At 45.8% G+C, this 57988-nt stretch overlaps 2 protein-coding genes across 7 annotated transcripts; both read right to left on the reverse strand.

Moving 5' to 3' along the window:
• Positions 1 to 4631: 4631 nt before the first annotated feature.
• On the reverse strand, positions 4632 to 14215 carry AKAP5 (A-kinase anchoring protein 5). Of its 6 annotated transcripts, none has more exons than XM_058026197.1 (3): positions 13627 to 14215; positions 12980 to 13111; positions 4632 to 12295 (listed from the first exon to the last, which is right to left on the reverse strand). In XM_058026197.1, exon 3 carries the CDS (start codon positions 11665 to 11667, stop codon positions 9073 to 9075), a length of 2595 nt encoding a protein of 864 aa, XP_057882180.1. In that variant the 5' UTR covers positions 11668 to 12295; positions 12980 to 13111; positions 13627 to 14215; the 3' UTR covers positions 4632 to 9072. The 6 variants fall into 6 exon arrangements, with proteins under 6 accessions (XP_057882180.1, XP_057882178.1, XP_057882177.1 ...); XM_058026195.1 differs by lacking the exon at positions 13627 to 14215 and adding an exon at positions 13470 to 13534 and having other exon boundaries at positions 12991 to 13111; XM_058026194.1 differs by lacking the exon at positions 13627 to 14215 and adding an exon at positions 13470 to 13534.
• A 2165-nt stretch (positions 14216 to 16380) lies between these two features.
• Positions 16381 to 56676, reverse strand: MTHFD1 (methylenetetrahydrofolate dehydrogenase, cyclohydrolase and formyltetrahydrofolate synthetase 1). The gene is made up of 28 exons (XM_058026605.1): positions 56537 to 56676; positions 48357 to 48441; positions 45996 to 46055; positions 45249 to 45302; positions 44754 to 44890; positions 44532 to 44632; positions 44073 to 44209; positions 42559 to 42670; positions 38615 to 38742; positions 37870 to 37967; positions 37149 to 37322; positions 36497 to 36633; positions 36157 to 36203; positions 33773 to 33880; positions 33593 to 33667; positions 31643 to 31745; positions 30418 to 30494; positions 29321 to 29461; positions 26697 to 26765; positions 26064 to 26175; positions 25744 to 25883; positions 25303 to 25344; positions 24189 to 24289; positions 23299 to 23476; positions 22825 to 22932; positions 21486 to 21638; positions 17474 to 17577; positions 16381 to 17292 (listed from the first exon to the last, which is right to left on the reverse strand). Exons 1-27 carry the CDS (start codon positions 56575 to 56577, stop codon positions 17488 to 17490), a joined length of 2808 nt encoding a protein of 935 aa, XP_057882588.1. The 5' UTR covers positions 56578 to 56676; the 3' UTR covers positions 16381 to 17292; positions 17474 to 17487.
• Between the last annotated feature and the right edge of the window lie 1312 nt (positions 56677 to 57988).

Genomic DNA, 57988 nt, shown 5'->3' on the forward strand with positions numbered 1-57988 from the left:
AAGAAAAGAGGTATTTTATGGTCATTCCTTATTTGTATGTGACACTTTACTGAGTGGGCTGGCTTCTCTGGGTGCCGCTTGTTTCCCTCGGCTTCCTGCATTTAATTTAAAAACAGAGAGAAGCTTTTGCTGGGGTGGCTGGAGCTGTAGAAATGAGCTGTAGAGGGACTGAATATCAGCTGTTCAGTCAGTAGGTGAGCACCTCGGATTGTCAACTAGGTGCCTAAGTTGCCTGAAGTAATTGGTATTGAAAGTCCCAGGGCTCTGGATGTCTCTGCAGAGGTAACAGGGTGGTGGTAATAGAGGTCAGTGCTGGGGACAGCAGCAGGGACAGCAAGCAGCAGTGCCCGAGGCATCTCTGGGACACGCTGCTCCTCCTCAGCTGCGTGGGCTGGACGGTTTTGTTCTGTTCTTGCCCATTAAAAAGGGAGCTTTTATAAAAGCTCTGATCTCAGGTGAAAGAGCCAAATGTCACTGAGCTGTGTGTGCTGTAGGAGGGACTCCATGGCACTGACTGCAAAGACACCAGCAAAGCTGAAATGAGACATAAACCAGGGCTGTGTTCCTGTGTATCCTTGAAGATACAACTGTAGAGAATTGTTTTCTGTTATCCTCACACCCCCTTTTAAAGGTGTGCTTTGGTTAACCTTTGTGGGACTGAACATCTGTGACATCAAACGTCTGCCAAAGGCCTTTTTTTTTTTTGCATCATTTGCAATACAAGAAATGCATTTTCAGCAGTTTCCTACTGCAAGTGTTAAAGCACTGTTATAATTAAAGCAGCAGGAAAAGCTGGAGACAGAAATCATCAGCTCCAAGTTATGTTAACATAAAAACATAATTCTCTCCAAGCCTTATGAATAGAAAATAATTTTACAGGGCAGTTACATTTGCTAAGCAAGGGCAGCAGCTGCTCCTGGATAAATCATGAGAAGTTTTATTACTGTATGTGGAAGACACTTGAATTACTGAGTGCTTAACCTTTATGTCGGTGCATGCTTGGAAATCTGCCCGACTTGCACAGCTGGGTTTGACAAATACTCATTTCTTGTTGTGGTTTGATTTTTTTTTTTAATAAAAACATTAAAAAAATTGTCACAGTCTGCAGAATAATTATACTAGTGATTCCTTCCAGATATCTGTGATTGGTTAACAGATGCACATGGGCTTAGCCAAAGAAAGCCCTGAGGTGGGAATACTTCAAGGATGGAAGTCCCAAAGCTCCAGGGGATCCTTGGAGATTTGCCATGTGCTCTGGAGAAGTCCCATCATTAGGAGTACTGAGCTGATGAACCACAGTCATTGAGGTGCCTTCTCTTTGGGCTCTGCAGCTCCTATTTTATGTAAAGATGGGAAGATTGGGGCTCAGATCCCCCCTGCCAAAGCCCCTGAGCATGAGCCGACTCTGCAGCCAGCTCAAGTGAGCCTCTGCAATGCCACAAAGTGCATTCAAGGCTGTCATAATGCATCTGGGTGCTGGCCCCAAAATGCTGACTCTACCTTGGCTGGCTCAACCACCAGAGCACGAGAAACAATTTCAAGATAGGTAATTTGAAATATTTTGAGCTCTGATGCTGCTGGATCCAACAGGTTCTGTGATTCTCAGGCTTCTTAAGATGCATTACAATGTGTGGACAAAACTGTATTTATCACTCCTTGCAGTGTGGGGTCTGGAGAATGTTGTTTTTTTGCCCAGTGAGAAGATTGAACAGGGAAATGAAATGTGCTGTTGGGATGTAGACCTGAAGCAGTGAGCATTACATTTAAAAATAAGGCCATGAAATACTGCTATCATGACATTTCATTTCTTCAGTCAAATGCTGATACTGAATAGTTTTCTGGTATTTTGGAGGCAGAAAGTATTTATCCTGTGTACGTGAAGCCTTCAGAACTGCAGTGAAAAGTGACCTCAGCATATGCAATTCAGCATCATTGAAGGGGACCTTGGGCTATCAGTGGCCAAACTTCATGGCTTATGGAAGGCCTCCCACAGCAATCAGCCCACAGGTAATGCCATACCTCTGCTATGATTAATGGCAGATTCCCTGTTTAATAAAACTCAGACTCTTCCCTTCTTGTCCAGGATTGCCAAAACGACTGCAACAGAGTGGGCTTCCCAGCAGTCCAGCACTAAGAAAATATATTCTGAGGAATAAGAAATCATGAGGGAAAAGGTAATGAGGATGGATATGTCCTAAATTACATGCTGGTTAAATATTTGCAACCAGAGCTGTGCCAGGACTGAGCTCCCTGAGATGCAATCGCGGCATCTACAGGATTTGCATGTTTCATTAAGAAAAAGTAATGACACAACTTCAAAAGCAGCCTAGGAGAGGAAATGATCTCCACCAGCTCTAAACCAGAGGCTGCACCCTCAGAACAAAGGCAGGGCAGAGCTCTCAGCCTTCTCTGGGTTTCACTGGGTGGAGGTGGCGCTGAGAAGCTTTGGGGGTTCCAGCTTTGGGGGTGCCTCGGGGGTACCCGCCGGGATGCAGCAATGTTCAGTCCGTGTGAATCCTCTGTCACTGGCACAAACGCTGTGGGGAAACGCTGTCTAAAGCCCTCTGTCCCTCCTGGCAGTCCCCGGGATTTGCTACCCATTGGTTTTAGGACATAAAGCCCCTTATAGGCGCCAGGGCAGGGCAACCAGGGCAGCGAGCCATGGAGGGTGATGGATGCAGGAGAAAAACCTCCTGGCAGGCAGGCAGTGGTGTCAGGCACCCAGACAGGATCCAGCGGTGGGCGTGAGCCTCGCCGAGCCCCAGCCCAAGCAGCGGCAGCGGCGGCCGATGCTCCGCGTCACTTGTGCCCGCAGCCATCCCTCCGGGAGGGCCCCGCTCCCGCAGCGCCGCCGGAGCCAGCAGGGCGGGCGGCCCGGCCTGTCATTAGGGCCGAGCATCCCCCAGCGGGCTCTTTGCCCCATTCGCTTACTCATCGCCTCATGGCCGGGCTGCGGGCGCGCCTTCCTGTCGTGCCTGTTGCTCCGGCCGCAGCCCGCTCCTTGCCCCACGCACGGCTGGGAGCCTCGAACCTCCCAGCGCCTCGGCCTCCCTGCCTTGCTCCAGCTGGCAAATGGAATGCAAATTGGGTTTCAGGCTGTCTGGGCTGCGCCGGCGCCCGCCGCCTTGGTGCAGTCTGCGAGCTTTGGCAGGCGGGGAGCGGCGGGGGCCGCCGGCGGCAGCGGCACCGGAGCCGCTCCCCCTGCCCTTCCCGGGGATGCTCGGCAGGAGCCGCTCCCCCTGCCCTTCCCGGGATGCTCCCCAGGAGCCGCTCCCCCTGCCCTTCCCGGGGATGCTCGGCAGGAGCCGCTCCCCCTGCCCTTCCCGGGGATGCCCCGCAGGAGCCGCAGCCCCTGCCCTTCCCGGGGATGCTCCCCAGGAGCCGCTCCCCCTGCCCTTCCCGGGGATGCCCCGCAAGAGCCGCTCCCCCTGCCCTTCCCGGGGATGCTCGGCAGGAGCCGCTCCCCCTGCCCTTCCCGGGGATGCTCCCCAGGAGCCGCTCCCCCTGCCCTTCCCGGGGATGCCCCGCAGGAGCCGCTCCCCCTGCCCTTCCCGGGGATGCCCCGCAGGAGCCGCAGCCCCTGCCCTTCCCGGGGATGCCCCGCAGGAGCCGCTCCCCCTGCCCTTCCCGGGGATGCTCCCCAGGAGCCGCTCCCGCTGCCCTTCCCGGGGATGCTCCCCAGGAGCCGCTCCCGCTGCCCTTCCCGGGGATGCTCCCCAGGAGCCGCTCCCCCTGCCCTTCCCGGGGATGCTCCCCAGGAGCCGCTCCCCCTGCCCTTCCCGGGGATGCTCCCCAGGAGCCGCTCCCGCTGCCCTTCCCGGGATGCTCCCCAGGAGCCGCTCCCCCTGCCCTTCCCGGGGATGCCCCGCAGGAGCCGCTCCCCCTGCCCTTCCCGGGGATGCTCCCCAGGAGCCGCTCCCCCTGCCCTTCCCGGGGATGCTCCCCAGGAGCCGCTCCCCCTGCCCTTCCCGCCCAGCTGCCATCTCAGCAGGTCCCGTCTCGCCGAGCTGTCACCGCGCCGAGCCCTGACACGCCGCGGCCTCGAGTCTTCATTAAAATGGCAAATGGTGAGAGCAAACGGGACACGAGCGACGGGCGCTGGGGCGCAGGGATGACATCCATCCCTCTCCAGATGGAAATCTCTCAGGGACAGAGCGGTGCTCGGTGTGTGCGTGCACCGGTAAGGAGCTGGCATTGGAAAGGCAGCGCCCGAAAGGGACCCTGCTGGGTAGGGGGGTGTCACCTCTTCCAGACCAAAGAGCTTTGGAAGGCAGATCAATGCGAGGTCTAACTTGAGGACTGACAGGGTGAATGCCAGCTCGAGCTGCAGATGATACTTTCATCTGAACAATCTGAATTGCAAAACATGTTTTCTTACTGTCTCCCTCCCTTTTGTATCCAGCCTGTCAGTTTTTATATAACGAAACCTACTTTAAAATGCTGGGTTTGGGTATTTTTGCTGAAATCCACTTTTTGGCTAAGTGGACTTTAACCTCACAGCAGAAAAATCCCATCATTTGGCACAGAACTGCACTCTTCACAATTCTCTGCAAAAAGAAAAACATGTGAAAGCTTTGCCTCCTAAAAAACATTAACCTATATTGTATAAGAAATAACATCCTCTGATTAGGTGTTTTTTAAAGTCATATTTAATGTTAAGATTTTGTCCGTTTGCAAATGAAAAGTATTTCATTATTTTAGTACTACCCAACAAGAGCTGACAAGAACCATTTCTCTGGGAAATAAAACTGCAGAGGTAAAATCATATTAAAGCAATTATTTAAATCAATCTGTTTCCTTGGAGCAGTTCGTTTTGAGTTACTCATGTTGAAAGGTTCTATCTATAACACATGAAATATTAAGGCTTCACTGCCTGTACATGTGGGTCTGGCTTCCTTCCTTCCTTCCTTCCATCCATCCATCCATCCATCCATCCATCCATCCATCCATCCATCCATCCATCCATCCATCCCAAGAGCAAACCAGGATTCCCATGTGTTTTGTGAATTTACTCAATTTCTTGCATACATTTGTGGGGAAAAAACCAACAAAAACTACCCAAACTCCACAAAAACAACAACGAAACCCCCCACAACTGCATCTTCACTTTTATACATGTTGCATATGAGAATGTCCACGATTTATGCAGGGATTGCACCTTGGATTCAAACACCAGGCTCCTGCTGCTGTAGAGTCAGTCCTTTGAAGCCCATGGAGCTGCCATGACCTTCAGCAGCTGGAGATCTGCCCCTGTGCATTTCTAATCCATTTCTGGTATCCCAGGGCAGGAAAGAAAATGCAATATTTGTTTGTGCCATCATTGTCTACTGGCAGTTTCCACAAGGAACTTTTCAATGGATTCACCTGTTTTCTGCTGGGCTCAGTGTTGTCTTAACAGAAAAGCTTTTTATCCCCCTGGAAGCCTTTTTGGGTATGAGTTATACTATTTAAACACCCTTTTCTTTGCTGCTAACATAAAAAAAGCTGTGGGAGATGAAAATATTCAAAATGATGCAGCAAAGCAGGGAGAGGGAACTTGTTGGATGTAGAGCTGAATTTTTTCCCCTGAGGAGAGCACTGGGAACATCTGGGACAAAAGCAGCAGCACAGGCTGTGGGGTGAGCAGAAGAACCACTTCCATTATTCAGAGCAATGAATTTCTGGGTAAGGAGCCAGACAGCTCAGAAACAAGCTGAATAGGGCCATAAAAATTATGGGATATCAGGAAAAAATTCTTCCCTGAGAGGAGTGTCCAGCATTGGAATAGGCTGCCCAGGGCAGTGGTGGAGTCACCATCCCTGGAGGGATTTAAATAATATGTAGATGTGGCACCTGGGGACACAGTTTAGTGGTGGCCTTGGCAGTGCTTGGTGATCTCAGAGGTCTTTTCCAACCTGAATGATCCTGTGATTCTATGATAACTCCAGATTATTTTAGCTGTTGGTGAGGATGATGGTCCTAAAGTCAGGCCACCCTTTGGTGCTCTGGCACAGCCACATCCTCACAGGTTCCCTGGTTCCCTTTCACAAGAGTAAATTCATCATTCCTTCTATGAAAGAATAAATGTTTTATTAATGTTCTACTCTCTAATCATAAGGAAGGAGCAGAGAGTCTTAATTAAGTCATTAGCAGCTGTTATGAGCCTATATTTTGTTCTGTAAACCTGAAAGAATAGATAGTATTAACACCATTAAAAATTTGTAACTCCTTTCCGTCGTATTTTGTGCACGTTTTAAACTGTCCCAAGAAATTACATGAAGGACATTATGCAAAAAACCCCCAAACAATTAGGGTGTGGGACTGATTTGAAAGTGCCAAAGCACCAAATGTGCTGCTCCCCTTCCCAAAATGCCAGCCCAAATCTGAACACTGTGAGCACCACCCTCATCAGTCTGCAGAGCCTCAAACATTTTCCTCTGGTGCCACGGGGTATCTAACAGGGAATTTAACCATGGGGCAGCAGGGTGGCTTTTCTTAGCTGCCAGAGATTTGTGATCCTTCACAAATTCCTTACAGCAAGCCCTGGGCAGCCAGGACTCTGTAGTAGAAATGATTGACCAGCAACCCAAAGGAAATGTCATAGAAAGGGCAGAGGAGGAGCAAACCTCCAAGGAATTTGGATCTGCCACCAACATTTAAGATTTCTCTCTGCTCACTGTATGACTGCCTGGAAAAGCTGGACACAATGGAGCACCCCTGTGAGTTAATCCTTTCACATCTAAAATCTCTCCATAGCTGCCCACTCAATCACAAGGCAAGAAAACAACAGGTACATTCAGCTTTAATGAAATAATCATCAGTTCTATGTACAGCTATAACAGAGGGAAAACCAGATACAAGAGAGGATGCAAACCCAACCCCTGACACGGAGCAAGTCACAGGGCAGGGCTGGACTGGGCATTTTTGCCATTCTCCTCCTTCTTTGAAGACGTTTCACCTAGAAGGCAGTACTGAAATAACACCAAATCCTCCCAAAACAGCTTAGCAGGCTGACAGAGGCTGACAGCCTGGCCCTGGGGGGTAATTTTGTGTTTATTTACTAAAGCTTGGACATCCTCCTCTGCAGCTGACTCCAGTGGGATCCCACAGCAATGCTGCAGCCCTCTGCTCAGCACCAGCCTGCCACAGTGCCCAGTGTAATCCTGTAAGCCTCTCCCAGCACCAGGATGGCTTTTTCCCAGGGTGAGCTGTGGCAGCTCCAAAGGTATGTCTAAAAGTCCTTTAAAAGTCCCTTTTTCAAAACTATGGCAAAATACCTGGAAGGACCAGTATGAAGTACAAAGCCATTAAAATTGTACACACTGAATTATCAATAGCTGATAACTTAATAAACAAATTCACAGGAAGAAAAAGACACTTTTTTTTTTTCTTTACCACCCTCTGGGTTTTTTTAAGTTTTACTTGCACAGAGATGAGCTGTGGCTCTTGCTGCTGGCAGTCCTCTCGTGACATCGAGGAGATGTTTTATCAAGGTTTAAAACATGTTTGTGCACCAGATAGGAGGGACAGGTACAGCCCTTGTATTTCAGCAGGAATCCAAAGCCTGTGCTGGGCAGGGAAATCTCAGTGCACGGTCAGTGAGCAACCACCGAGCACGGCTGCTATTTCTGTGCCAGCTGAGGAACACGCACGAGAATTCTCTCAGAGGAACACACTGCCTTGCCCACAGCTGGACACAAATCCCAGCCATGCAGATGCAATCCCATATTTTTAAAAGGCTCCTTTCTCCTGGGGTGCTGGTAGCTGGAGGTGATGCTCACACACACACACACGGTGCAAACCCCTCGGGCAGGGCAGTTCTGGGGTCTGACAGCAGTAGGATTGTCCAGGCATTTTCCAGCCATGTCCTCATGTCAGGATTTTTTTTCCCTGAGGACTTTGCTAAGATTGCTCCAGCATTTCCCTGCATGTTTCAGAGCGAGCTCCATGGCGTGCCAGAGCCTGGTGGCAGCGAGCCGGGCACAATGCGATTCCCAAGGGATGCCTGGGCTGGATGGAGGCGGGAGGGCTTTGAGGGGGGAACGGTGCGGGACAGGCTCCGCCAGCAGCCGGGGATGCCAGCGGCACCCAGACCAAACCAAAGCAATCCTAGCCTGTGCCGGCAGCACATTGCAGCTTCCCCAACTCTGCTGACTGCTAACACGCATGCAGCTCACTGCTATTTATATCGCATGCCATGGATAAAAAAATATGCTACATCCGAGGAGAGCTTCAGCACGACACCGGGATGGGGATGGAGGAAGGCGAGGGGGGCGAGGGGCTGCCGGCGGCAGGGCTGCTCCTGCCGGGCCAAGCCCGTGATCCCGCAGGGAATACTGCCCGTCGAGTTCAATGGTGCGAGAAAGGCTCCCCCAGCAGACGAAGCGCTGTCGCTTTCAGCCCGGGGTCAGCAGGGCGAGGCTGATGCTGAGCTTTAGCGTGTCTGGAGATGCACAGGCTGCTCCTGACAGGGGAGAGGCCGAGGGAAGGAAGGAGAGAGCTCGCTGGAACCCGCCGGCTTCGGGCCACAGCACTGACCGCGGCTCCTGGCGCCCGAGCCTAGCAAGGGCTGGTCACAGCACAAAGCACAGCCTGGCATTGATGGTTTCTTGTTAATATTGCAGACACTTTGCTCTTCCTCATCTGCAATAAAGGCCCAGCGAGGCTCCAGCTGTTTCAGCGTGCCCCGAATCCACCCCAGCAGCAGGTCGGCCACTCGCTGCCTCTCAGGGCCTTTCTTCCAACACATGGTATGCACAGATCTACAGCAAGAACAGCGGGGAAACAGGGCATGGGGGAGAGCAGAGATGTGGCCGTGACAGAAATGTGCCAATAAGTGGAAATACAGTCACTGTAACACCTTAATGTTTCCGCAGCTGTGGCCAGTGGCGCTGTCTGAAGGCCCAGGGGACACGCTGCCCTCAGCAGGGCCTGCCCACGTCCCGGGATCGTTTCACATGGACACAACTGAACGGGCATGCAGAATGAACCACACTGCGGCCCCGGGAGCTCTCCCAGTTCTCCACACACCCCGCAGGCCAAACGGAGCTTGAAATCACTCCCTCTGCCCTTTCTCTCTGGGCAAGGCTGCCATCACAGAAAGCTGTTGTGCTTATTCTGTTCCAGGGCCATTTCGTTGACCAGCTGCTCTATGGATGACTGAATGGCCGCCTTCACGAGGGAGGAGGCGGTTTCTATGAGGAGCAGCTCATACTGCTCCCCAGTTCTGTGCCCCTGGTCAGCGAGACCTTTCTCCTCTGCCTGGGGACTGCCACCAGCCTCAGGGCCCTCTTTTGGACCAACATCAGCGTTCCTGTTTGATTTTTTATTCCCTTTTTGCTTTTTTTGACGCAAAACTGGGGATGGCTCATAGGCCTGGTCAGAGTCGGTGTTGTCAGAGTCCTCAGCTTCGGTGATGGTGATGACGATGCTGACACCGGGGCCTGCATTTGCTTCTAGTATCTGACGGCTGGAGCATTCCTGCGCACTTGCTGCCTCTTGCGCACTTGCTGCATCCTGCACAATTGCTGCCTCTTGCACACTTGCTGCCTCTTGCACACTTGCTCCCTCCTGCACACTTGCTGCCTCTTGCACACTTGCTGCATCCTGCACACTTGCTGCCTCTTGCACACTTGCTGCATCCTGCACACTCACTGCCTCCTGCACACCTGCTGCATCCTTCACACTTACTGCATCCTGCACACTTGCTGCATCCTCCACAATTGCTGCTTCCTGCACACTTGCTGCATCCTTCACACTTGCTGCCTTTTGTGCACTTGCTCCCTCCTGCACACTCGCTGTCTCCTGCACACTCGCTACATCCTGCACACTTGTGGCATGCTGCAGGCTTGCTGTATCTTGCATACTCTCTGCATCCTTCACACTCTCTGCCTCCTGCACACTCACTGCTTCCTCCACACTCACTGCTTCCTGCACACTTGCTGCCTCCTGTGCACTCTCTGCATCCTGCACACTTGTGACATCCTGCACACTTGGTGCCTCCTGCACACTCATGGCATCCTGCACACTTGCTGCATCCTTTGTGCCTGCTGCATCCTGCACATTTGCTGTGTCCTTTACCCTCTCTGCATCCTGCACACTTGCTGCATCCTGCACACTCGCTGCATCCTGCACACTCGCGGCATCCTTCACTGTTGCTGCATCCTGCACATTTGCTGCCTCCTGCACACTCACTGCTTCCTTCACACTTGTGGCATCCTGCACACTCACTGCATCCTGTGCACTCACTGCATCCTTCACACTTGTGGCATCCTGCACACTCATGGCATCCTGCACGCTCACTGCATCCTGCACACTTGTGGCATCCTGCACACTCACTGCATCCTGCACACTTGTGACATCCTGCATGCTCACTGCTTCCTGTGCACTCACTGCATCCTTCACACTCACTGCATCCTTTACACTGTCTGCTTCCTGCACACTTGTAGCATACTTTACACTGACTGCATCCTTCACACTTCCTGCCTCCTGCACACTCACTGCATCCTGCACATTTGCTGCCTCCTGCACACTCACTGCATCCTTTACACTCACTGCATCCTGCACATTTGCCGCCTCCTGCACACTCGCTGCATCACCTCTGGATGTCAACTCACTGAAATCAGTTACAGTCTCCTCAGCTTTGCACTCCTTAGAAAGATTTATGCTCTTTTCCAATTCATCCCTTTCAGGCATCTCTTTGGAGATATGAGGGATTTCCTGGCACTCTGTGATTTCAGGGGCATTGTCAGGTTGATCTTTAGAAGCAGGCACTTCAGGAGCAACTTCCCTGCCCTCCTCATCGTCTGTGGCTGAGGGCAGACTCTCCTCCTGCAGTTTGTCCTGGGCTGTTTCATCAAATGTCTCTGAACTGGTTATCTCCAGCTGAACAGTGCACTCCGAATGTTCTGCATCCCGTGTGGGCTCTGTCAGGGGCTCACTCTTCCCAACAGAGGTGTCACTTTCCTTTGCTGTATGGTTGTCCTCTTTCACTGAATCCTGGTCCTTTTTTATTGCATCCTGGTCCTTCTTCACTGTATCCTGGTCCTGCTTCATTCTATGCTTCTCCTGCTTCACCGTATCCTGCTCCTCCTGTGCAGAGACTGGCCTGAGGGACTCAGATTTGTCCGTCGGGGCCAAATCCTCTGGCTCCTCAATAGCCTTATTCACAACACCCATCACTTCATTTGCTTGAGCACTGCCCTCTGACTCCTCCACTGCTTCTGAGGGGCTGGGTTTTTTCTTACCTCTGGAGAACCTCACACAGGGCATCTTCACCCCAGAACTCGCCCGTTTCTTTGGGAGTTCTTGTGCACAGCTCTCCTCAGCGTCCACCTCCAGCTGCACTTGGGAATCAGAGGGCACCTTCTTCCGTGAGGAGGACTTCTGCCTTCTCTGAGGCCTGGCAAGGTTTTTGATGGCTGCCCAGGTCCCTCTGGAGGATCGTGGTGGATTGGAAGCCTTGGCCTCCCCTTGGTCAGCACGGACACATTGGCTTTTCTCCTCTGAGGCTCCTTCGCACGCATCCTTCACAGTCAGCCCCTTCTTACAGGACTTCTTTCGCTTCTTAAAACACAGCATGGAGGGTTTTTTAGCTTGTTCCTCTGGTGGGGAACATGTGGCCCCTGTGCTGGGAGTCTCTGCCTCTCTTGGGTTCTCCATTTCAATTTCCTTAGCTGCCTTCACCATATTCTCTTCTCCTTTGTTGGCGTTGTGCTGCCGATTTTCCTGATCAATGCTTCAGACACAAGAACTGCAGAGATGCTCAAAGTGCATTTTTTTCCCCAAACGGATTTCCAGATAACGTTTGTTGCTTTGTAACGAGCCTATGTGGCAGTGAGAAGAAGTTCTGCTGGAGCCGTCGCATCCACTTTATAACTCCCACTTTGCCTTATTACTCACTTTATCACCTCTCCAAGGAATCCCTGGTAGATGTGCAGCTGAACAGGCTTCTCCTTGGCTTTGCTGGCCTCAGTCACTCTCATCTCTGGAGCAACCCACTTCCAGTTGGTCTAACTGTATAATGGCCAGGCTGACATACCTTTTTTTTTCCCCCAAAGGATGACAAATCAAGCCAAGAATTAACAATTTTTATTCACCCCACGGACCTGGAAGGAACTTGCACTTTGTGAGCTCTCTGCAATTCCACATTGCCCAGGGAGCTTGATGGAGGCACCAGTGGAAGCAGTGGCTGTTTTCTGCCCCCCAGTGACAAGGTCAGACGCTGCTTTGCCTTGGCTTTGGTTTCTGCTTCAGTTCCCCTCGCGTGTTACATGAAATTTGCTGCAAAGCATGACCGAGGCTTTCATCTTTTTATCTGGAACACAATAAATGAGTGATAAGACCCGTAGAAAAATTTTTTAAAAGTACTAGAAAGTTTCTTCTCCCTAAACATTTCATTTTGGGAGGCAGACCAGGGCTGGATGCACTATAGCACGTTTTTTTCACTAATTAGCATCAATACCCAAAGGCAAAATAAGGCCACAAGATGTCAACCCAGTGATGTTCCACCACAGAAAGTACTATTTTGCTATTTTATGTGGTAAAAAAGGACTTTTTTTTATATAACTGCCCATAATATGGTGAATACTTATTACACAGGCACACACATATTTCCTTCTCCTACGGTTTGCTAAATCCTTTCCCCACTGCTCCATATGCACTTATAGTTCCAGCTAGGGAAATTACACCCTGAGACAGCAGATATTTTTATCTTTAATGCACCATATGACAATATGCAAAAACAGAGAATACAAAAAGGAGGCTTGAGGAATACAAAAGCGAAATCACATGGCAAGAAGGGAGCTTATTTATACTACGTGCATGCCTCCCATGGCAACCTCAATTAACACCGTGTGTGCTCATCAAAGACATGATGTTGTAAGATGTGTGTCAACCTTAGCAAAAAAAAAAAAAAAAAGAAAAGAAAAAAAAAGGAAAAAAGCTCTGCCTCGAAATATCACCAGAACCTTTTAGACAGAACGATGCAAAAAGGTGTTACCACAAACAGACCAACTTCTGCAGGACGGGCTCGGGGGCTCCGGGCAGGGCTTTACACGGCATTTCGTGCTCTGCTTTTCAGGAGTAGGGTGATTAAAAGGGGGTTCCGGGGCACGCTTCCCCCGCAGCACATCTGGGTTGTTAAGAGATTATTATGATTTTAATGAGGCTATTTTAAGGGGAACCGAGCGGAGCTGTCAGAGCCGTGCGAGCGCAGCAGCCGCTGCCCCGAGCGCATCCCGCATCCCGCATCCCGGCTCCGCCGCCTCCGCGCCCCGCAAGTTTTGGGGGCGTTCGCGGGGGCGCAGCAGGACCCGCCCGGCACCGCCGCTCCCCCGCCGGGTCCCCCCACGGCCGGACCCCTCCGAGGCCACGCGGGGCTCGCAGGGCAGCGACCGCCGAGGCGGCCCCGGGACCGCGCTGCCGCCGCCGCCCCCGCGGGTGCCCCCGAGGCGGAGCCGCCCCCGGCCCCGCGCCCCCCGCGCCCTCACCTGCAGCCCGGCCCGGCCCGGCCCCGCTCCGCTCCGCGCGGCTGCGCTGCCGCCGCCGCCTCCGCCGCAGCCGCGCCCCCCGGGCCGGCGGGGAGGGCGCTCCCGCAGCCCCCCGCCCCCCGCCAGCCCCCGGCCCGCCCCCCGCCCCGGCCGGCACCTGCTCGCCGCCTCCTGCCGCCGGGGGCTGAGCGCCGCTCCCCGCTCGCCGATCAGCATCCCTTCCCCTGGCGGGGCAGGATCCCCCGCCCGCTGGCACAGCAACCTGCCGTCCCCTCCCGGGCTGTGCACGGCAGCTGCAGACCCCAAAACCGCCAACTTGAGCTCGGGGTGAAGGTCCTCCCAGCAATCGAGCTGCGGTTTGTAGTTCGGATCCCAGCGGCAAGGGAGCCCGGAGCACGCCCCGCGGGGAGGAGGGACCGCTGGGGGTTTCCTGGCTTGGTGGGAAAGGTTCCTGGCTTGCTCTTGGCAGCTGTTTTTTGTGTCCCGCCTAAAACCTTCGCAGCCTTCAGCACTCACTGTTGGAGGTGCTGCAAGAGCTACACCTTTGGAGGTGGAGATAAGGACAGCCAGCTCTTGGCTTCAAACTAATCCATGCCCAAAACACCAGAGAAAGTGCCTCTTCCATCGGAGCCTTTCTTCTCTCCAAAGCAGCTGAGATCTGACTTAAAAAAATCACATCTCCAGCTGTGATGATTGATGGGAGAGCCTTCAGAAAAAGGACTTCCCAGTGCAGCTGATGAACTACAGGAAACTGCAGTTGAGATGCCCGAACGTCCCCATTCATCTCCACGGGGAGCTGACGCCCACAAAGGCTTTACAGACATTAACTGCTTCACAGCGTGTTTGCACACGAGAAACTGAGCAAAGCAGCACTCTGAACTTGCAAGTGGCTTCCAGTGTAGGCCAGGCTTAGAAAAACACACATGGCCTCCCCCCTCCTCAGCTTCTTCATGGGAAAAAAGGTACAAAGTGGATTAGTTGGGCTGAAACGCCAGCCAGGAGGGCTGAAAAAGTGCATTGAGCATCACAAGGAATTGCCTTTTTAAAAGCTCCCCTCTGAGATGTGTTTGCTCGCATTCACTCAGGATAATAAACTTCATTTGGAAACAGCTTCTCTCCTGAGGTGGGTGGTGGGTTCTAATTATGATCCACTGCTTTATTAAAGCCAAGCGAGGCCCTTCAATGCAAGGAGCTTTTCCCTCGTTGCAGTTGGAGGCAGGAGGGAGGGAAGCAGACAATGAGGATGGTAATGTGAGGCTGGGGAATGTGGTGGTGTGATGGAGGCAAGCTGCCATGAATCCCCTCGGGAGCACTTTGCATGGAATCCAATTATTGCCGACTCTCCAGGGGCAGATGGCAGCACCAGTGGCTGTGGTGAAAGGGAAATAAAAGCCAAACAAAGCATCAGGTCAGAAGCTGGGTAAGCTGGACAGGAGATCCTGGCCCAGCTGGATCCTGTTTTCTTTCTGGGGTGCTGGTGACACACAAAAAGCCAACCAAGCAACACCTTCTCCTCTTTCTTGTCCCCAGCACTACCTAAAACCATAAGTCTGTGTTATTTCTTACAGGATGTGATGCGGTGCTCTCACAACAGCACAGCACAGGGACGGATGGCTGGAACACCAGCTAAGGAGCAGGCCCACAAATAGCCCACAGAGAAGAAATTTGTACATAATTAGTTTTTTCTCCAAGCAACAGGAGGAGAAGAGAACCAGTGAGTACTTAGCTAGGAGAAATTAAGTGTCCTCTGTGTCCTATTTGACAGGACAAGACCTAGCTGGCACCCTTAACTGCAAAGGCGAGTATTAAAAAAATAACCTATTTATGTATCCATCCTGCAGGAGAGAAGAGAGGTTGGAAGTGCAGGTTAGAAAACATTCCCCATTGATCTCTGGAGATGCTTGGGGCTGTTTTTTTGGCCCTTGTGCTTTGTTGTTGTGCAGCAAACCCTTCAAAGCTCGTGCCTGATCCGGCGCTGTGCCTCACTGCAGGAGGGGGACTAGCAACCTCTTGAACCATCTCTCTCAAGCACATGGCTATGATCTCATGCTAAACTAAAAGGAGGCTAATCTTAGCATAAATTTGCACTTATCCCATCTTTCATAAGCATAAAATGAAGGTGGAACACAGAGCACTTGCAGGAAAAGCAGTGTAGCAGGGAAGATTAAATGTAGGAACTGACAGCAGCCTTGGCAGCATCCTCCCTGGCACCCTGCTCCAGGGAAGGCTGGGCCCAGGGGCTGCAGGGACCCCAGCCAGGCTGGGCAGCACTGGGGGAGCCCCTCCTGACCCCCTGCAAGGGCACTGAGCCTGCCAGGAAGCCCTTGGCTGGATTGCATCAAAAGGAACATTTCAGGAGGCTGTGAATGCATCTCAAATGCTCTCATAACCATTTTAAGTGTTCTGTCTGCTTGTGTCACAACCAGGTAACTTTTATGTAATTATTCTTCCCTCCTGCATAACTGAGGAGATAGAGATCTTTCTCTCCATATCCATATATATATATATATATATATTCACACACAGTATCTGTGTACTACAAATGCTCTCCTACGTTGGTGCACACCTACATCCTGATCCTCCCAGTTCTCACCAAATTTGGAATGTTTTTAGATTCAGTTCTGATACAAGCAGATGGGCCTCATGACTGTTAATTCAGATATTCTGCAGTCAGATGCAAGGATCTCACATTCACAGAATAATTCAGGTAGTTTATTTCCTACAGACAACATACATCATCCAGGGAAGGAAACCAGATTAAAATACACACACCCTGGTGCATTGCAGGCTACTTATTACTGCAATAATCACTCCTACATGTCAATACAATGATTGCTGTTGTGTGTAGTTAATCACAGAAATAAATCCTAATTCAGTAATCTCAGTGCATACATTAAAACCCAAAAAGCACTTGAAGTATTTGCCAGTTTATTTGTATTAGTTAAAAAATTGGCAGCAATGCTATCTTCATGTTACAAAATGATTTTTGGCCTGCTGATAAAACCTGCTACAAATCACTTGATCACTATTCACATTCTCTATTGATCAGAAAGGTACCATGTGAAACAAGGCCTGTCAATGGTGTAACTGCACTTATGGTTGAGCAGGAAATGGTTCCAAGGACACATTTGGCAGAAGCCACAGATATGGGCCAGTCCTTCCAGATCTGCTCTGCAGAGCTTTCATTCCACGAAGAGAAGAGCACAGCAGTCACAGCTGGGCTTGGGCTGTCTCTGATGTGGCTCAGGTGCCTGCAGGAGAAACTCCCAGCAGAAGGCAGGGGAAGCACTTGTGGAGAGCCCTGGGGAGCAAAGGGGATCCTCCCTGCTCCTCTGAAGTGACACTGGAGCAGTGCCAGGGCAGAGCAGGCTCTCCCGTAGTGAGAACAGGAACAGAGGATTCCACAAAGGGGAAACTGCAGCCAGCAAGACTTCTAAAGATAATACATGTGCAAAACCCTGATGGTTAAGACAATTAAAGTCCCAAGATTGTTTCAAACAGCTCCAGCTTTAGGATTTTTAATTATTAAAATCATGTCACTGAATCAAAAGAGGTCATTAAAGCCAAGCTTCTGTATTCTGCTTCAGCTACAATCATGAAGAGGGAGGTTTGCAGAGGAAGTTTGCTTTATATGCTCAGTGTCAACTATCTTGGAAGGCAGTAGTTTAAAAATTATTACAGATTAAAAGTTACTGGTTGATTCTTCAGTACTCCTCCTTACAGTCACTTCTTGCACTATATTCTCACTGATGTCTTATTCTGACTTTAAAAAAGATCAGAGCACAGTTCCATTTACATGACTCATCAGGTGTTCTTCTGGGAGCTAAAAACAAAAATAAAATTTAATTACTATTATATAGTACTGCAGGCAACTTTCAGGCTGAATTATAATGAAATGTCACTTGGAAACATATGGCATAATATGGGATTGGCTTAACTCCATTATCTCAAGATCTTTGCAAAAATAAAGCCCAAATATTGAAGGCTTTCAAGAAGGCACCAACCTTAATCATTCCTTTCAGAAGAGCCCATTTACTTCTCCTGACACTGGGTCCAGGTCTATATCATAGAAGCAGGGTCTTGTAGGGAGTCCTGGCATAGTGCTCATCTGGACAACAAGAGACACAATGTTAAATGGCAGTGGCAGCATTTTTGGGCACAAGATCCAACACTGAAGACTTGGATGGCAACAGCTCCTGAACACCAACAGAGCAGAGAATGATGGCCATGGATTGTTTTGAAGCACCCCATGAGAACCAGAAACTCCTGGCTCAGTAAACAGATATGAAGATAGTAAACAGATATGAAGATTTGCTTTTTTTGAGGATTAAGTTTGATTTCTGCAGCTGCAAGTAACTGAGCCCAAGATCTGGCAAAATACTTGGCTATGCAGCTGACCAGTTCACTGTTGGAGGAGTGTTTATGGACTTTGCTGTGATGAGACAATTACTTCTGAAGTTTTCTGAGTACTAAAGTGAAGATACAAATTTTAATACAACTTTGCCAGCTGTAAAGGCTCAGTTGATTACAATTCCTTGAGAATCTAGAACTAGACATGTTAAATAATTAGGAATAATTACGGAACACACTCAGAAGGGCTGTTCAGAGGCAGAACTGAAGCTCACAAAGCAGCTGCCAGCACTACTGCCTCAGGCCAGTCCTCTGCACTTGTCCCACTGCTGAGTACCCAGTTTCAGGGATGCAGAACAAGGCTGGCAGGAACTACACCTGACCTGATTTATCCTTGCAGCTGACAGCATTTCCCCTCTCCTGGGGCAGCATTTAGCCCAGCAGCACACACAGGCTGAACATGGACTCTACAAGGGTCCCTGACCATGTCTGGTACTTTGTGTCAGTGGTCATTAAATGCTTTTATAAAAAGGGAGAACTTGAAAGGTCTCATTTTCTATCTGCATCACCCTGCCTCAGCTTTCACAGTCAGTATTGTTATGCCTGTCTCCATTAGATTAAACATCTCTTTGGCAACCTGGTATTTTCTCCCTGAGCAAGTATTTTGCACGCTAATCAAATTACCTCCCCATCTTCCTTCTGATAATAAGCTAAGCAGCAAGAAGGCAAAGCTCTGTTGGTGAGGTCTTTTCTGCAGTTCTCAAAACTGGTCAGGGAGCTTTTGGAGTCCCAGCCCATTTTCCTCAGCCATTTACAAGTGCTAACACCAGTCCCCCATGTACTGTACCACTGCAAGTCTTTCATGGGTTATGCAGAGGTAAAAATCACTAAAGTCCCCTCTTTGTAATGAATTCTGGGGCTGCATTAGCTTCTTATGAGAGCCACTGCCTTCCCAGACAGAGAAGAGGAGGGTCACAGAGAGGACCCCCATTCCTTGTCCTTGTGCTCAGCTGTATAAATATTTTGCTCTCAAGAACATCTCACAGAAGTATTAAGAGGTTCAAAGTGCCCAGAGGGGTTTTCCTGTTCTCAGCTCTCAGTCTCTGGCCACGAAGAGCAAGAAACTTCCTATTTATTTATGTACCACTGGAGACTCATGGAGCTTTGCAGATCTCCACCTCCAGATTCAGAGGGCCACAGCAGGAGCTCAGAGAGTGACATTCAATAGAGTAGGAGGTGCTGAAAATGTGCCTGACTTTGCCATTTCTTGCACTTTCTATTTTGAAATGAACAGTCAATTTTTCCTCCTTTCCTATCCAGAGGGCAGCCCACAGTGGCTACTCTGCTATCTATTACTTCAAGGCAGTCTGCTCAAACCCCAAATTTCCATGCAGTGCAGAATAATTTCCATCCAGGCTACTAATTTTCTATACAAGTGTCTACAATGCTTCATGCAGTTATTTTCAGAGCTGAAGGAATGAACTTTTTCTCATTTATCCTCCTCCCCTTTAATACCACATGTGCTCAAAAGGAACACAGGGCAATTCACACTATTTACTTCTAAGAAAAACTTGGACCACCTGGGTATAATCAAACCCCTTGCATGATTTCAAATAAAACCAATACCAACCAAACATATATTTGTTGCTCTTGTGGATTTTTCAAAATAAATGAAATTTAGGATCTAAAAAACAGAGCTGAGTAACATAATTGTTTTCAATTCAGCAGCAGCACCAGAAAAGAACCAAATCAATCTGAGTCCAATGATTTATTTCATTTAAATCTAGATAACCTTTGAAATTATATTTCCTTAAAAATTTCACAGTATTTCATGGAGGTACCACAGTTTCAACTTTAAGCCAGAAAGGAAAATTCCAGACTTCAGAACCTGAGAAAAAAATAAAGCATGATGTGCCTTTGTGATTAACTTCAGATAAAAGGAATAGGCACACACCAGTGATTAATTTCACCTCACATTTATCCTAAAAGCTTCTGCATAGAGCTACATATTTGTTGCATTTTCAGCTCACAGTTCAATGGCTGCTGCCTAAAATTTATTCTGAGGCTAACACATCCCCTGCTGAATGGGTTTAAAATAAGGATCTGATTCAAAATGCCCCAGATTGTTTCTCAAAAGGACATCCATTCCCTGGGCTTTAGACATCACAGAAGAGTGATCACGTCCCAGCCAGAAGACTTATTGTTAACTCTGGCAGAATTAACACCATAATTTGCTACATAGCCAAGAAAACATTAGGAAATGGGTACAGGAGCAGAAAGGAAAAAGTCCAACTCCATAGAAACTGAAGACATCAGAAAAAGAGCCAAAATGTTAGTTTTAATGTCTGAAAACATCTCCCTCTTGTTTACTCATTAATGCAGTGTACCCTTTCCTTCTCCAATGCTTATGGAATAAATAATAAAATAAATCATTGTTTGGACTAAATCTTGGCTTGCAAAAAATGCCATTTATAACAGGAACAGGCATGCTATCTTTCATTCTATCCCAAAACACACATTAGTCTTTAGAACGTGGATGAGCCAGACTTTAATCAGGATGTGATTACCTTATTTATGCTGGATAATCTGGAAACCTTAACTACCTTTAAAAAAAAAAATTCAAAGAAAAAGGCAGCCAATATTTGGCTCTAGCTAGCATTTGAAGGAAGAAAGGATCCAACTCTTAAATCAGCAAACTTCATCAACTGAGTCATGCACCCCTAATGCTTCTAAAACTTTATTACAACAAACATGTTGAAATGAAGACCTCAGGAAAAGGTTCAGGGCTAGTAAACATGAAGAAAAGCTGCTTGCTCCACCTGCCTCATGCTCTAAGGTAATCTAACTAGTTGCTCAACATTTGCCCAGAAGAGATTCCCCAGGTAAGATTTCCAGTGGATCCTTTCATCCTAGTGCTGTTTCTAGAGATGCAAACCTGAAGGTGGGCTCATTTTGCACACAGCTCCTCTTTCTGCCAGGCAATTCATAACAAAGCTGCTCCAGGATCCTGTTTCCATTGTTGCTACTCTCTCCCCTCTCAGCTGACAATATGTCAATCATATCAAAGAACAGAAACTAAAAACTGAAGGGCACAGTGAAATGAGTTGCTGGAATTGTTGCAGGCTGAACAGCAAACAGATGGTCAGCAAAACCATGAGAACCAAAGAGGAGGGGAGCCTGATGAATGATTGATAGCAGAGCTCAGCTTTGCTTTGGAGGGGTCTCATCCAGAGACATCTGCTCTGTAAGCTTAGGAGGGGTTGCCTTGCTGTGCCCTGATCCCCAGCTGTACACAGAGGTCACCTGCAAAGTGTTTCACCAAAAAGGAAAGCCTCAACAGCAACCAGGTGGGCCAAGGATTTCTCCCTCTACCAGCCTGCTGGTCCTGCAACTCACAAACTACAGAGCTCACCCTTTTCTCAAAACTGAGGAAAAGAGATGTGGGACCTGAGAAATACAGCAGGGGCTTGCTAATTATTCAAATGTGAAATGGTCTACTTCAGCCTCCCTCTTCCCCGAGAAAAGCCCCTATGAAGGCACCTGATACACTGGACTGTTAAAACACCAAGTGTAAATGACAAGGGCTCTCCTAATGTAGGACACTTAACAGAAAGTGACTCCTGGAATGCACATGAGGTTTTTCCCTCACCCACAGCTGCCACATACCGTTCCCACCAGGGGATACAAGAACCCAGCCCCAACGCTGGCCCGAATGTCTCGGATTGGCAGAACAAAACCTGTAGGTGCTCCTTTTTGTTCAGGGTCATGAGACAATGACAAATGAGTCTTAGCCATGCAGATTGGCAGGTTTCCAAATCCCTGGGAAAAGAGAAAGAAAATGAATGACATAAGTGGAAAAACCAGTAATTTTTCCAGTACAAAAATCTAATTGCTCTATTGTGCCACTCTCTGCAGACATCAGGCATTTTATTCCCCAACAAGTGCTTCATCCTCAGCCTGTCAGATCCACTGATCATGCTACATCCCCATTGCTTCTCTCTCAAATTCTCTCCCCATCCTCCATTAAGTACTAAAGAAAGAACCACCATGTCCCTTGGCACATCCAGCTGAGGAAAAAATTAGTGGCATGGAAGTGTCGGATATACAACCTTGACAGCCAACTCTCTTCAGCCTACTCTCCTCCCAAAATGTTGAACAGCTCAGAGTTAAAGTTTTGTTCAGATGAAGTCAGTGTTTGATCAATACAACTGCAGGTTGTGAGGAAGTGGCAATTGCATGCCTTTGGGATTTTGATGGACTTGTAAAGGAATATATAAGAAGCACGAAAGTGAGAAGCTCTATATACCAGTAGTAAATGGACTGCAAAAGGAAAATTGGTTACAGCACCCTGAAGCCAATGAACTCCCAGTCCTCACATTGCTTTTCTCTTCAAAGACCTTCAATAATGCAGAAGCAGGTAAATTGACAACAATTTCACATTTAAGAAGAGCAAAAGCAACACCGCAACCTGAAAACATTGAATTCAACAACCAGATGGTAGGTTCAAAACTTAAAAAACTTTCTACATTAAGTCTTGTATAACCCACAGAACTCTTTCCCCAAAATAATTCTGACTGAGAAAAATCCACATGGAATCAAAAACTGATTAGTGGAACTTGATCTCAATGGAACAAGACAGAAAAATAATCAGAGACTATTTAAAACCAGCGTAATGAGTTGTAATTCCCTAATTCTCTAAATGCTGAAAGACTGGAGAGTATAGCAGGGAAAGATCATTAAATCCTCCTACCCCTTCTCCCCAAAACTATCACAGATGGGTGGTACTGGGCCACATGAATGAGTTCTGTCTTCTTCACTAGAAGACAAAGTCAATTTCTCCTTTCCTACATCCTTTTCTTTGTCTGCCATAGCAGCATTTAATGAGTCCTGGATAAGGACATGATTTGAGTGAAGATTCCCTTGTAACACAGCTTCAACACCCCTGTTCAGTATGATGATTTTGAATGGAAAGCACCACTGCTACTAGGTGGTGTGGAAAACTCACCTGCTTGGTGTACAGGGCAACTTTCTCCTGTGCTTCTGGAAGTAGCTCAATGTCTCTTGCCCCATAGACCTGCTGGGCAATAAGCCTGATCTTGTCTACAATAGGTAGCTAGAAAAACAAAAAAGACAGGCAAGTCAGCATGGCCAGGGCACAAAGCCCTGCAGCATCACAGCAGTTTCAGATCCTCCACACATCATCAAGTGCACTTCTACAGACATAAGGCTTAATTGCATTTGCTGTAGAACAAAATACAGAGTAATTTGAGAGCTTTCAAAACATGTTTCAATATTTCAATGGGTACCCAAAACAGTAAGAACTGACTAACTAGGTCTGTGAGACTCGTGCAATCAATGTTTCAGTTCTAATACCACATTTCTTCTCAATTTCTCAGGCAGCCTTTTAGCCCTAAACAACTTAAGCTAGGGAAACCAACTGATATAAACAAAGCATCTCTGCAATAGTGCAAGTTCCTACCTCCACATTATAGAGGAACCTGAAGTTGTTGGGTGCCTGGGATGCTCTCTGAACAGCTTGGGCCAGGGCCAGGGCTCCTTTCCCTCCCTCTGCCCAGTGACTGCACTCCACAGCATCGAATGCTCCTGCCTCCTTTGCATGTTGGACTACAAGGGCCAGCTCAGCCTTTGTATCTGTCCTGCAAGGAGAAAGTTTGCATGTTTGTACCAGGATGCACACACAGTTAATTTAATGTTCATTCTTGACAAGACCCAAAATGTGTCCCAAGAAATCACAGCCAGCAGAAAGCTGCACAGGGGTTATCCACCACAGCCTCCTCCTTGGCTGTCTTCAGCTCTAACACCACAGCTCAAAGTACCTCTGCTGCATAAAAAGACCACACAGTGGTTGTTTGATGTGCAGTACAACATGCAGAGCCCAATTCATACATTTTCCAACAATGCAAAACTGTGACATTCCAGTATCTGAAGAGAGCCTACAAGAGAGCTGGAGAAAAACTTCTTACAAGAGCACGTAGTGACAGGAACAAGGGGGAATGGTTTCAAACTGACAGTAGGTTTAGATTGCATACTAGGAAAAAATTCTTTACTGTGAGGGTGCTGAGGCACTGAGACAGGTTGCCCAAGTGTTGTAAGTGTTCCTGTTCAAGGCCAGGCTGCTGGGGCTCTGAGCAGCCTTGTCTTGTGAAAGGTATCCCTACTCATGGTAGGGGAGTGGAACCGGATGATCTTTAAGGTTCTTTCCAACCCAGGCCATTCTGTGGTTTTATGACTGTATGGAAATGCTGCCAACAACACATCAACAGCACTGAGAATGAGAGTTTGTGTCAGACACAGAACATGAAGTGGCACAGTGTTACACCCTGCACCTCCCCATCCCAGCTCACTCACTTGAAGGCATTGACAGCCACGACCACCGGGACACCAAACATCCGCGCGTTCTGGATTTGCTTGTTGAGGTTGCTGCAGCCTTTTGCCACCAGCTGAAGATTCTGTGGAGAAGCAGCAAGCAGAAAGTGTATTTTATCAGGGGCAGGGAAACTTTTTTTCCAAACCCACTAAACCAGAAACTAACGGTAAAAATGTCAAATGGGAATGAAACCACAAAGGCAAATCCCCAGTGCTGCTTTTGGAACAGTCCAGACCACTGCAAGCTCTTGGACAGGAGACAGGAAAATGAGTGACTACTTCTGATGATCACTGGTTTCAGCTCCCAAGTCAAGGTAAGAGAAAACATTTTTTATCACCTTTTGTTATGTTTAAAAAGTTAATGCCTGTTCTCATTAACTCCCCACAGAAAAGCCTCAGTTTCCTCTCTGACACATTTCTCTTTATATATTAAATATCACCAGCAGTGAATTTCATGAAATCCATTTGAAGTCTGTGGCAACAGCTTTTAGTTTACATATATTTACATTTTGCAGCATCAGAGACTATTCCTGGAAATTCAGACATTTCATCCCTTCCTATGCAAAGGATAATATATAGAGAAGCTCCATGAGAGAAAGAGCTGCAGCAATGTAAAGAGTCTGATCAATTATCCAAAGGGTACACAACCATTCAAGGCATAGGGATGGAAAGTGAGACTTTAGTTCACTTTCCTTGCTTGCAAATGAGGGGGGTATAAAAACAAAATCTGCTGCTAAGAAGAGAGTAATTAGAGAGGCACTCTGGATATTTTCAGAGACAATATTTCAGCTAAGCAATTACTCCACATTGAGAGGGTTGGGGAAACAGAGTAGATACTACTATGAAAAACTGAGCATACAGAGTGAGTTAAGGAGAAAAAAAGGCTCTGAACACTGGCTAGGTCAAGGACAATAAATATTTGAAAGAGAAGAGCCAAGGTAACATTTAAAAAAAAAGAACATTACAGCTTGCATGAAGAAGCCTTTCTGTGGCAGCTAAGTAAGTGACACACTAGTAATCCAGGCATGCACTGCATGACACCATCATGTCATGGCCACAGTTAGCTGGTCCACTGTCACAACAGCTTAAAGATTACCTCTTCTGTGTATTCCTTTGGCAAAGGTACCCCAGCAGTGACCTGTGGAAAAAGGGAAAGAAATAGAGTCCCGTAAGACTTTTATCCATGACAGCAATCCCCACTTGATTCTTATCAAGATACAACACTCTACTCCATGCTGATCCTTTTTATTTCTAAGAGAAAATAAAAGGAAGAAAAAAAAAAGACTGCATGATAAAATACATGACTCACTCTGGAACTGTTACAAGTGGCCCAGCACGCAGGCACTTCACTAGGGCAATAAAACAAACAGGTATGAACCTGGAACATACTGCAATGAGGCTGTTGACAAACAGGGAAATATCAATTCCTTTACAACTCTGAATTTCAAGCTGCTCAAATGCTACAAGGCTTTAAGTGACTGGAACAGAACAACAGGAAACCCCCTCAGACCCACTGAAAACCTTCCCCAGCACTTACTGCAGGTCCTCCCCCGTGCATTTTCAGAGCTCGGACAGTGGCGACCAACACCACCACGTGAGGCCGGAGACCAGAATAGCGGCACTTGATGTTGAAGAATTTCTCCATGCCTATGTCTGCACCAAATCCTGCTTCTGTAACTAGAGTAGGAAATAAAAAGAACTTTGTGAAGGATTTCTGGGTGGAGAAATCATACTCTGAGAATATAAATCAGAAACTTCTTCCAAGGGGAAAAAAAATTTAAAAAGCCTAAAGACAGTAATGATAAAAAAAGGCAGATCCTTCCAAAACAAAAAGCAAACAAAATACCCCACACTTACCAACAAAACCATCTTTGCCCACAAGCTTCAATGCTATTTTGTCTGCCAACACAGAGGAATTCCCATGTGCAATATTGGCAAAAGGTCCAGCATGAACAAACACTGGTGTTCCCTAGAACAAGGGGGATACAGGAGAGAGAGAAAGAGGAAATCAAAGTGCAATTCTGCAAATATGCAGCATGTCAGGAGCTAAGTACTGTGGTATTTGAAAGCAAAGAAAAACACTTCTAGAAGACAGATCTTAAAGCCTTCTGATCAGACATTTGTTATCAGCAATAAGGACTACAGGGCAAACAGGATTATAATAATCTCCACAAGTGGAGGTATTAATCCGCTTAGGAAAAGGATGGCTAAATCCCAGCAACTCTTTGTCATTCTCCTTCATCCACACCATTTAAATTCCCAAAACACTTCTTGACATTAAAGACAACAGACCAAAGACACAGCAAATTTTAGTGCATTTGCTCAGGGTCATCCCATATGCCAGTGGCAGACCGAGGAGGAACCCAGCCCTGAGCACAACACCACAGCAAACCCCCAACTCTGAGCTGAGCAGAGCCACACTGACTGTGATGAATTCACTAAATCAGTAAGTGCCTTCTCAGAGCCAAGAACCAAATAGCCTGTGCTCACCTCTAGTGTCTGCATGAGGTTTGGTTTAACAGTATCTTTCATCAAGACAGCCAGAGCTCCAGTTACTCCCTAAAAGAAAAAAGGACAATCAGTTCCCAGATGTACCAAGACCTTGAGATGGCTCCTATGCAGTGTAAAGGCTCTGATTTTGTCCTCAAGGGCTTTTGGTACCAGAAGTTGCTCAACATAGAACAAACTCTAGTCAGGGCAAAGCACAAAAATGACCTTTACATTCCTGTAAGAGGAGCTGTGATTTCTGGTGGGAGCAGCCTCTTGGTTGTGACCTTGCTGGGCCATGACTTTGTAGCAAAGGCATAAAGAACAATTAATTCATGTTTCAATGCTATGGCAAGGTCAGCAGGTAAGAGCAGCAAGGCAGTAACCTCTCAGTAAGTATGGTTTACTGCAACCCATGCAGCAGCAGAAAGCAATGTTCTTAGATTTTGTAGGTCCATTTATCCTGGATTTTTCTTCCTTCTTTTCAGCAACTTTGTCTACATACTGGCCTTAAAATGTCATAACAACCTGCTACATCCTGCTCAAGTCTCTTGTGCAGAAATAACTTTGAAAGTGAACCTTTATGCTGATGAGAACAACCAGACTGACATGAAAGGCAAACATTGGAGCCCACATTTCCTCCCAGGTGCAGCCATGTACCCTGCTGAATTCTGCTTCCTGAGCAATGAAAGTTTATGATTTCATCCCCATGTGCTTTGGGAAGAAAAGATGTGGGTTTGGCCATTTTTGTGACTGACAGTCCAGTGGAAACCAAACCAGCTGTTATCCAGCACTTGAAAAAGTAACTAAAATTGCAGTCGTGAGTCCTGAGCCAAATGTTCACAGCAGTTATGAAAACCTTGACCCATAATCTCTTTTTCTTCCCTTTCAATTTCAACTGAATTGCAGCACTCAAAGACATGAAAGACTATTTCTTTCTAAGACATTCACTGCTTTGTTTCATTAGTTTCAATCTTGCCACATGAAAGCTTATTTAACATTTAATGGAAAAGCTTTAAACTTCACTCATCTCCACAATAATGAAAACTGCAGAGCAGGATTTCCGTGGTGACATTTCAGACCCGTGTTGCTCAGCACACTTCATACATCCCATCCCTAAAACCTGAAGTCAGTTTTTGATTCCATGTTCCTTCCCAGATTTTTTTTGCACTTCCTGGCAGCACACTCATGACATTGATTGCATCACAGCAGCAGGACCCAGCCTGGTCTCTGCAATCACATTTCTGCCTGCATGAGGAGAGGGTAATATGGTCCTAACAACATCAGCCACTGGCTGCCATCAAGTGCAAACATAACAAACCAGAGAACAAGTTGGATGTCTGATACCATCCTCCATTCTGCAATTGGAATGGACAGAATTAAATATAATTAGATTTTTTAAAAAAGTTAAAAAAAATTTGAGATGAAAGACTTCTATCACCTGGACTCCACAGAAAAGTCAAAGAAACTCCCAAGCCAAGCACCATCTGCCTACAAGGCTGATGGGCAGTAAGAAACACTCCTGTTTTCCAGAAAAAGGGTTTAAGTCAGTTACTCAAGTTAAACTGGCAGCATGCTAGGTGTAGGAATTAAAATCTCAAAGCTGCCTACAGAACTTTGGCTCATGCTCTCTCTCATTCCCAACCAATGTCTCACATAGGGATTTACAGATAAATTGTTCCAGCCAGGCATTTTTCCTGCAAGGCCAGAGTCAGGCCATCCATCTACTGTTTCTTAGCCTGATCCTGGGAGGAAATAAAACAAACAACACTCCCACATCCCCCCCCCAGAATATAAGGAAACAAAAAACCTGCAGCAAGATAGCAAGAGCTGGGTAAGCCTAATGCCCTGTCCCACCTAGCTGGGGACACAGGTCAGGAAGAAGTGCCTGGGACACAGGGCATTGCCCTGACACCATGCTGAAGCACCATTTGGGAAAATGCTGTTTGACACACTCCACAGACCTGCCAAGAACTAACAATTATTGGAGGGAGAGCTGCAAAACAGTGCTGCAGCTGGAAATGGCTGCTTAGGGCTGCTTTACACACTGCTAACAGGCATCACCAGCACTATGACATTCACCATTTCATGAAGGGAAATTAAACATTTGTGTCCCTCATCAAAGGCTGCCTTACAGAGAACACACACTTTTTGCAAATGCTTTGGCTCTTATAGCATTCACAGACTCCCAGAAGAAGATATTTCATTGTCTCTAATTGAATATGCAAACACTTTGCTCCTGCTCAATGTTTTCCTCACTCCAGGGAGCCTAAGAAACAGGATGACCAGCAGGATGCATTTTGAGTCCTGATTCATAAACATGCTTTTTATGTAGAAGCCACCACGTATTTCCCTGTAACTCCTTTGGTGCCAGGTGCAACTTGACACACAGCACATCCCACAGGACCCTTGTCCCTGCCCAGGTCACACACACCCCCTTTTCTGGATAAGGTGTGAAGGTGCCACACTGAAGGAAAATAACCTTCATTAACTGCAGGGGCCAGGATTTTATCTTTGCTCTTCTATATGTTAATTTATTTAATTTTTCATACAACTATCTCTCTGCTTTTTAATCCAAGGACTTTCAGAAATAGCAGGAAAAGGCATTTAATGGCAATGACTCTTACAAGGTCATCAGCTGTAACTGGTTGTCCTTTTTTGCTGGAAGCTACCACCATTCTGCCAAATCGCTTTTTCATATCATCCAACCCATCAGCCAGGGCTAGGACTGCCATGATTTCACTGCTCACTGTGATGTCAAACTGAGCCTGCAAGAGATGAATGAAGGATGTGAACTCGTTAAGATTCCCTCCCAGCAATTCTTGCCTCTGTTCAATTCTTGAAACAAGGCAAATCATCACCATTGTAATAAAGAAAAGAAAGAAAAAAATACAGACATAGAATATACAAGTAATCCAAAGTATTGCTCTCAGAACACTTTCATTTGGCCATTTTAAACTGGATTTTTTTTTCCTGCAAAATTAAACAAAACCTACTCATTCTGTTGCTATTACGTGTCTCTCCTGGCACGAACATTAGTGATTCATGTAAGAACACGTAACACTAACAAATTATATTTTTGAAGACTGAGCTCACTAACTCATCTGATCATTGCTAAACAATACAGTAAAAGACAAAAAGCCCACCAGCAGAAAAACCAGATTCTATAGGAAATGTAGGGTAAAATTCATCTGACAAAATGCAGACACTTCCACCTTAGGGAAGCCAAGGACCCTAAGGACACTTCAAGTGAAAAGAAAGAGGCTTTTCTGAGCACAATTCATTTGAACTATAAATGTGACAGTTACTTAAGGGATGAGGGGAGTCACAGCCCAATTTCCTCTTTTACTCTATTGATTATACAATAAATCTAGACAAGCTCAGATTCTGTGTCTAGTTTTGGCTGGATAAACCCCACCCAAAACACCTGCAGTAGTGAAGATGAACCACTGTCATGACCAGCTTTACAAAGGGCACTCCTGCACCACTGTAATGCCACACACATCCCAGTTTGGGAAGCCAATATTGGGGAGATAACAGGGAAGGAGGGAAGAGAAAATCAAGCACTGAACAGTTAAAATTTAACTGTTCAGTTGAGACTTTCTGCTTTCTATTTAACAAGATAATGGTCAAAGATGAAAATAACTGGAGCTACAGCTAAACCTCCTTCAGGAACACCTTTTTCAAAGCACTTTTTAAACATGTGAGGAAAGGGAACAATTACCGTCCGTGAGAAGCCTTTCTCTGTTGCAGACTGTCCAATGGTGATTTTCCTAAGGAATCTGTCATTTGTATCCAGTACTGCAAGGAATGCAGAGAGGTAAGATGTCACATTGCCAAGCCATAAATTCTCATCTTTGCCCTGTGACAAACACCCAGCCAGGTCATCAATGAAGAGAAGAGGGCAGTTTGAGAAATCATCCTCTCCTAAAGAATGGCAAGTGCTTCTCAACATGATTCTTAGACAAAAACTGCAATGAAATTAAGATACCCAGAGATACCAGAGCCTGCACTGCATTCAGAGGGAGTCTGCATCCCTTTGTGTGCATTAACCACCAGACCAAAGCTTCTCTGAAAAGCAGAACTGATAATGTTATTCCAATTGATTTTTCACCATCATTAACCAATATAAATCCAGGAAACTACTGCAGTCAAAGAGAAATAAAATTAACACTTTAAAAGTTAAGTGATAAAATGGTCAGATACTATTATTTAGTGAGAATTGTTTTATACAGCTCCATTAAGTCAAATTACCTTGGAAACACAAACTATGAAACACTGGCTTAAATTTGCTGTTTCCTTCTATATGCTTGAAATATTCCAAGTGTTTTATGAAGTATTTCCCATGAGGCAGACTACTTTAGTCTCATTAGAGCTTATGAAGCAAATTCTGGAGAATACATTTCATACTGTATTTTAAAAGAAAGAAGAAAAGGCAATACATTTGGAGTCTAGCTCAGGAAAAAAGTCCACTTTTACAATTCTTTTGACAGTGAAATATTTAATCTGCCAGACCAGAGAATGATTCTACCTTCAACTATCCTTAAAAACCTTTAAAAAAATCTGGTCTTGTTTGCTGTCCCTGCTAGAGCAAGCAGGCAGATTAGAACTGAGTTTAATTCCAGAGCAGAACCCTCTTACTCACAGAGCAGTAAGGTAAAAAGGCTGTTGGCTACAGCTGCCAAATTCAACTCTCTCAGTGACTGACAAATCCAGAAACACAAACTGTCACCATTAGCAAACTCAATGTTTGTGAATTCAGAGCAGATTCAAGCCCCTGTGTAAGACCCTTCAGATATGTGATCCTCGCTGCAGGCAACTATCCCACCAAACCTAGGGAAGGAGGAACCAGTTCTGCCCCCTTTCCCATTTTCCCAGGAAACACAGTTTCAGCTGCAACTGCAAATGTCTCTTTTGACATGTTTTCTTTCCTTTAATGTCTCCAGTACCTCTTTGCCATGTTATGGTGCCTGGGTCAATGTCCAGTCTCACAAATGCATTTATTTCTTCCTTTGTCAAAGCCATAGGATCCGTTTTGTTAATGCCCAGTTTCTATGGGAAGAAAAGACAAATAAGAGGTAGAGTGAAAATATTCACAGAAACGAACCTTTTACTGCACCACTGAGGATTTGGCAGCAGCATTTGCACATTCAGAAATAAGGAGGGGCTGCCTTTTTGTGACCCTTTGTTCCAGACCCCACAACAACCGAAGATGATCCATATCAGCATATACTGGACAGAGTCTGCTGCTGTCCAGCTTGGGAAGGACAAGGCAGACAATGGAGCTCATTAGGGCAGGGTGTCACCAAGCTTTGTGCAAGGCACCCACAGAAAGAGTAAGAGACAGCTCTGCACTTCCTTCCACGCCTTGTCCTTGTCATTAGCCTCACATGCTCACATCCATTTCTCCTCAGTTTGCCTGGGGTCACTGCACACAGCCACACGGATTTAAAGGCACTGCTTTCAGCATGCTGGTTAAAGCAGCACAAAGGAGGAATTAAACAATTCAGTCACAAGGCTGTCAGCATCCCAGAAAGCTGATCTTGAACATACTGAGAGGATGGGCACTTTGCCAAGTTGCTTAATTGAGAGAAGAATTATCTCAAGAAGCCTGATAGAAGCACAAGCTTAGGCATGAGGGAAACGATACAGTTGATTTATGAACGAGCAAGGTTTTTTAATTAAGCAGACAGTTAAGTCATATTTTTCTTCTGAAGAACAGCAGGGAAGAAGAAAGTCTGTTCTTTTCCTCTTCAAGCATATAATTTAGAAAAGGAAATAAACAACAACAATGACAGAGATACCATCTTTCTGGAGTATTAGCATTCTGTTCACATCTTGACATTTAATAACCAGAAGAGTGGTTAGGGTAGAGTTCCCTGCAGTCCATCAGGAACACCAAGCAGTATGACATCATTTCTTGCTCAGCAATGGAAGCAAACCACACACTCTCTAATGGTTTAAGACATTATAGCCAGTTAATATATCAGTTTTACCTTCCCAAGTAGTCTGACTATTGCTCCTGACTTCCAAATGGGCAGCTGATCCAGCCTGAACACTGTACAAAACAGGCTTGTACCTTGAATGAGCTCAGCAGGGCTCAGTCTCTCCTCCCAGCTGCAAGGTTCAAGCCCAGTGCAAAACTATTCATCTGCTAATCCTCATTTTTGCAGAAGCCAATGTGAACTTGCACATGCCCTTAAGTTTTGAGAATCAGAGGAGCTGTGGGCTGCTCAGGGACTGCCATTCAATGACAGGGCTACTTATCTAACTGGGAATTCTCTGGGGGTTTTTTAAATTTTTTTGTGGGTTTTTTTGTGTTTTGTTTTTGGTTTTTGTTTGTTTGTGGTTTTTGGTTTTGCCTTTTTTTTTTTTTTTGTAGAGGAGAAATTGGCCACGTAGAGAACAGGTGGTTGTTTTCATTTTTCTTTGTTTTCTCAATCTGGGTAAAACAAAGAAAATTCTGTATGTTCTCTTTTTGTGCTGAATTTTATGAATTGCAATTTTTTTTGTGTGCTGCATTATCTACACAACTGTCACATGGGAGCCACTAATCTCTAGCTGTAACTGTGTGTTAGGTACAGAGACTGATTCTGGTCCTTTCTTAAACTGCATTAAGGACACTGAAGTGACACCACTAATAAAGGACACTAAGCTCTATTTCTTCCCATTGTGGTAATCATAGAGTATCTGACAGAGTTATAGCAATGATTCCTCCCCTTCCTACATCTGTTTTCTGTGCTGTATGAAGGGTTACCACACTTCTGCACACTTTGTGCAAAAAACAAATGCCAGCAGAATGACCTAAGGGACAACACAGGGGTTTCTGTAATGTAGCTTTGCCTACCTAAAGGATAAGTAAATGGAACCAGAAACCAAGGAGAAAGCAGTGAGCTCACCTGCAGCCTTCGGATCTGAATGTCTGAGAACTTCCTGACACCACTGACAGACGGCACCAAACGGTTGTAGAGAGCCTTGCAAAATGAACCAAGCATTTATTTAATCAGCACTGCTGGCACACCCAGAACAGCCTGGCCAAAGTGGGCTGGGGTCACACAGGTGGTAAGGAAGGACTGTACCTGGTCAGACTGAGTCAGCTCGTGGAACATGCGCGCGTCAATGGCGGCAGCGACCAGGTTGTTGGCTGCAGTGATGGCATGGATGTCACCAGTGAGGTGAAGGTTAAACTAGAGGACATGGAACATATCAGTTACCTCATCCTGCTGCAATTTTCATTTATTCCAACTCACCGTAGACAGATGGAAAGAGGAGTATTAATAGTAATGTTAAAGTGGGTGAGGGTGGAGGGGGAGAGATTGCTCAGTGCAGTATGTGGAAGAGAGGAAAGAATTTCTTTAAAACATAAAAATGCCTCCCCCACACTCATGTCATTTTACAAACTTCTAAAACAAAGCTCCCAAATAAAAAGTTGTTTGTTTTTTTTTATTTTCCCCTCCACCATAACAGCTCTCACAGGCTCCTTGGCACTTAAAAGACCCCACTCAGAAGACTCTGTGTTCTGCATTGCTCCTCCTTCACCCTCCTACTGACCCCCTCATTTGCACAGCAGGTTTCACACATACATTAGCTGAAGTGGCTGCTGCTCCCACAAGGGAGTCTGAGCTAAACTGGAACTAACAACCTTGTGCAGCACTAGCAGTGGAGCTCTGTGGTTGCACAGAGCTCTGCTTAAGGTAACCACCCAAACAGAGAATCACAGGCAGAGCTTGTAGACCACGTACTACACAGTGACACTGCTAGTAGTTTTCTTAGTTCTATCTCATTAAAACATAGTTTGAGTGGGTTTGCCTACATGAGTTATCTGGCTGCACTGTAGCTGTGAAGCTGGTGAAGGATTTAGATTGGCTATGAGGGAAAATTTCTTCATGGAAAAGGTTGTCAAGCACAGGAACAGGCTGCCCAGGGAAGTGGTGGGGTCACCATTCCTGGAGGTATTTCAGAAACATGCAGAGGCACTTGGGGACACAATTTAGTGGTGGGCTTGGCAGTGCTGGAGGAGTGGTTGGACTTGCTTAAAGGTCTTTTCCAACCTAAATGATCCAACGATTATGGCAGGTGAGTAAAAGGTGTGGTTAAAACAATCCTCTTCATCTCTAGCCAAACAGCAAAGGAAGAAGATGAAAAGGGGATATTAGAAAAGGTGATATGACAGAATACCTTACAACACTACTTTATTGAAGCCTTGTTACTGTGGTCTCAAAACCCACAAAGCCAAAACAAAATGCAGCTAGTCACACACTGATTATAAATCCTAATCAGTAAATGATAATTGTGTTCTCATTCTGCATACATCCAACAAGAAGCAATTATTATTACCTTTGTTCTGCAGTATGAACTCAAAAGTTTTTCACTTGCTATTTTTTTTCATAGGATAAAAACTGCATGCAGAATTATTAAATGATGTATCAAGGTCATTATTTTAACTAGTGACTCCAGGTACTGTGAGTTTTACCAGGCATGCATTGACTAAACCACTCCCACCAAACTCTGTGTATTTGTATCACGTGGATCATACTTAAAGAAGTCATTCCAGCCACTTTGGCTCCTGGAGTGTGGCTGTTTCCCACTGCAGCACACAGTCAGGTATTTTGGCTTGTCTTACTAACACTCCCAAAGAGGAGGAGGTTATTTTTCCTGTCACATTTATTCTTCACACATGCTCTTGGCACGTGACTAAATCAATATTCTGCCTCTTGAACATCTTTATCTTTTATGGACTTGCTGCATCAATTAGAACAAACAGCTCCTTTTGATCGTTTTTACTTTTCTTCCTGAAATTGTCCTGTGTCAATCTACAATGCATGAGACAAAGGCAGAATTCTACAGGCAATTACTCTGAGAGCTGAGAGAGGCACGAGAGCACATGCTACACGTGCTTTTTAATTCCCTGCCTCCAAACACAGAATTTTACTTGTAGCCAAGTCACACCAGAAATATGCTCCAGTGCCAGCCCCCCACAGGCTGAGGTCTTGGCATTGCTGATTCCCAAATTCCTTTTTCCCAGTTCATGTTAGTAATCTAAAACACAAATACTCCAAAATAGCTCACAGAAAGAGTCTGTGGCCACTACAGCTGACAGAACTATGCAATATTCTTCCAAAATTCATTAAGCCATTATCATCTTCATTTCAGCTGGGAAAATGAGGCACAGGATGTACTTTGCTCCAGGGTACACAGCAATTCAAGGCAGAGAAGGGGAAGGAAGAGAGGAACTGGGAATTCCTAGCTCTATGAAGTTCCCTGACCATGAAGGCACACTTCTGAAGCAACACAAGGATGGTTGTTTGCTAAAAAAAAAACAAGCTTTGCTGAAATCAAGCACCCAGTTCTATCAAGTGCTACACTAGGTCATAAACTCATACATTTTCTAAGTTATCTGACTGCAGTATCTCTTCAGGGTCTGTGAGCTGTGAGGGCAATGAGGCTTTGTATAAAGAATTACCTCTTCCATTGGGACAACTTGACAATAGCCACCACCTGCAGCTCCACCTGCAGAGAGACAACAGTCAGACCACACCAATCCAGGTGTCTCCAGCCCAGTGCTATTTCATCTGTTTGCTTAATGGCTCCTACAGGGCAGCTACCACTGAGCAGCTGAGTTTAAGTCCCAACACAGTACCTTGAAGACAAAACTGAAGAACTTACCCAAAGCTCTTTTTTCATAAAATAAATGCTCTTGTAACTAGAAATAATGTAAAACTACAGTGCAGAGAAGAAGAATAGTATTTTTGAATGCCATCTTTGTCTATTTTGGCCAACTGCAAGCAACAGAACAATCATACCTTTTATGCCAAAAGTTGGCCCCTGAGAAGGCTGCCGAACACAGGCAAAGACATTCTGGTGAAGGTGGGCTCCTAAGGCTTGGACAAGGCCAACAGTGGTGGTGCTCTTCCCCTCTCCCAGGGGAGTGGGAGTTATTCTGCAGCAACAAAGCAAAAAAGACACAATTACACCCTTGTAGTGGGTGAGAATCAAATCCCAGGGATATAACAGTCATCCAGTGATTGCAGTTAATGAGAATTCAAATTCTGAACTGGCTCACACTTCAGCTAATCTTCATCAATTCAAAACTGGAAGGAGACTGGCAAATTATCACATAACTGCTGACAACTTTGCTCTGAAACAATTTATTAGTTCCTACTGAAAGCAGACTACTAGACCAGGGGAAGTTTGGCTAGGAACCAGTCTACCCTTCATAACCCTGACCTGCAGACCAAAACAATTCATCTGCTGGAGAGAAATGTTAAGCTACATCCCCACTGTTTGCCACAAGTGATCCATCTACTTCCCAAGCTACTACATTTTCACAGTGTGATTTACTAAAACCAGAGCACCCCATACAGTCACCCCACCAAAAGACAATTCAACAACAAGCCATGCTAATAAAATTTCTTTTCATCTTGTAAGTGATGTGTCAGTTCAGGAGGCCCCTACCCAGTCACGACGACGTATTTGCCATCGGGCTGGTTCTGCAGGCGTTTCAGCACTGAGAGCTGGACCTTGGCTTTGGTCTGGCCATAGAGCTCCACCTCATCAGGGAAAAGGCCAACTTCCTTTGCAACTTGTTCAATGGGCTTGGGCATGCAGGACTTGGAGATTTCAATATCACTTAAAGAAAAAGAGCAAGATGAGTTTATTAGACAAAGACTTCCACAAATTCCCAGCTTCTGTGTGGAATAAACTACAAACACCTAATCTATATTTTAGAAGTCAGTCTTTAAACCCCCACTAGTTAAATAAATCAATCCCACAAGTATCAGGTACACTACAACAGACACATTCTCAGAGCTGCCTTTCTAAAAATAAAAAAAGGCCAAAACAAACAACAACCCCTCTCCTCAACCTCTCCATTTCCCCAAATGCCTTTTGTAGGCAATGTGTTATGATCCCATATGGTATTTTGCATATTTTCAGCTGCTCCTTGGGGATTTGAGCAACTCCTATTTGAAGATACTACTGTTTTGGCATGCTAGACTGAAAATTTTCCAAAATACTAGGTTTTCACTATTTCCTGAATCAGCAACCATCTAGCTGGCCTAAAGTCTGTGAAAGTCCAAGAAGACTTCAAGGCACTTCAAGAGATATCACAGCACCATTGCAGCTTAGCTCTGCTTCCTCAGGAAGACCTCAGACTGCTTTAATTTGACAGCATTACCTTGGAACAGGCACCTTTAGGGTAAGCTGGTTGTATTGGATGGTCCATTTTCCAGGCTGGAACTTCTCCAGAAAACGCTGTGCACTCTCCACAGTGCTCTAAAACAAGCAAGTGAGTGCATTTAAAGGAACCACCATTGCATGAACTGCACTGGTTAACAAAGAGACCAGACAAAGTTTTGCCCTTCCTATCTGTCTCAGTTTGGGATTAAACAAAAGTGCTTTTATTAAAGCATTTGCTAATAATACAAAATGAGATTCTGCTTGCTGTTTTCTTAAAAAGAAAACAATCCCACCATATCCATCTCTCTCCTGATCTTTCAGTGTGCTGGATTTTTTGGACGTTCTGTGTCAGCCGGGTTTCTTCAGCAAAGCATGGAAACAGAGGGAGCTGGTTTATACTGTTACTCTCCTTTTTATCCAGTCACCCTAAGGAAGGTTTCAGGATTACAGCCAGAGCATTATAAGACAGTCCCATTTCTTATGGTTTTGAGAGACCACACTCAAAAACCCCTAAAAAACCTCCCAAAACTGACCAACCAGAAACCTCTGTTCTAACATTTCCTTGAAGTCCATCATCTTCTTTACTTAACTGAATCCAAATTATCTGAACTAGAAGCTGGAAATCCTAACTAGGTTTTTCAAGAGCAAGAAGGGAGCACAGCAGCTTTGGCAGTGTGCTGATGGCCAGCAGCAGCAACACCCCCCAAAGCAAACAGAGGAGATGACCACAGTCTGCTCAGTACCTGCATTAGCATGGCCACAGTCATGGGCCCAACACCACCAGGAACTGGGGTGATGAAGGAAGCCTTTTCCTTTGCTGAATTGTATGCCACATCTCCCACAACTCTTTTTCCACTTGCCTTTGTGCTGTCTGGGGATTTAAGGAGAAAAGTAAGTTACACATCACATTTCAGCACAGCAACAGAGGAGACAGCACTGACTGAAGCTGAAGTCTTGAATTCTGCTGGAGCAAACAAAATAGAAGCTGAGTACCCAGGAAGCTGCAAAGAAAGATAAAACAGCTAAGACAACATCACAAGATGAAGCTGTTATCATCATACTTCACTTGCAGAGTGTCAACAGCTCATGCAACACATCCTCCTATTAAGCACCACTTATCCTCAGCCAGACAGATCTCCCTTTCCTGGAGGATGCAAGTCTTTTCTCAGTGGCTCATTGCCCACAGGGCAGTTTCAATGAGATATAAACCAACAGTCATGAAGAGGTGAGAGATGAAACATGGCTGACTTGCTTCAAACCCCCAGGTTTACATTTGCTCTGTCCCATTTTGGAGGGCATCTGGGCCTTACTACTGAATAAAATCACCTGGTTTTACAGAAACTGAAGGCAGAAAGTGCTGAGCTATTTAGTTATCACTGCTAGTTTAATGATGGCCCAGTAAATACTGCAGTTCAGAGATCAGTCTTGTCAAAACAAACTTCACAGGTGCCTTAAGAAAGCCTCAGTAGGATAATCTTTCTCTCAGGCAATGTATTTTGCTATATCCTGCTGCACTCTATGACCTGACAGTTCAGAAGCACACATAGTCCTTTTTTCCAGTGGTGACCTTTAAACTCACCCAATAAAGACAGGAAGAGACAAAATGAATTAATAAACTAGTACAGTCACCTAAGGAAGTCACTGATTACAGCACATGAAACCAGAAAATTGAAGTTGCTCCTGGAATGGCAGATTCTCACTTCAGATAAAGGACTCTAGGGAGCTTCTAACCAGTGTGAAAATCTGAGAATAGATTCTAATGTTGTTGTATTGAAATGTTATATTGCATACAATAAGTGTGTATTTGAACAGAACACAATCACTAACTTTCATATACATCTGGTGAGGGGGAGGAGTGGAGCAGAAACCAAACTCCCCAACAGCAGATTATGTTAAAACCAAAGAGAGAACAAAAGCCAACGTTATTTTTTAGCAGCATTGTTACTGACAATTAGCAGCTTGGATGCTTTGCTGTGTGTTTTAAGCAACACTGCTTCTCCCTAAAGCTCAAAGGCTGAACAACATCACAGCTGGTAACCAGTGTTTCTGCAGCCTGCTGTCAGTTTGCTGCCTGAACTGCAGACCAGCCTGGCCTTCCCCCCTAGAGACCAATTTAATTAAGGCTGCAAACAGTAAATAATGTAATTTTATTTTCTTCCAAGGATGCCAAGCAGGCTCATCAGCCATCCTGGCCAGGAAGGCTCTCAGCCCAAGAACAAGGAAAACAAGCTGGCACTCCAAATTGCCTCATCTGTTCCACAGACAGAGAGATTAGCACAGGCCAAACAATCCCCCAGTTCCTGCTTCTGCATCTGCACCTCACACAGGCACTGCAGAGCACAGCCTAGGAGCTCTTCAATTACCTGCAAAATATTCTTTTGAAAGAAAGCTCACACACAATACTTGCCATCTCTCCCCATAATTTCACCTTTTCAATATTCATCATCCCACTCTTAAAAAATACAAACTAGTTACAGGGAGTATCAGTGACACTATAACCATGTTGCAAAAAAGCTGCTCTCATATTCCACTCTCACAGCTTCTTGTTAGCCAGGGCCGCAAAATCCCACAGCAGGCAACTGTGAGCAGAGGTGCTTCCTCCATCAGGACTCAGAGAGGGACTTTCCAGGGACTGCCATCTCTGGGAATATCCTCTACCTGCACTGCTTTCCCTTTCTGCAGCTAAGCAATTTCTACAGGCCTGGAAAAAGGCACCTAGGTATTTGCTGAACCAGCCCTCCAACTGCACCAGTGGGGAGAGACCAATACAACCCACTTTGGAAAGTAAGAGGCACTTGCCTGCTCTAGTAGAGGTATCAGGAGACTGCTTGTTCCTCTCTGTCAACCTGAAGGAAATTCTGTTAACTGCAGTACACCAAGCCAGATGTGGCTCAAGTGTCTCTTCCAGCCTCCAAACCAGCACCCTTGGAGCATTCAGGCCATCCTCCATTCAAAAGCACAGCAGCTGCACTTGTATGGTGCTACATAGCTATAACTTGTGCTAACTCCAGCCTGGCAGGACAGCACGAGGAAATGTCCTGGTATATCAAATCAGTTTGGGATCTGCATGCATGGGGTACCCTGACTAGCAAACCAAAGGCATAGCCAGAGATTGCCATGTCCTCCAGCTGCACCTGGGAGGTACCTAGAGCTGGGTGCACTTACACCTGAGGTAGGATGCATGTCCTCTCACCCCATCACATTCAAAGCACCATCACAGCCAGCAGCAATATTCTATCTGCACAGTGACTTAGCTGGAGAAGGCAGCAAGCTGGCTGCTGCTCTTGCTGTAGCACTGCAATTCCTACAATTCTGGTACTCATTTCCCAAAAGATTCAGCTGAAAACCTTTTCTCAACATAACAGAGGGGAAAAAAGTCAGGAAAACTCAGTAGCTTCAGAAAACCACAGGAAAAAGAAAAACCAAACCAGAGCCTATAATACCCATCATTTAAAATGTGACAGTTTCCATGAAACTCTATCAAGTCTCAATTATCAAATCTCAATGCCATTAAGGGTACTCCACATGACACTGACTGGGCTGGGTGCACAAGAAGCTCAGATGTCAGAGCACTGCTCAAGGCAGGCTGATTGCAAAGGAACAGGGGTGTGTCCTCAGAGATCAGGTTCAAATAAAGCCTGAGAAAAGGTCAAACCATCATATATCAGAAACACAATGGGGGTTTTATTTGCAACATGTCAGCTGGGAGACTCCAGCCCATTCTGCTTCATGCACATCAGCAGTGACCTTGTGGGTTTTGGCAAATGGCCTAAGTTTGGGTTGTTTGGAACAAAACCATCAAGCAACAAACAGAACAGCAGATGACTTTTTAGTTTTAATTAGATAGAGGACTAATGTTTTTAAAAGCAGCCTAATGTCAACTTTGAGTAACAAGACCATTGTACAGAAATTTCTTTACATTCTGTTAAATAATGGCAACAAAATGACTGATTAATTATGAAAACTACCTTTTAAAAGCCTTGTGGGTGTAGCACAGTAAGAGTGACTAATTTTCCATATCATTCAATATCTGTAATTTGGATTTAAAATGAGATGAAAACAGAAATTGCCAGACTGTCTGTAGCATCTTTATCAGGAAGGTGCAGCTAAGTGAAACCCTACCCTAAAATCCATTATGTTAAAGCACTTTATTCTCTGCCTGAGCCATTGTCACCAATACTCTTGCACAATCTGCTTTGTTTCAAGACAACAACCATTCAAGCCTAAGAAGTTAATGCTGTGATTCAACAAATCCACAGCTACTTTAAGAGACTGCTTGTCATTTCTGTACTTCAAAGGGAACTGCTTCAACAGATCCAAGCATGAAGTAATGACAGCAAAGCCCTGAGCTCCAGAGTGACAACAGTGACAAGACTTCACCATGTAGCTGGAACAAATTAAATGGATATTCTGTTGCAGTATTTCATAGGCCTCCTCTTTCCTCTATTAATCATCAGCCTCGTTGAAGGCTGAATCAAAACTGCCTCTGATCTGCTTTAGGAGAGTGCTTCAGACCAGTGGTTACTTTGGCATCGCCAGAGGTTGTCATCACTACTTAAGACAGACTTAGAGGAGAAAGAAGTCCATGTGGACCAGAGACACCAAGGAAACAGAATTCATGAGCTTAGCAACTGCATTGATACACACAAACAAACACATCCCCACGTGTTACACACTGCCCACACACCTGGCACATGGTTAATTCCACAGTCTATCACGATGGCACCAGGCTTGATCCATTCACCTTTCACCATTTCAGCTCTACCAGCTGCAACCACCAGGATGTCAGCTTTGCCAACCTACAAAAGAAATTTAACAACAACAAACAACTGTGTACCACACTGGCAGGGGAAAAATGCAGAGCTGCTTCTGCAGCAAGTAAAATCAGCTTGAGCTGCAGTGAACTGTGCTCACCCATTGCCATTGGAGGCATGGAAGGGCACTCTCAGCATTTAAAGGTAGCTGCCAGTTCCTTGGCAAGGACAGATTCTTGCAGCTAGAAATAATGGCCTATTTTCACACTCCTACCCTGAACTATTGCTAGTCAACACTTCACAACCTCCTCTGAACTCCTCCATGATTCCCAAGTGGATCACACAGGCTACATTTAGATAAAATTAAAGCCTTCTGAATATTCTTCTCTTCCTTCAAATATCCCTGCACATTCAGTGCTAGAAATATACCCAGCACTCATCAGACAGCAAGAACTCATCTTGCTCAGCCAAGAACAACCCCTGCACAGAACTAAGCAGCACTTCACTGGTGACAGCACTGTCTTGTGCTTTTCATGTCCAGGACTGCATAACACACAACTCCAGGGGCAGCTGACTGCATTTCAGCACTAATATTCATTCAGGGACTATTCAGTAAATTTGACAGATCCAGTCATGAAGCTGGTGTTAAAGACTCCAGCTGAAGCTCGTTGTCAGTTCCTGCACTGCTTCATTCACATTTGCTTAGGAAGCTGCTATCCCTTGGATTTTTTTCCTTTAATCTTCAAGAGAGATAAACTATTTTTAAGATATCATTAAATATGAGCACTTCAATTTTTAATCAAGCTAATGATGGTCTTACTGCACAGCAACTTAACAGTGTGAAGCATTGCAGTGTTTCTGATCTACTTTGTGAGTTATATTCAAACACTCCTACTCCCTTTTTCAGCTTTAATACTTGCCTACAGAGCCTGGCAGTGCTGATGGCTCTACGAAATCCAAGTAGGTGGCAGCACAGCAAAACACTATTTCTGTCACTCTCACTGCTGAAGAGGGAAATGGTACCAACTCCCTGTCATAGAAAATCGACTGAAAAAAATAAACCCACTGAGAAATCATTTGGCCTAACGTTTCTCAGCCATTAGAGCAGAAGACCACCTGGTCTTTTTGGTTAAAAAAATAATCAAAACAACAAAAACATATGCTGTTTTGCCAACCCCTACATGGAGATTAGGAAGGGATGATTAAATTCTCAGCACTTGCTCAAAGACCACAAAAATAATAATTTTATTGTTATAATTAAACCCTTCTAATTAAGTGCCAAAAATAATCAAGATCCTAATTCCAGCGGAAGTATTTACACAACCACGCAATGAGCACAACTGGGAAACCAATTCAGATGAAAGGCACCCCAGACCTAATGACTCACAGCAGCAGCACAGTACACGAAGCAGAGTGGCCTGGACAAATAACTGCAGGCTGCCCTTACCTCCTCAGCCAGGGTGGAGGTCTTGGAATGGCAGGTGGTGACTGTTGCGTTGTTCCAGAGCAGCAGGTCGTGCATGGGAGCCCCCACGATCTTACTGCGGCCGATCACCACGGCTCTCTTCCCTGCCACCTGGACACCTGCCCCACACACAGCCACAGAGAGCAAAGAGAGGTCACTGTGCAGCCTGGTACACACTAACTCAAGCTGCTCTGGAGTCTTAGTCAGTTTAACTCTGGCCCTGGTACTTCAGAATTCTGCTTTTCTTTGTTGTGTGTGGTAGGGAATTGCAGCTGGGAGGGAGGGAGGGAGGAAGGGAAGACCATTTTAACCTAGTTGTTCCACTATCTAGGGCAGCAGAGATGAAATGTGGTATCTCAGCAAAAGCTGTGAAGCAGAGCCTCACAATGTGTGATTTCTGAAGATCCTGCACTCATGGATAATGTATGGAAACCTCCTTACCTGTCTGCCTGATGAGTTCCATGCATCCCTTTGGCGTACACGGAATAAAGCAGTCTCCAAGGTCCCCTCTAGAGAGTTTCCCAGCATTGATGCTACTTAAGCTGTATTTTGAAAGAATAAAGGCCAAGTAAGTTACCCACCCTCACTGTTGAAGAGAAAATAAAGCAAAGAGGTTTCTTTCTGGAGTAGCTGTCATGCTCTCCAGGGGTGAAACCAGCTTACCCATCCACGTCCTTCTCAGGTGCAACAGCATTGGTTATTTTTTCTGTGTTGATGGGATTATCAGAGTCAAGTGGCAGCTGCACTATAAAGCCATGAACAGCTGGGTCTGCATTCAAAGAGGCAATGCACTTGAGCACCTACAACAGCAAACATCAAAAACTAATGGCTCATGAACTGAAATATGACTGATGCAAAAGAAAAAACATAATCTTATCTGGATTAAAATACACAAACTTTATGTTTAGCTTTTCCACCCAAAAGTATAAACCAATTACATTCTTTATTAAAAAAAAAGCTCCTAAAGTCTCTAAATTTTACATTGTAGGGCTTTAGTTTTCTTTAAAAAAACACAAAAACACCTCACCAGGTTCCAATTCTTTTTTCATTAGTTAGTAGCAATAGGCAAGTAGCCCTTTTTATACAATGACAGGGCAAAGATATCTTCAGCACAACACTGAAGTTATGTATTTTTTCATCACTGGCTGTATTACTTACATCAGCTTCTGTTGCTGTGTTTGGCAATTTTATGTGATTGGCACTGATCCCAATCTGCAAATGAGAATAACAACAAATTATCTGATTTCTGAATTGACATCCAATTGATCTGGCTAATCTCTCTATCCAGCTAAATCACAGCTGCATTCTGTCACATTTCCCAAGTCTCTCTCCTGTTCCCGAGGCTCCAAGTCCCACGATTTAGAAATACCATCAAAGAAAGATTAGTGCTTTGCCTACTGACTCTGTCCTCTAACTGTCCTATTCACCTTTTGACATGAACAACATCAGCTTTGCTTGAGAGCACACTGCCTTAAAATACCAGCAGAAATGCCAGGTATCACCTAGGGAAAAATGCACTGATCTGTGTCCCTGCCCTGTTGTAGCAAGTAATGTTCTACCTGTGACAAGCACAAAGCAACCACAGGTACCTTGTTCTTATCTTCCTACAGGCAGGGAAGATAAGAACAAGGCCAAGGGTCAGGAAAGACACAGCACTTGAGACAAATGTAATCTGTGATGATCACACAAAAAGTGGCAGCAAGTCACACTGCTGTGACCAGAGCACCCCCCTTGGCTCTCAGGTTACACACCTACACAATTCTTGTAACTGAGAATTCAGGCCAACACTGCTTTCTCTAATACTGGAAAAACTTAGACAAAACTATTGACTTGCATTTGGTTTTTCATATTCAGATCTGACCAACTGTAGGAGGGTAAAAAGTAGTCCTAAAAGTCCAGGATTACCTCAGCAGCAGCCTTCAGCTTCATCTGAATGTAGAGGTTTGAATCATCCCGATTTCCAACCTAAGGATGAAAAGCACAGAATAGAGACCCAGACACAGGCTGAGATGGGCTTAACCCTCAGCTTCCTTGGATCTACATCAAGGAGACAGAGGTATTCCTGAATTACTGTAAAACACACTGATAGAGGATATGAACAGCTGGAGCTAACAGGAAAGTTCTTTCAAGAACAAGGCAGTTAAAGACAAGTTTCTGATCTCCTACACAAACTATTTGCATCTGTTGAAAAACCTTAAAAACACAGTGATCCCCAAAGCAGAAAATACTGCCTGCCATCTGATCTGAGAAAGTTAAACCCTTAGCTAATTAACATCATCAGCAGGTGCTGATAACATTCAATTATCTGATTAAGGCTTTCAAAACGTTGGGCCTCTTTGATATTTGGGAATCTTAATTTTATGTACGTGTGTGCTTTGATGGAGACATTTCTTCTCCTGCAGTTTTGAACCTTGGGAATTTTCCTGCCAAACAAAAACCAAAACAAGGACAAAGTGGTGCACAAAGAAAAAGCAGCAAGTGGAACAAATGCCTGCAGTTTTTGGCAGCACTGAGTGCTCACAGTACAACTGCATTTCAGGAGACCACTTCCATCAGCCAGTATTTTTGTTAAAGGTAATATTCCTTCTAACCTTAAGAAAATAGGGGTCAAATAAGGAAAAGCTGATAAGCAAGCTCTTGAAATTCTGTTCCCTGGTAATCGGGAGCCATCCCTGGTTCCCACATAGACTACAAGCTGCAGGAATGACCTGATCACCCAGAAAACATTGGTTCTTCCTCCTAGGTACAGATAAAGTGGCAGTCTCCCCCTGTAAAGTCTGCTGGATTTAGGAAAAGGTTTGCTTCACAAAGGGAAGAGAAGCAGGAGATGTCAGCAAACATATGTTTTGTGAATAAGGAATTACTGACTACAGGACAAAAAAAAAATAAAGATTAACTGACTTATTCTTTGAGCTCAGAGGACACCAGATGCCTTCCAAGAACAGAGCACAATGTATGGTGTGCTACAAATAAAAACAGCTCAATGTCCTGACTTCACTGAAAAACAGACAGCTGCAAATAATACCAATATTAGGAGATGAACTCCAAGTCCAGATTGTTTGACAGCTTACAAAAGTGTCAGATAGCCAAAGAGCAAAAAGGTTGTAAAGGACTCTGAGACAATCCAGGACTGAATACAAGGCCCACCAGGAAAACAACCCAATAGCACTCCAAGACAGCAATTTTTCAACACATTTTATGAGGCCAACAGTTCAGCAGCTTTCATCAAAGCACAACTAAATATTTAGACCCTCCTTCCTCCCAAGCATCTGCAGACAAAGCTTCTGTAGAGACAATCTGCTTAAAGCTAATGGAAAGGAAAACCAGAAAAAAACCCCCAAAACAAAACACAAGCACAAATTTGTTCCTGGCATCAAAGAGGAGCGTGGCCTTTGTGTGCTATGGTGGTATTAGCACTGGAATCCACAGACAGGCACCAAAGGCTCTGCAGGGGCTCAAAATACTGAAAAAGGACAAAAGTCATTGCCCTAAGCAGCCACTTCCATTCCCTCTAGCTTTTGTGGACACACAGGTCCTTCCTGTAGCATGACACTTGCTACTGCTGGTCACCTTCTGACCTAAGAACAGTTTCCATCTTTTTATAGCTGCAAAGAAAAAAATTATGCCAAACACAGGTCAAACCCCTGTACCTGTTATGTGCTTTTTAGTGCTTTTACCTCTGCAAGCCTTTCTGGTAGACTCTAACACCTGCTCACTTCTGAGGGACATTCAATTCAGCAAAAGAATGTTGTTCCATCCCTTGTACTCAAAGTCATCCTGGCCAAAGGTAGTTTTAGTTTTGTTTGGGTTCCCTCCCCTCTTCTACCCCTCTTTTCTCTCCATGTTTTGACATAACAGCAGACCAGATCACTTAATAAACATCCCATTTGGAGGATTTCTGGTACAAACACATCTCTGAAAGCTGCCAAACTTCAGGGCTCACTCAAGTGCAGAGATTTCAAATGGAGTCTACAAGCACTGCTTGCTCTTAACAGGCAAACAGCTTGATTTTACCATTTCACAAACACAACACTCCAACAGAGAACAGGGTCTGAAGAAAGAAATAAAACAACTTAAAAACCCAAAAATGTTGCTGGGCTCTGATACTTAGCAAAAAGACATAGCAGGACTGTGGCACCATCTCACAGAGAACACTGTTCCTAATAAAATGCTACCAACTTCAAGGCAGCCTTGATGAAGCTCATCAGCCTTTACCACTGCAAAGAAACTCATATTTTCTGTAGCTGGCATGAAAGAAAACAATACCTGTAAAATGGCAAGTCCTGGTCTGAAGCCTGGAAATTTCTGAGTCATCTCAACAACTTGCTGCTTTAGTCTCTCTCTCACTTGTCTGAAAAGGGGAAAAAATGAAAAGAAACACAAGGTAGAAGTTAATCACAGGGCTGAATTCTGATACAGTTAGGAGTTGTAAAAGTGACAGATGGGCAGACTGGCAAACATGCACTTATGCCTTGAGTACACAGCTCCCAGCAATCTCCAAATAAAACTGATGTCAAAAAAATCACCGAGACACTCTGGAACCAGGTTCATTCAGATTTATTTAAATAACTTTATTTCTTTGAAGTCTACATTGTGCCTCTTCATGCTGTCAGAGGATACAAGGGTAAAAAAAAGGTTCAAAATTTGGCATGGAAACTCTTGGGACTTCAAACTCATTTCTCAAAAGGAAATCCTCTTTTCACCTATGCTGTACTAAAATTACCTGAATCCCAGAGTTGTCACTGTCACAAAAGCTGTCCTGGTAAGGGATTATGAATCTACAATGGTAAAATTCTGGGAAATAACTAAAAAAGCAGGAGGTACCCAAAGATAAAGCAGGAAGGAGAATGGGAGGTGGACAGGAGTGAGGAAAAGTCACCAAACCCTGGTTCACAGCTCAGGCCAACTCTTCAGTAAAGGCAGGTTTAAGGATACAGTTGTAAAAATTCACAACTTTGAAACAGAGCACTGACTGGTTGTTCCAGCTCAGATGTGAACTCACACCCAGTTCACCATGGAACATTTTAATAACGAGTACCCAGCACTGAAATCAGCCACAGACAGCTCAAAAGTCACTGTTATCACCTCTCCCCAGCCTTGTGCTCCTCTCTAATTTCTCAACCATCCTCTGGCCCCACAGGCAGAATCCTTCAGCAGGGAAGGGGAGGCCCAACTGCTCCATCTCCTCACCAGAGGCAGTCAGGATTCTGAAAGAACTGACCAGTTCTGTCCATCTCACAGGCTCATGGCACTGGAAGGAGCCTGTGGCACTGCACTGCAAATCTGAGAGACACTCAGAAGCAAAAGCCAGGTAGGCAAAACCTCACAGGACATGGGAGGCTTGATAGGTCTGTCCATGGGACCTCCATCCTGTCCCATCCCCATTCTCTGAGATGAGAAGGTGCCACCACCACACTCAGCAAATCCACCCTGCACCAAACAGCCTTTTGTGTAAAACACAGCTCTCCTTGTGCTCATTTAGCCTCCCATCAGTATCATCAAATCTGCTACTGCCCGAGTGGGACCAGACTCCCCAGACTGGAGCAGGTGCTGCTGGTGCCAGTTCATTAAAATGTGAATGGCAAGGGTACAGGGACAGGGGACACAGCTGATGCCAGCTGGGAGCCTGTGAGTCCTGCATAGAGGAAAACAAACAGCCAGTGAGGCAACTCCACCCTGCAACTGAGCTCCAAATCAGAGCTGCCAGAGGCAGGAGACAGGGGAATGGCAGCAGCACACAGCTCCTCAGCCCAGCAGCCTGATCCCAGGGGACAGCACAGCTGGCCCAGCCAGAAGCAGCCCTAAGGCTGTTTGAAGTCTCATCTCAGAGGGAGTCACAGCCTCCAGCTACATCCCAAATCATGCATCTCTCCTGCTGCATCCTGAATCACGTGGCCAGAGCTCTGCTGCACCTGAGGAGTGGGTTCAGAGTATTTATAGGTACCTGCATCTGGCCAAGTGGTTCAAAGTCTCAGTGGAAGTGACTGTTCTCAGCCTTATTTAAGAAACCAGATCTGAGCCTTTCTTTGGCTGTCACCTCAGTAGAACACTTGACATCAGGACCAGCTGATGAGGTCAGAAAGTCTCATAGCAAACCTTAGCCCAGTGTCACAGGTATCTTTTGTGAAAAACCTTTTCTTAAGATTTTTCCTTGTGAGAAGCTGCAGTTTCAGCAACAAATGTAAACAATGGTTATCTGCTGCTGTAGAATGCAACAAGTAGATCTGTGATTAGTCTCCTGTAGATGTTTAACCCTAACCCTAAATTTACTGACTAGTCATGGCAGAGGTGGCTCTCGCTCTCAGTCTGAGCCAGCTGCCTTTGTTATTCATTCTTTTCTATTCTTAGCTTAGCTAACCTTCTGAGAACCTTTCTTTCTACTCTTTTTAGTATAGTTATAATGTAATATATATATAATAAAATAATAAATCAAGCTTTCTGATCATAGAATCAACATTCTCATCTCTCTTCACCTGAAAACCCTTGTGACCACAGTCACAGCCCAGCAATTCTTTCTACTTAAGTGACAAAAAATCATCTGCTGGGCAGCAAAATCCCCAAGTGCCTCTCCTTACACTGCAGCTGTAAGCCCCTAGGGAGCACCTGAGCTGGCTCATGAGCAGCCTCTAACAACACAACAATCTCGAGGAGCATCACAAACCCCCTGGACGTGGCCAGTGAGTGGGGGCTGTGGGGAACTCCTCAAGGGAACTATTTCTGAGATCTCTGGTGTTCCAGTAAGTTCCAGCACTGGTTTGTGGCCAGCAAACAAAAAGAAATACAAACAAACATGAAATATTAGAAAGGGCCCCAGGTTTAGGTATTACTTTTATTGCAGTCTTCTCAGCTGAAGAGAAATGAGCCCACCCAACTTCCTCTGTGAAGCAGGGCTGTGGTGTGCTCTCACCCCCAGCAGCCACAGCTGCTCACACATGGCATTGCTGTCACTCTGTAATTAGGTGCCAGGTCACCTCCCCTTCAGCTCCCGAAAAAAGGCAGCACACACACAAACACACAAACGTGGTGCTGTCAGTGTGATTTTCTTTAGGAGCCTTCAATCAAGGAATCGTTTGTTAGACAGCCACCTAGCGTTGGGTGCCACTGCTTCCAGTGCTCACAAACACCACACGGGCAAAGGTTTAAGAGAAAATTCAAGAAAAAAAGAAGAAATCATTGTTTTTCCCCAAAGCCATAAAAATTATCTTTGCAAACCAGCAGCTATTTAGTTATACAGTCTACAAAATTCTGTTGTGGACCTCAGGCCTTCCCAAAGATAAAAGTTCATATTGATAAATCAACCCTACTTTTTACTGGCTGTATGAAGGTGCTTTTAAGTCTTCAAATAGAAAATTTGCAATTCTATGTGTCTGCTTCCCCAAAAGCCTTCTCTCTGACCCTAAGCCCCACGTGCCCTTCCACAAACAAATTCATGCAGCAAACAAAAGTCCAGGGTCCACACAGGTTAAGGACAGCACATGGTTCTAAGCATACAATGCAACAGCCAGCTCCAGAGATTAAAGAACTTGTTAGCATTTCTGTCTGTGGGCTGCAACAGTGAACTGAATTTAAATTTATTAAGTGAATTTCCCAGTAATTCAGACAAAGGACAAACCACACTCCTTTAGCTCTGCTGGAAATGGAGAGAACATGGTTCCCATGTTAGCAGAACCTCACACCCTCCTGTGGGATTAGGACACACAGCACCACACTGAAGATGACACCAGGTGTGTTTCTGTTCCTCCTTTGAGTAACAGGGTCAGAAGTCTATGTAAAGAGTGCCAAACACAGGACCTGGAAACACCTCCTCAGAGACACTGATGCTCCAGAAGAAGCCTGTCCCCAAAGGGGAGGGTCTGGATCACAGATTCCCCAAGGGTTTCATAACCATGCAGCAGAAATGCTCCTGCTGCAGCCCTGCAGAGACAGCTGCATGAGGCTGATGGTTCTCCCCAGGTCCTGCTCCATCCTGGCCAGAGCTGTTGTCCTTGCAGCCATTCCTCCTTACAGCCACCAGCACTGCCACTGCTCCCATGACCAACACCATAATGTGGAAAAACAAACTTTCCCATCTCCAAACCACCATGGCACCATGTCCAAGGTCAGGACAACTGCATTGTCTTAAAATGCTGTGAGGGGTCTGCAGAGAAGAATGTCACAGAACATTCCACTGCACCCAAAGGAGGCACAGAGGAGTCTCTCCTCAGGGAAGTGACAGCTTGGCTCAATGAGTGGCACTGGGATAGGAAATACCTTGGGAAAGACCATCTGAACACTGCTGGCAATTCAACAGCTGGCTCCAGACATCATTGAGAGCTGGAATGAGTTCACATCTCCCACCCTCTTGTCTCATGCTCCTGACACACTGTCATTATCTCCTAGGAAAAATGCCTTCCTCTTTCTACCACTTCCACACTCACAAGGTTTTTTAACCACCTTATTGGCTGGGTCAGCACAAACACATGCATGAGCTCTCTTCAGACCAGATAAACACACAGAGACATTTCTGATTTTTAAATACTTTTTCATCATGTCCAAGGTGGGTCTGAGAGACAGCAATTGAGGCACTTTGCAAATGTGGATGACTGACAATAGAACAACAGAGTTTAACACAAAGCTGAGTCCTTAAAACTTGGAAAAGTTTGCCCCAAACATGAGTTATGAGACCACATTCCCACGCTGCAACATGCACACAGGCCTGCTTCCCAAAATGGATACTTGCATATAATACCTACAATCAGGTGATTTAATCAGAAAACACAATAGCAATAGGAAAGGACTCAATCCACCTTTGGACTGAGTGGCTGCCAGCACTCCAGACAATATTCTAGGCCTATCTGCAAAGGTTTGCCTTCTGAAGGAACAATATTGAGAATTTACTCATTCCACAAAGGGGGCACAGCAGTCCCCAGATGTTCTTTGCCTTCCCTGTGAGCTGGTGCTGATGTGCACAGATCACACACCTGTGGCCCTGCTGTCCACCAGACAATGTTTTCTCCTCTCTTATCAACTCTTTAGAACAGGGTTCAATTTTTTTAAACTGAGTCTGCACAGCACTGAACACAAGGGGTTCTTGCTCATATTTGGGGCCACCAACAGCACTGGCAGCTCACTTTAACTCAGCCCATCCACAGTGTGGGACCCTTCAGTGCAAGCCTGAAACATTGTGGGTAGGATCTGGTAAAAGAAAGCTCAGGAATCAGGGAATTTTTTCCATTTCAGACTAGATTTACTTGGAGTTACAATAGGAACTCTGGGGGAAAAAAAATTAAAAAAAAAGGCCCAGACTGAAAAGGCTGAGGAGTTGTTTACTGCACTGTTAGCCCCAGCTGTAAGCTCAGCCTGATCACCACTTCATTGAGCACTCTAAAGCCAAAGCACCACCCAGCCCACCCCTAGGAGCTGTGAGAGGGGCCAAGTCTTCCCTGCCATCACAACTCATCAGCCACTCTTCCACAGCAGAAATGTTGGTCCACTCCTGCTCCTACCAACCAATTTGGGCCAAGCCAGAGTTTTCCAAACCTGGGTTCTTTCAGATGGTAAAGTCTGAACTCACTGCAGGGCACAAACTGTAAAGAAGAGTCACTACCATGTTTTGCTCTGATTATCTCTTTAGACAAAGAAACAGAGATTGTTTTTTCTTCTAGGAATACCAGCAATAAAAGGTGTAGAATACTGTATTTTTATTACCTTCAACCCACCATATCCTGCACACTTAAAGCACTGCTTTTCCTCCTCCCATCAGTCATTTGTTTACTGTGCTGTTATACAATAACTCATCTTTTGTAACTCATTTGCCAATGAGGCAAATTTAACTTGTAGCAAGATCTGAGGCAGAATTACTAAACAGCCACTCAGAGAAGTAGAGGAAATCCATCCCGAGGTAACCAGCCAACTCAGACTGATGCAGAACCCATCCAATATTTAATATATTTCACAGACTGTGCAAGCTTCTTGTTTGTATTGACAGAAGCAGACTAGATGCATTTTGATGTTGATGCATTAATATCAACACCAAAATCCGACAGAGAAAACAATGCCTGCTGTGTTTCCCTTCCCATGCCCAGCCTAAACACATTTCCATCCTCACAGGAAATACTCAAAGCCACTGAAATTGTCAATTTTCCTCTGTACCTCTTCTGAGCCTTTCAAAGGCGTGAACTGCCTTTATCACTTCATTAAGTTTTCCTTATTTATAGAGGCAAGGAAACTCTCTCAAAGTACTTATTCCCTTTACATGTTTCACAAGAATAAGAATGCCAATATCCACCTGATTTTTGTTTAAATAGCTGGCATGATTGGGAATTAGGTATTTTTACATCTATTTTGAGGAAGGGGTGCTTGGTGGCTGGAGGAGAAAGTTCACAATACTTAGGAGCTTTGATTTAAAACACACACAGTAGCCCAGCTTTACATAGCTGAACATTACTTGTTTGATTCAACTCATTTGTCAATATTTGACTGACTTACAAATAAACATTTTTCTTGATTAAAGGGTAAAGTAACAAAACCCACCCCCTACAAGACAGTAACTGAAAACGTTTTGCAGCTGATACAAAGACAGGGACATTCCCTTTCTACAACAGGCAGTTCAGTTGAAAATTCCTAGAAAAACCACATGCCTGTCACTTCTGCTGCTGCCACTCTTGGCCTGGAGGTGAACTCTGAACAGGGAGAATCCCTTGGACCAGCACTTCTCCAGGGGTCTGGAGGAAAGGCACAGTTGTCTCCAGGCTGGACAGCCCAATCCCTCATGACTCCTTCAAGAACCCCACCAGAAAAAGGCAGAACTACCTAAGGCCCACAGGCAGCAGGTGATGCTTTTGCTGTATTGAACATAAATACAGCACAAATAAAAGGAGTGAGGGACAGCTGAGCAACTGCAATTATTTTTTTATTCTGTGGTGTCTTCGGGTCAAGATTTGATGAGTCTGGAAGAAGACTTCAGCCAAACACCTTAAGAGATGTGCTGGAAGTTAATCAAACCTTTCTCCTGCATGTGCCTATTAAAAGCTCATGCCTCTTCCCCGCTATTTGCACATCATGAATGTCCTCTGAGAACTGGTAGTTTATAGCTGCCACTACAGTACAGAAAACAAACAGAAATAAAAAAATTCACCCCTATATCTTTAAAATTAAGTAATGCAACATGCCATGCCAAGGAAGCTAGAAGTTTTAATGTGAATTATCATTGTACCCCAAATAGCATCTCTCCAGGACCAACTGCACTTCAGGGTGACTTTTTATGACAGGAAAGAAACCTACAAATCATCACCTACCCACCAGCAGCAAGCACAGGCATTACAGAGTGTGCTGGCCCCAACACTGCCACAAGCATCAGGTGGAATGAAGCATGTAAGACTGAGAGACTGCAACACACAGGTGGTACTGGCTCCAAAAATACCAGGTAAAAAACATGTAAGCAGCCTTTCCTCATGGATATTCACATTCAAGGCACATTAGGCCTACTTTTCAGTACTGCTCCACTGTTGGTTAGATGTAGCTGTGTCATACACAGCAATACCTAAGAGGAAGACTAATTGCTTTGCTGAGATGCTTTATATCTTTTCAAATGTAACCTTTCTACCCGAATTCCCTGATTATATCCACAGGAGATACCCAACTAACCTACCTAACCGAACTCTGTTTCCACAGAATACAACAGAACCACTGCACTGCATTTCCCCCAGGATTAGGGACATTTATTTGGCTTTCTTACCAAATGTGTGTGTTGAGTGGCAGCAGAAAAGACAAGCAAAAGTTGTTTTTTTTAAAGACACAATGCAGGCTCACCTATACCCAGGGCTTGCCAGCTGACTAAATGCTGAAAAGTACAAGAACACTTTTTCTTCCAAGGTTTCCCAAACCTTTTATATAGCTTTGGCAGGACACCTGTGACCATTCAGCTATGTGTTACCAACATGTGAATCAACTTATTTTCCTTTAAAGAGGAAGAGTAAGTGCTTGCAGAGTATGAAAACAGAGCCCATACCTAAAGCACATGTTCCCCACTCCTGCTGATAAAGCATCCCACCAGCCCAGCCTGCAGGCACAGAAGCCGCAGGTCAGCCCGTGCCTTCACACCTGCCTGGGCTCTCATCTCATCCATGCTGAGCAGCACCCGGTGCGTTCTGGGGCACTTTGCACTCTCCTTGAGACCTTTAACACCGTACCTCGTCCAGAAACTCCCAGTTTACAGCCAGGAAGAAGCGAGCTTTGGCTGCAAGCTAGAGAAAAAGCTGTAGGGTGTCTCCAAACCTGCTTCGTCCACAGAGTCTATAGTAAACCCCCCAAGCCCCATCCCGCTGCCAGCACACCCGGATTTGCCGGGGCACCCCTCAACTCCACGGCCACACCGAAGGGCAGGAGCCCCACAGCTCCCGGACTTTCCCGCACGAGGGAACCCGGCCGATCCGCGGGCAGGGCGGGCGGGCGGCCCCGCTACGTACCCGGAGACAATCTTGCCGCTGAGGATCTCGGCGGGGGCCATGGCGAGAGCCGGAGGGCGGGCGAGCAGCGGGCCTGCAGAGGTGAGCGCGGCGGGGCTCCGGGGCGCTCTGCGGGACGCGCTCTGCCCGCCGCCGCCTCACTCCCGCCCCACGTGGCGCGAACTTCCCGCGGCCCCGACCCCGGCCCCGCCGCGCAGGCGCTGCCCCCGTCCCGCCCCTCCGCTGCTCCCTCAGAGAGGGCGGCGGGACCGGGGCCGCTCCATGTCCCGCCCTCCGCGGCTCCCTCAGTGCAGGCGGTGGGGCCAGGGCCAGTCCGTGTCCCGCCCCTCAGCGAGGGCGGCGGGGCCGGGGTTTGTCTGTCTCCCGCCCGCGGCCCGGCTGCAGTACAGGGGAGCGGGGCCGAGCGCTGTGCTGAAATGGCCGCCAAAGCGGCCTCCAAAACGCCTCTGAGGCAGCGCTCCCGGGCGTGCCCGGCCCTGCTCCGCGGAGAGGGAAGGAGAGGGAAGCCCCGGAGGGAGCTGAGCGTTTCAGCTGAGCTGGGCTGTGCGCAGAGAATAAATATGGAAATCCCACATCGGTGTCACAATAATCTGTTCCTTGTCCTCTTGTGGTTCTTATAACATGTCATGCCAAGAGTAGAAATTGAGAGTGGAGTTATAGATTCACAGAGTGGTTTGGGTTGGAAGGGACTTAAAAGATCATCTAGTTTCGCCCCAAAGCCAGGGGCATCTTCCACCAGATCTGCCCAACCTGGCCTTGAACAGGGATGGGGCAGCCACAGCTGGGCAACCTGGGCCTCACCACCCTCACAGTAAAGAATTTCTTCCCAAATATCTAAATCTACCCACTTTTCGGTTTGAAGCCATCCCCCCTTGTTCTATTGCTACATGCCCTTGTAAAGCATCCCTCATTTGTATAAAATAAAGTAATTTTAGTTTTCAGGATTTCAACACATCTGTCCAATGTAGAGTTGCCAAACCAGTGGCTGACCAGAAGGAGGGCAATGAAAAGGAGGTTGGGACTGTGGCCTAAATTCATAAAAGTTTTCAAGAGTGAGAAACTGGTTCCTAACAGTGTCCTCCAAGGGATGTATTTGCACTAAATAATCCCATTAGAACTGGCGAAGGTGGTATTTTCCCATCAGATCCATGCAGTTGTCCACATGCACTGTTATTTGCATGACCAATGTTTTTCCTTACTCTGCAGAGCAGTGCACACATTTTAGGACCTTTCTCAGAGAATTGTCAGTGGTTTTCTCACACATCTGGCAAATAAGTGATTAGCATCCAGCCAGAGCTAGGGACGGGAAAAGCAGTTGAATATCACTGAGACAGACTGGCCCAGGCAAGATAATGCTGTGACCCAGAGAACTGTCAAGGAACTCATCAGTGTTCCCTGCTAATGTCTAGCACACAGTTAGAGAACAGGTCCATGACTCAAGAAACTGGTGAT

Source organism: Melospiza georgiana, chromosome 6 (assembly GCF_028018845.1).
Source record: "Melospiza georgiana isolate bMelGeo1 chromosome 6, bMelGeo1.pri, whole genome shotgun sequence".
NCBI classification, from domain to species: domain Eukaryota; kingdom Metazoa; phylum Chordata; class Aves; order Passeriformes; family Passerellidae; genus Melospiza; species Melospiza georgiana.

Excerpts from the sequence above, each read along its gene's own strand:
- AKAP5 (XM_058026199.1), bottom strand. The coding sequence starts at position 11,667 with ATGGTGAAGGCAGCTAAGGAAATTGAAATGGAGAACCCAAGAGAGGCA.
- MTHFD1 (XM_058026605.1), bottom strand. The coding sequence starts at position 56,577 with ATGGCCCCCGCCGAGATCCTCAGCGGCAAGATTGTCTCCGG. Across the intron at positions 23,477-24,188 it reads GTGGCTGTCAATGCCTTCAA|GACAGATACAAAGGCTGAGC; the intron begins GTGAGTGAGCTG and ends TTCTCCTTGCAG. Across the intron at positions 17,578-21,485 it reads TGTATCCCCTGGTGGGAACG|ATGAGCACTATGCCAGGACT; the intron begins GTATGTGGCAGC and ends CTTGTTGTCCAG.